The following is a 72089-nucleotide window of genomic DNA, read 5'->3' as shown; positions in this document are numbered from 1 at the left end:
AATTCTCCAAAGAGAGCTCATAACAGACCACAACCAAATTATCTGAAAAGCCAGGGACATATATTGATCATCCTGATGTCTAGTTTCAGGTAATTTTACCTCTGAACATTTTAAGTATAACAATAATAGCCTAGAAAGTAAACATCACTTTATATTTGTAAAATGTTTCAGATGCACAGGGATAGGGAAAATTTTCATAGTAATGGCATTCTGAGTCTGTTCTTACTTTATAACAATTTAAATCTCAGATGGCAATGATATTATCAAGGCTTCCAGACTCATAAATCACCGTTAGGTATTTCCACCATTGTTTAATGTTTGTTTTCCAAGGATCTCCAATTGATCCCTAGATAGAACATTATTATTTGGGACACAGAGTGTCTATATCATTTTACAATGTGAAAAGTAAAATATGAAGACGTTCTTGAAGGTGAGACAACTTAAGTCACATCTCATGTCTATGAGAAAGAAAGAAATAGAAACTTAGAAATTGTGATTCTCATCTCTCTGCTGTGGCCATTTTAGGCTCCCCATGTTTCTGCTTCTTACTTCAGTGGGATGAATACCTTATTAATAACTTTACTGACTCTTCTCAGCCTTCTTTATTGGCTGAGCAGCTGTTGCAGACTTGCCCTTCATCTACCAGTTAGGTTTTATGGAGCATGGTTTAAGTAACGCTCATTCCAAATCTACATTTGTCAGGTTTCTGCCATTCTCTGGAAGCAGGGATAAAAATCAAAGTATATGTGAAAACTTAAGTTCACTTCTATTTCCAGTTTTGAGAAAACGAGGGCAGATGGGTAGAATGATTTTATTTTCCCTAATAAAAAAGAAAAAAAGGGAAAGAAAAATCTTACTGCTAGCACGTCAATAGCTTTAGAACTAAATATTTTTCTTTCTGGCCAAAAATGTGATTGATGTAAGCCTCAGTAGATACAAAGATGATTTTCAAACTCTCTACATAAGCTTGGCTGAAGATAATTTTAAAGAGTGAGAATATATCTGATGTTAAAATAGCATTAAATGTGAGTTGGAATTTGTTAATGACAAAGGACATTTTAATGATGGATCTGGACAGGAAACGGTTATTTAAATGTAATCATATGCTTCTAATTGTGATGTAGTAACACACTCTGCTGAAAGACAATGTGACTAAAGAAGATTGAGCAATAGAGGAATGGAAAAAGAATTCATAGCATACAGGACAGTTTGGAACCTTTTTGAGGACTTTTCAGGAGAAAATATCTTTTAACTCTTGTACTCTTAACCTAGAGGAACTCTGATAGAAATTCAGTGAAATAAAAACGTGGCAGAACTGGTTCCAGAAGTGATGGGAAAGAGCCAGGATATAAGACGATGGCTTTGCAGGCCACGCTGGCCAAAAGGTAGGTCTAGAAAAGAGGCCTCACATTCCAAAGGCCCGCCCTAGACTCCCAGACTCACACTTTTTCCACTGCACCATGCGTGTCCAGTAAATGTTGCCTAAGAAAACATTGGCTAATAGGTCAATTTGGACTAGAAATTGGTTAGTCTGAAGCTAGAATTCACAATTTTTACCACATCATTCTCATGCTCAAAAACCCCTTCAGTGACTTTCCTTTTGAATGTGCTGTGTTAACAAAGCACATCATTCTTTTGGCATTCCATTTAGACTCATTCAGTCTTGCCAGTTTCATCTCCCAGTGCTTGCTACAGGAAGGCTTCTCTGCATCCACATCAGTCCATTGTTCAGCTTTTGTGCTCTTCGACCTCTGTATATGTTCACTCAAGATGTTCTTCCATCTGGAACCCCCACTTCTGTTCTCCTTTTATTTCAATCCTACCCAGCATCCGATGCTGGAGTCAGCCCCTCCTTGTAGAAGTTCCCTGAATAGCCCAGTGGGTCCCTGGTTCTCATGCCTTCTCTGGACACCTACAGTACACACTCCCACTTACCTGGCCTTTATAAGATTCTACTTAATGTTACATGCTGTCTTCCTTGGAAAGCCTCTGCAATGTTGCAAAACCTCAAATCACACCACAGTGCCTCCATCATGAAGGATTAAATAACTAAGCTCTCATACAAAGTCATACGTAACATATGAAGCATACAGCTTATAGATGGCTTTCACTTATTTTATCTTATCTCTCATTGTGATGTTTTAAATAAACAAACTTTCAAACCCTCAGACTATAGACTTTACAGAGGACTTTCACATACAGTGTCTTATTTCACAATACCCTTTGGAGGAAAGCCTGACAGATATTATGATCTTTATTTCACAGATGAGGAAGCTAGACTAGAGAATCATGAGTGATTCATGCAAGTTCTCACTGACTAAAGGGCAGCATGGGGTTCAGAGCTATCTTTCCTGATGTGCTAATGCTTATTTGGCTTAATAGCTTTCTTTTTTCTGTACTTGATCATTTCAACTTTATAGTTTTAAACTTGGGATTTGGAGTTTGGATAAATTATTAAAATGATAGAGAAAAAATGACTTCATGCTAAGAGATCACAGAGACACAAAGCTAATAAACATACTAAAGGCATATGATTAGTACTTTAAGTGACTTGGCAATTGATGTAAAACAAGAAAAAGCATGAGAGAGCTCTTAATGTGGAATTAAATCAAAAAGACTAAGCAAGCGTGGCATAAAGAGCAATAAGATGGAAGTCTAGGAACAATGGTTTTGAATTAAGTATGTTTTAAGTTTTTCTTATATTTTCAATTGTACTGCAAGATGAAAAGAAATGTTATACAAAATCCATTAAAATTAGAAAAGAATATATTCACAAGTTATGGATTCTGTTGACTAACTGTTCCAGTGGTGAATTGCTAATGTTTCTTAAACACAAACTCTGAGCAGGCATAGTCCCAGACATTTCATGGATCATATACTGTCCCTTACAACAGAACTCAGAAGTATTACTACCCCAACTGAGGCAAAGAGCAACTGTTGATACAGATGAGGTCTTCAGCACATGCTGCCTAACTCCTAAGCCCAAGCTAAGCTCTGTATCATCACTCCTATGATCAGGAAAACCTGAATCCAATGATTCTAGTGCATTTTAAGTTAAAGTAAATATGTTTGGACTGCATTGTGTTTCTTAATAATTGTCCATTAGTTTAAAAAATATTAAAACCTCTTGTGTTCTTGCTAGAACTGTGTATAACTTCAATGACTTAATATTTCCCCAGAGAACTTAAATGTCAAGTTTGGGACAAAATAGTCTCCAACACAAGCTCCTCTGTGCTTTGCAGTTTCTGCACATCTGTTTGCTGCCACATATGTAACAAATGAACACATGTGGCTCAGTTAGGACTGCCAAGTGTCTCTGATTCTGAAAGGTGCCATTTATTTTAGGAGGACATCTTGGTCTCAGTGGTCTCCAGCCTTGTTAAATTTAACCATAAATGCATAGATTAACAATTTTCAGGGAATGTAACAATTTTTTTCCTCGCTTAAAAAAAGTGGTGGTTACCCTCATGGATGACCCGTCTGGAAGCATGCTTGTGTTTGTGACTCTCTTACAGTATTGGCAGTAAACAGTAAGCGCTAACAAATGGCCATTGGAATCAGACTGATCTGGGCTTGAATCTCAGTCTTTCTTTTACTGTGTGGTATGGAGTTTTTACTGAAATTCTCTGAACTTCAGTTTCCTGATGTGTAAAATATAGTACCTAATTTATAGGATTTGGATGAGGATAAAATAAAGTTATATGCAGACAATCAAGGTATCATGGCTAACACATGCTCCATAAATATTAACTTAACAAATAACTGCTGAGAAAACACAAAATACTTATATAGAAAGTAGATTTTCTCAGACAGACAAGTACAAATAAATCAATATTGTTATTGGATAATATAAAATCATGGATGCTTCTTTTCTCTTTTTTATTCTGATTTCCTGAATCGTCCAGAATTTTCATTAAAAAACAAAACAAGAGTCAATGGCTGAGGAAAGATACCATGTTACTGGCAGTAGCAAGAAATTTCAGCACGCAGAGATTGACATTGGTATCCATCTACATTCACTTGGAAGAAATCAGACATTATCTCATGAGATTTGATATTAAATTCATTTTAGAAACCAATTTTATTTTCTCCAATTAGTTCTGTGAACATATTTCCAATGGTCCAGGCACTCACAATCTTCTAGATGCATTTTTATATGTAAAGATATTGAGTATTTCAGTGAAAAAGAGTAAATAAGTTAAAGGACATACGAGGTTAAGCTGGTGCACTGAAAACACTGAATTTGGAAAAGATGCTTCTAGCACAGTCCAAGGAAAGTCTGAAGCTATAATTTTCAATAGGCAATCCAAGCCCTTTGGTTAGCAGTGGTCTTGGATGAAGATTATTTCACCTGGCAACACCTGTGTGCAAGGATTTTTCATTCTAGCTGGCAACACTTTCTTTTCCTATAATTGGTGACCTTCTTTTAAGGGAAACTGGCTCTTCAGCAGGAAATCCACTCACAGCACCTTCTGTATGACCCTGTGAATCCCAGCTATTCCTGGCATGAATTTCACTGTATTATGATTAAAACAATCTCTACATAGATGGGTCTTTTCTCAACAGAGGTACCCAGCATGAGGTAATGAGAAGGGGAGAAAATGAATGCAAGTACAGTTCCCTGCCAGGTGAGCCCCTCAGGAAAAAAATTATAAAATGGGACACTCTGAACCAAATTATTTAGGTGTTCCCTTTTGTAATTAGTCCAGTGCAATTTATTGAACACCAGGAGGTGCTTAAAAATCCTTCAGTGGTGGAATCATTAATTCTGGAATAACCCAGGCTTATATGGGTTGAGCCCATGTGAGTCAGTTCTTCCTCCAAAACCCTAAAGAGCTGACAATTGAAGTTATGGATGTTTAAAACTAAGGCTCAAAGAGAGAAGAGACTTAGCAAATGTGCTAAACCTACAGTGAATCCACAAAAAAGCACATGCCAGTTTCCACTAGATTGAATGATAAATCATGAGTCAATTCTAAATCTTCCACATATAGCATTTGTGACCTAGAAGAAAGCTGGGTGCTGAACTTTTTGAACTGGTGCTCTCCATGGCAATTCCAGTTAGCAAAAGGTGCAACTCAAGGTGGCTCTTCTTCCACTGCTTCTCCTACTTCCCTCTTCTCTCAGTGACTGTTCTGTTACTAGTGGTTTCTTTCCAGGCAGCAGCTTCTGCGATGGCTGTTTCCTGGGACAACACTCTATACATCTAATGCTACATCTAATGCCCTCTAAAATCCTTAGTTTGGCTCTGGGTCCCTTGGCAGCTAAAATGCTGTTGTGATCATCCCTATAGCAGTTTATAACACATTGCCTTCTTTAACATTGATTGAACACCTACAATGTTATAAGCATTGCAGATAACAGTAGTGAATAGTCCAGATGGGATTTCTGTGACAGGAAGCATATGGTGGGGTAAGGAGAGGCACTTACTCTGTGAAGTTCTCTAGACAATCATGTTCAGCACTCTGCCTAGCAGCATCAGGAAGTTGACCTGTGCATCATATTCTCCTCAGATTACACTGCCCTGGACTCCACATTCCCTTAAAGCTGCTCCCATGACTAGTGGTGATGCCAGGATGCTCAAGCCTCAGGTGTTCCGTGTAAAATCATTCACCCTCTCCTAGGCAGGTCCAAACTCAGGTTATCAGAGGAGGTGGTGATTCTTCTTCATGTGCCTCAGGGTACATGGCACACACAGAAAAGAAATGCTGATGTACCTTTGGCTTTCCTTTATTTCCCCAAGATATGCAAAATGAACTAACTGGCTTTTCGAAAATGATGAGCACTTGACCTGTGTCTCAATCTTCTTCATGAGTCCTACTCAATGCAACCAAAAATTTAAAAATGGAAAAGAGGTAATCCAATAATGTTTCTCTCTGTTGATGGACAATTTACATTTTGAGTAGAGAGAGGCAAACAAAGTGGAGAAGGAATGTTATCCAATCCCTTTGATCCAATGACATTTCAATGGGTTTACCTTAGATTCTATGGATTAAATCTGAGTTACTTGGGTCAAACTAGTGTTATTGTCAATTGTCCCCATATTAACAAAATTAACACATTACGATTGTGTTGTCATACTTCTTGTCTTCTTCTAAAACTTTAATAATTTATAAAAAATAATGTGCATCTTCAGGAGCAAGCACATAAATTCAAATAGCTTATATATTAAAACAATCCTTCACAGAGTACCAAAATGATTTTCTTCATGTTACATTGTACATCATTGCTTATCATTCTAACTTTGTTTGTAATATATATAGATAGATAGCTCTGTTGTTTTATATGCATTGCTTACTTCACAGAAGGTGATGGGTAGGTAGATAGATAAATAGAACTAGTGGCACACACATCAGGCTACATTCTGCAGAACATTTTTAAGTATCATTTTCTAAAGCAATAATTCCAAGTAAGACATCCAGAATAAGTATGGAAGCCTACATTATGCTAAGATCAAAAAGCAATAAAATAAAACTTTCCAAAGCTTTTAGTTTTGGAACTCTTAATGTGGTCAACTAAAAATGATTTCCTGTTTCCAAAAAGTTTTTTCTGACAAGAAATCCTCTCTCTGGAAGTATCAGATGCCTTCATAGTTATTTGATATTACTGCCCAGAAGAATCTGGGGAGAAAAAGAAAAGAAAGAAAGTGGGAAAGGCCAACAGAGCACAGGAAACCCCTCTTGGAATTTCAAAGGCAAAGAAGTGTGGAATAAGTTAGCTATGCCAAGACATTTTATATAGAAAGCCTGAAGAACTGAGTAAAGAAAAGAAATATTCACGTGAAGAACATGTAGCCCTTATACATGTAGCTTCATATTAAATAAATTAAGCTGAAAAAAGGAAAAAGAAAACAATTAAAACCTCTTATAAGAGACATATAGGAAATATTTAGTACATATAAGTGGATGAATAACCAGAAGACAGGGATCAATGGAATAACCACTCAAATATGCTCCTAAAATGCTCTAGCTCTTGCTATTGCTGCTTTTCTTAATTTTTTTTTACATTAAAGCTGGTTTATTAGAGTTCTCTAGACAAACAGAACCAATAGGATAAATATGTATATGTACACACATATATATACATTAAAATATATTACACAATTTTAGTAATTTAAAAATTCTAGATACTAGATACTAGAATAGAAGGAAGTAATGTAATATACCAGTAGATCCAGAAACAACCATGTATATATAAAAATTTAGTACATGACAGAGGAACCACATTAAATGATTAAGAAAGAAACGTCTATTCAGCAAAAGAGCTAGCCAACTACTAAAAAAGATCCCTACCACATGCCACATAGTAAATAAATTACAAATTTACTAAAATTAAATATCAAAAATTGAGACCTTGAGATGCTAGAAGAAATATAACGGCTATATAATTTTGAAGTGAGAGACAGTACTTTAAATCATAAGTAATATATTTATGAAAATTAGCCATACTTTCCAAAACAAACACAAATTTATTGAGAAGAGTAGCATCGTTTTACATTTTTGCAAATCCCTTTAATGTCTGGCTTAATAGAAAATATCTGAATTCTCATATCTACTTCTGCATTCATCTGTGGTGATATCATATGTCATGTAGCTTCTGGAAAGCTCCACTGCAAACTTGTGAAGGAATAAAAGTGAAAAAAGCAGATATATCTTAGTATTATTATGAAAATAGGTTTGACCTTTTAGGCCTCCAGGAAAGGTCTCTGGGACTCTGAGGGGACTCTGAAGCATACTTTGGGAACTCCTGCTATAGATTAATATTAATCTTTAAATTGATAATATCTCTAAGGGACGATTTCATTTGCATTGCTCTGGAAAAGATTTATCTGCATTACCTGTAGTTTCCTATAATTTATCAATTTCCTACCCCTCTGGAGTTGCAAAATAACCCAAGCAATCAAAGATGTACACTCTTAAAGAAATGGATAATCCCTTAAAATGTATGAAAGGACACTTAGAATCCTCTAGTCTCTTCTGTCCATTTCTCAATCTATCCCTCCCCTGCCTCCTTGTGTCACTAGCTTCCACCACATTAAACATGCTGATATGCAGAAACGGGTTGGGGAAATTTCTGAACAGTAATAAAATGAGAAGAAAGGAACATTGGAACTCCTTCCAATGTCGTTAATACAGTTGCTTCCACACTTAGATTCTCACAAAATTCCTTTCCAATCCTGTTTTTTAAAAATTACATTTTCCTAAGGGAATACTTTCTCATCTCCCTATTTCCATTCCCTTTGTTTGGGAAATCTTACCACTTTCTTCAGCTGGTATAAATTTCTCTTTTGGTCTCTTTCATATCTGGCAACTTGAATGGCATCTCTAACTTTGGTCAAATGTCTATGAGAATCTCTTTTGTTCAGGAAGTTGGGATGCATTCCCATTACATGATTGAAAGTAAATATGACTATTTCAATTCTAGTTCAGTAAGTACTTGGGAAGAAAACACAGCTTTTTTTCCCACTAGATCATCTAGTAGGTAATGATCATCGTGGTGGCACTAAGATTACAAAACCAAATCTCAAACCCAAAATATATTCATGCACACGTACATACATACATGTATGTGTGTGTATGTGTGTGTGCTTGAAAAATAGAAGGTTATTTTAAAATCTTTTATCTTTACTTTGACCTGCTCTTCTCAGAACAATAGACACTACCATTATTATCCTAAGAGGCATTTGACCCTTTCATGCCCCAGCTGAGTGTGGTATTATTACAATAGATATCATATTAAGTACAAGTGGCTTAGCCTTAATTTCCCTTCCTGAGAAGCAGTAACTTCAATTAAATCTTTTTTTTATAATTTCCCTTTCTAAAAGCATGTGTTTGAAAAGGGGAGAATTGCAGGTAGGGAGAGCTCCAGTTTGTATATAATACATGCACAAAAAACACGCCGACAATGTGAACATGAGTAAGATCGAACAGACATTTGAAAATTTACCAACATTGCACTACCTTATCTTGTGATTTATATTAAGGTCTTTATCTTGTGATTTATTTTAAGATAAGGAAGACAAGCCAGTGCCTATTCTCTTTACCAACAATCCCCAAAAGTTATTAATCCTAAATTTGACCTTAGGGCTACAGGAGCTACCTCTTTCATGTTGTCAGTACAAAACTACAGTCATGAGGAAGTCTAAGTGTGATCCTAGAGGTAGAAAATCGGCTAACTTTGACCACAAAGAGCAGACTTTAGTGAGCTATGCTGTAAGTTGCCTTCTCCTTTTCCCTCTCTGTCTCCTTCTCTTTCTTCTTCTTCTTCAGGAACAGAGGCAGAAATGGCAGTGATAGGCAGCTTTTATTTTAAATAAGGATTGGCAATCTCCGATGCATGGATCAAATCTGACTCACTGGTTATTTTTGTATAGTCTATGAGCTAAGAATATTTTTAATGTTTTTAAATGGTTGAGATTAATCCAAAAGAATAATGACATTTCATGACACATGAAATTCAAATTTCAGTATTTATAAAGTAAAACTGGAACAGCCACACTCATTTGTTTGTATATTATATATCATTGCTTTCATGCTGTATTGACAAAGTTAAGTAGCTGCAGCAGAGACCGTATGTGATACTCTCATCATTTCACACCCCTGCTCTGTGCATTACAAATCACAGTGATGTAATTATAATTCAACAGTGTTTCAAATGCCATGCATATTGCTGTACCACGACATGATTTTTATGAATTACCAGTGTGTATCTATCAAGTCAACACAAGAAGAGAAAACTGGATTTTGAAAGTTATACTTTTACGGCACAGTGGAGTATGGATTATCTTATTATTGAATTAGATGCTGAAGGATGGCGTTTATTATGAGAGACACTATAGCTGTACTAAAGTAATACAATATGCGTCAACATTACCAGATCAAGCATTCTATACACATATAGTATATAGTTGGACAAATTTACCAAGCTTGTGAAAGCTTCTTGAACAAGAATAACTGCCCTCAATCAGAATTTTATTGAATACTAAATAGCTTTGGAAGGTTGCTTTTGTTGCAGCCTTGATAATGTCTCTTAATGAATTAAATCTAAAGTTACAAGGCAACACAGAGTTTATATGTGAAACTTACACTGCAGCAAAGACATTTGGACAACTAATGTTTTCTTGAGTAAAAATAATTTTAAGCTGCCTTATACACATCACGTGCTGGAAAAGTTAAAACAAGACTCAAGATTTTTATCCCCATACAAATTTACAGCAAGTAGATTTTTGGAGCTCAAACTACATTTCCAGCAGCATTTTTCAGACCTCAATGCAAGTGGGAAAGAAATTTTATTATTTCATATCCATTCAACTGTACAACTGAGAAGCTTTCACCTAAACTTCAATTGGAAGTGATTATTCTGAAGTGAATTGACATGCTAAAAAGCAAATATCAAAAAAGAAATCTAACAGAACCTTGTTAATGTATTTCAAGTTTTAAATATGATTAAAAGCATATGCTGGTGGATTGATAACAGTATTTGGCAGTATTATCTCTGTGAAAAGACATTTTGAAAGATGAAATACTTTATAAAATCTCACTACAGATAACATTAGCAGATGAATATTTATAATTGATTCTGATGATGGGGGACACTAACTTCGAACTCTAATGGAGCAAAATGTTATACCCCTTCCTCAAAAAGGAGGATTCTTTTTTTTTTCACTTACAGTCCTGTATTACAAAATATTATTTTGTAGTTCTCAAAGTAATTTGACTGCTGGAGTACTCAATTACTATAATTATATGCATTTCATCAATTTAAAAGTATATAGAAGTTTGTTTTTTCTTATTATATAAGTACCTACACACTATCCTTAATTTTTTCATTTAGCTCACAAACTTTAAAATATTTATTATCTGGGCTTTTACAGGAAAAGTTTGCTGGACTCTGATCTAAATGAAATATATTTGAATTTTAGTTCCACTGGCAGAACACAGAAGAAACTGATGGCAGGAAGAAGGTGCGGGAGGCCACAGACCCCTGAGATTGGGATGGTTCCTTTCTTAAGGACTGCAGGGAAAGAGATTGGCTGCAGGGGCCATATCTAAGATTTTCTTCTCTCAAAGAGAACAAGGCTAGCATAAGGATTAATTTTCCCATTGTTAGAATTAGCTAAGGGTCTTTGAGAATCTTTGACTGCAAGAGCTTTAGGAAAGACTGGACCAAGGTTAAATTTTTAATTTGCACAAATAAAGAAATAAAACATTATTTTATTTCCCAATGTTGCTAAAGCCAGGCATTGCTTATGCAGACACAGAGAAAACTCTGAAGGGTGCCTTCCAACATGTTAATATTGGTTCTCTCAGGGTCACAGGCTTATAGCTTTTTTACTGTTTTCTTTTCACTAATCTTTTTCTGCCTGATCTTTCTACAGTGGATATTTGTTATTTTACTCTTTCACTTGTGTTTTATCTTTTTTCCTTGATGTTTCCACAGTGATTATATTTTATTTTAAAATTCATACTTTAAAAATGTACTCCATTTGAAAGGTATTTTCTTATTTATTAATGTTCCAAAATAATCCTGGGGGAGAACAAATTTTTACTATTTATTTTCAGATCACTTATGAGGAAAAAAGGTTGTAGTTGAAAGAAAGATCAGTAAGCTAGCTATCTTGTTACCTTGTAAACACTTTCTTTTATTTCATTTCTTCAAGAAAACAAGATTAAAAAAAAAAATTGAAGGACTCCCCACATACAGACTAAGAAATAATGTTCCCAAGTAACTGAATATACTCATAACATTAACAAACACAGAAAGCACCATTGTTGCTGAAAGAAATACGAAATCTTTTTTCTTAAAAAATAAAGTATACATAAGACAGTCTAGAGAAAAGGAATGAACAGGTTTACTGTCATAACATTAAAAAAAAACTTTTTTAATAGAATGTAAAATTACTTTTTCGCGCATCAGTAAAAACTCTTATATTTTTAAAAATCTAATCCATTTACATTATCTCAAGTTATTCACAGCCCTGACCTTTATGAATTCCTCTCAGATTATGACTTCATGAAGTGCTAAATGCCTTTCACGCTAACACAGTCATAGGTACATCACTGTGAGCCTTAGAAGCATGGGGTTCTGGAAGAAGTTAGTTGTCCTGGACACCCAGCAGCGAGGCCAGGTTAATCACACTGTCACACCCAAGAATACTGAGATACTATCACTGGTCCTGCCAATGACTTTCTGTTTGTTTCCATAGAGTTATATATTTACAGGGAAACTGTAGGTTTTTCTAAACAAATGTTTGTGTGTGTTTACTCTGTTGACACAGAGAACACTTAGAAATTTGGGTAATTTCAATGTTAAGAGATGACATCGAGCATTATGAGTATCATTGAAGCCCACTAGGGCTGCCTAATAAATTGCATGTATAAAATCACGGGTTTACTTTTTCTGAAACTAAGGTCAACTCTTCATGTCTTCTTACTAGCCTCTAATATTTTCAGAAAGAAATAAATCAGAGAAAATCGGAACAGGGACTATTAAAATATTTCTCACTTAATTTCCCAACATTTTAGGAAGAAAAGAAAAAAAAACAGACTTTGTACAGACCAACATGAAAAAATTATGTCGTTTGAACATAATCAGGCCAAGAAAATAACCACTTTTCATTTAATACTTGTTTATAATCAAAAAGATGATATTTACCATTTCTAAGTTCTTCAAAGACATAGAGAATAAAGGAAGAGTTTTTATAATAATATCTTTAGAACAGATTTTCATGTGAAGGGAGCATAGAATCACCAGTGGTTCTTTTTGTCAGCATACCCCTGGGAGGTACATTAGGATTAAGTCTACTCTAATTGCCATTTGTTAGCTGAAAAAGGTGAGTTTTGAACTAATGAGTTCAAACATGAAGTTTGCGCATGTGCGAAAAAAGAAAAAAACAAGATCAAGTCAAACTAGTCTCCATCACTGTCTGGCAATCAATTGCATGGAAAGCACTTAGTTTTCCATACAAAGTATTTGCTTTGATATACCTTATAGAAATACAAGATGTGCATTGAAAACACCCTGTCTTCCTTCATTTTCTTGGCTTCATAACTTTTAAAAAGTAGCTCCCGGGCTTCCCTGGTGGCACAGTGGTTAAGAATCCGCCTGCCAATGCAGGGGACATGGGTTCAATATCTGCTCCAGGAAGATCCCACATGCCACAGAGCAACTAAGTCCATGCGCCACAACTACTGAGCCTGTGTTCTAGAGCCCATGAGCCACAACTACTGAGCCCATGTGCCACAACTACTGTAGCCCGTGTGCCTAAAGCCTGTGCTCTGCGACAAGAGAAGCCACTGCAATGAGAAGCCCGCATACCACTACGAAGAGTAGCCCCCGCTCTCTGCAACTAGAGGAAGCCCGCGTGCAGCAACGAAGACCCAACACAGCCAATAAATAAATTAAAAAAAAAAAACCCTTTAAAAAAAAAAAGTAGCTCCCTTTTTTAAAAAGTGTAATTTCTTTATCACAATTTATGTCATTATTCTGCAAATTAAGCCTTTCCTTTCTGTTAAGTTACAATAGTAAAATCTCATAATAGTCACAGAAATGAGGTTCCCCTGAGGATAAGAAACATGTACCAAATTCTATTTGCTTATTAAATATTTTACTATGCTTTGTAAAATACCTAAAGACATTTAGCTTATCCAATTATTATTTCTTTTAAGGGTACCTTCTGGAATATGGAGTTTAAATAGTCATTTACACTAAATAGTAAAAAAAAGGTTACATCTCTTAAAGAACTTAAAGGCCAAATTTGCCATTGTGGGAGCAGCATCCCCAGGTAGCATGAAAGACAAGACTGTAAAAGAGGTGAGAGGGGAGGACACAGGACAGTAGGCCCAGGACAGAGCAATCCCTTTCTTAGCGCACTTTTGTTCAGTGCAGTCAAGGGGGAGAGGGCTACAAAGTTGATGATCTGGATCCCTGGTAGCAGAAATTTGCTTGGGAAAGTTTTTATTAAAACCAGAATTGGTGAAGGTTTCCACTTTATTTCTCCCAATATACAATCAGTTACTAACTCCTGGTCTTCCCTAAAAATTTCTCTTGGACACAGTGACTAAATATATAAAAGTATTATTTAATATATGGATAATGAATGAGCAAATGAGTAAGTGAATGAGGCACAGCAGTGAAAGGTCTTTTGACTTATTATCTCTCAGGTGAGATGCTGCATCCTGATTTCTGGGAGATCTCTCCAAATACAACAAAGTCAATGGATGAGCCCAAAAATCAGCATGCAGTTCTGCAAAAGGGAGATTGAGTCAAGCTCAGTATCAAGACCTTCATTTAAAGTACAGGAAGGGGGACTTCCCTGGTGGCACAATGGTTAAGAATCTGCCTGCCAATGCAGGGGACATGGGTTCGATCCAACGTCCAGAAAGATTCCACATTCTGCGGACCAACTAAGCCCATGTACCACAACTACTGAGCCTGTGCTCTGGAGCCCGTGAGCCACAACTATTGAGCCCACATGCCGCAACTACTGAAGCCCGTGTGCCTAGAGCCCATGCTCCACAACAAGAGAAGCCACCGCAATGAGAAGCCTGCGCACCACAATGAAGAGTAGCCCCCGCTCACCGCAACTAGAGAAAGCCCATGTGCAGCAACAAAGACCCAACGCAGCCAATAAATAAATAAATTTATTAAAAAAAAAAAAAGGACAGGAAGTTATTTTGAAAAATTAGGATAAAAGAGAATGTTGAAACTCACAACTTAGTGACTACAGCTTATCCCTGGCACACAAAACATCATGTCTCGCTGATGCCATGACTATGTTGTAAGGGCCACCCCCTGGGGGGCTGAGCTTCCTAAAAAACTTCCTAGGTGACCAGGATTCTGTCTGTGGGCCTGCATGTGGCCACAGGTGGATAGAGTGGCAGGAGGGTAGAGAAGGAGAAGGCAGGAGACACAAGGCAGAAACCAACCAAATTCATCTAACTTCAGCTACTCTTCTTATATTTCAGGGTAGCTTAGGCTATATTTTAAAATTATTATGCCATTATTATTACTATATTTTATAATTTGTTAAGTGCCTACAGAATTTATGTTGGCATACAAAAGTCTTTTTTTTCCCTTTGACACACAACTAACTTGTTGACCATTTGACCACACACAAACTGCTAGGTAGCGATCTTTGTTTAGAGATCTTCAACTGTCTTCTACTCAGCTGAAAGCAAGAAGAAATAGAGAATCTTCTGAAAACTTCACAATACTTTCATATGAGTTGGAGACCCAAGGGGTTTAGATAATTCAGATATATGCACTGACGTGTGAGTGCTTGTCAAATTCAAGCCTTTTGGTTTTTCTCTTTAGTTTTTACGGTATCTGTTACAGAAAACTGTTTAACTTCCAGGCATGACCTGGATATTTAATATTTCTCTCAGCTGGAAATTAGAAAAAGGAACACATTCCATATGAAACCCATTTTTTGAAAGACAAGTATACAGAAATATGAAATATCTTCTCTAATAGAATCTATTTTATGTAAAAAATATCCCTAAGAAGCGTAAAGCAAGTTTTGGGGGGACACCTAGTATGACATGCATGGTAATGTTCTTTCTGGTTTATTTCACAATGCTGTGCTTTGCTAAAACAATGTTTACCTTGATTTTGGGTTCCTCATCTTGTCTTCCTCTTCCTGGCTTGGCTTTAGCTTTTAAACTAAAAATAAAAGAAGGCAAAAAAAAAATTTTTTTACAAGCAAGTGTCTTACAAGAAATAACTGTAGTCTCATAAAGTTTTATCTTTTTTGATTTGTTGCAATTTGAAATGTAATAAAAACATAAGGCAAGCTTTAACATCATGTCCTTTAATTTAAATACAGTACTTTCTTACCTACCTTATCAGCAGAATATACACACTTTAAAATTTTAGTACATGAAGGTTTTTTAAATCTTAGTACTGCCAGCCTCTGCTAGGATTCCCCTTACAAGTTTTTCAAAAGGACAGAGACTACATGTAGGAAACTTGGCATCACTTCTAATGTTACCAAATTAGGTAGTGTGTGACAGAATGTCCAATTTTTCAATAAACATCATTTCAACAAACACTGAACTTGAAGATAATTGTACCGAAATCTGAAGTACAATATTCCATATCAGATCAGAAATTGTACATAGAGTTTTGATATTAAAAAAAGTAACATTTCCACTTCAAATATATTTTATAGGCTAAGATTTAAACATACTCTAGATATTTAAAAGCAATTTATGGAAAACAGCATGCCGTTTTAATTTTTCCAAGTAAACATGTACTCTGGAAACACTAAACAAGAAAATGTTGTTTCCTTGAAATGTATTATGTTTTAAAATCAAAGACTTATTTAAAACAACAATGATGCTCTGCTCCTCACAGTGGAGGGGGAGGTTGTTTAATAGTCACAAAAATACTAAAAATCTCTTAATGTGCCAAGCCTATGTTTAGTAGTTTTCTGAAAGGTCTGTGAAGCATCTACAAATATTTCTGTAAACAGACTAATTTTTAAATTGTAAAAATCTTGCTTGCATACTAGGGAGAAGCTGAATGGTCTATGAAACTTGTTAGGTCTTTAGAAACTAGCTGTTTCTTGGCTATAAAACAATAGGCCACTCGAGGTCATTTCTTCCAACTGAGTCACTAACTCAAGGGCAAAGCATGGTGTTTAAATGCCAATGGAGACGTAACCCTCTGACTGTGACCCTCAGTCTCATGTTTTGGATATTCCTATTCTAATGAAATTCAAATCATGTTTACTTATCACAATCTGGGAGCTTCTTACATGTAAACACTACGTTTGATTTCATCCTTGTATTTCCCCAAGGATCGCCATAGAGCAGAGGCTAATCCAATGTTTACTGAGTTGAATTCATCTAAAAGATGGGCTTTCTTCTTTCCTAATAATTTCACATTGTGACTTCTACCTGTTTTCTTTGTGGAGTGTCTGTATTAGACCACTGCTTACAGATTTTTGTACCATGTAAGAGGAGCAAGATAGTACTACAATTGCCTACTCAATTCTGAGGCTGAAGTGAATAAATAGTAAAATTTTGGAAAGCTCCAGGAAGGGGTAGGAGGCAGAAGGAATGTGCTGTCAGGCATTTTTCTGTCTACCTGGGGATTTGGTGCAATAGAAGAAAACATGGGTTTAGAGGTAAAATGGGCTCATTTTCAAACTACTGCCGTTCCCTGAAAGTGATAATTTTCACTGACCTTTGGTTTATTATCTGTAAAATGGGAAGGGTAAGATTTCTTCTTTGGGATATGGGGAAGATAAAGTGTTACATATAAAACATTCAAGATAATGCCAAACACACAAATGGTAGATATTAAAATCTGAGCTAGAAAGATTATGGTGCTACAAAATAAGAAATTTTCTTTTTTAAGTCACGTTCCTAGCTAGAAGTGGCTCAACCTGTCAAAAGAGGTTTCAAAGCACTCCTTCTCATTTCATCAATATATGCAGAAGTCTGACCCCATCCAGAGATTTGAGTTGCCATTGAGAAGATAGCTGAGAGCTCACTCACTGCATATAGCGCCTCCCTGCCCTTCCCGGGGTTGGTCAGCCACGTCAGAGGCTGCATTTCTGATAAACATGTTAGAAACAAGCCGCATCCCTTAGAATCCATCAACAAAGTCTTGAGATATCTCTCTGACAAAAGACTAAGAGTCACACGTAGGCTTACAAAATAAAATCCAGTCATCAAAGCAGGTGTGCTCCCGTGGCTGCAACTCCTTGAATATAGTTCCACTTAACTGAAGACCTACGAAGTAAGGACACAAATTATATACCCCCTGCATTAGTCGGGGTTCTCCTGAGAAACAGGACCACTAGGATCTTATGTATGTGTATGTATATGCTCAGGAGTTCCTGAGGCCCGTCTTAATTTTGTACTGTCTGTATCTTATAGTTGAAGCTGATACAGTGACTTTTAAAACTTTATGGTCTTCTTTCTTATTAATTTACTTTCCACTCTTCAATAAAAGCCAAACCAATGTATTTCTTTAAGACAGTCCCTCTTGATCTTGGGCTCCCTGGGCTGGAGATGTAAGTTTGTGAATCACCAATGTAATAAATAGTAATTGAAGCTATGGGTGTGGGTGAAACTGCTTAGAGTGACAGAATAAATAGAGACTAGAAGAGTGCTTATGATCAAACCTATGCTGTGCAAAAAAAAAAAAAATTTAATAAACTAAAAGATAAAGACAAACTAGGTCATTTGTTTTTGCAATGACTATGATAGGCTAAGATTTGATAGCCTTAATACATAAAATATTCTTATGAATAAAATTAAAATTATTAACAGATCAAAAGAACAATGGTCAAAAAAATAGACAGGCAGATAGAGAGGTAGCTCTCCAGTCAATGAAATGCAAAGTCCCTTAACAAGCTATCAATGACCTGAAAATAAATTAAAAAAAAAAATTAAAAAAAAATCAAATCGAAGATTGGGATTAACATATACACACTACTATATATAAAACAGATAACTAATAAGGACCTACTGAGTAACACAGGGAACTCTACTCAATATGGCCTATATGGGAAAAGAATCTACAAAAGAGTGGATATATGTATATATATAACTAATTCACTTTGCTGTACACCTGAAACTAACACAACATGGTAAATCAACTACATTCCAATAAAAATTTTAAAAATTTCTTTAAAAATCAAATTGGAAAAGATTCTTTTGAAGTATTGAACTCAAAGTCAGGAAGGGTAAGAATAGATTGGCATTCACGTATACTACTGGTGGGCTGTATTTTGCAACTAGAGGGAAATATTTGAACAATATATAGAGTAAACATTTGCAAGTTTATTTACTTAGTAATTTCTAGAAAATAAATTTTAAAAGATAATTAAATATTAATGTGTGAGAATGTTCATTGAAACTATTTTTGTACAAGGATGATAGTCGAAGCATCAATTTTTACAACAACAACAAAAAAAATCAGGAAAAATCAAATTTCCAACAATAGAGGAACGATTAAGTATATTATGAGACATATATAGGATTAAGAATTTAAAAGCTAGTAACAATTATGCTTTAATTAACTAGAAGCATGATCACAGTATGATGCTAATTGAGGAAAGCAAGACATAAAACTGTGTAAAATATGATTCCAATTTAGTTAAAAATATATACATATTAAAATTCAGAAGGAAAAACATCAAAACTTTAAGACCATTTATCTCTGTGTGATGCAACTATGAATGCTTTTTATTTTCTCCTTTTTCTAACTCGTTTTCTCTTTCATTTTCCCACAAAAAGCATGAATTACTTTAATAAACAGAAAACAATAAAAACAATAAAAATGAGCCTAAAAGTGTGGTACTTAAAGGCTTTTCTTTGCACAATTGCATAAGCAAAAACTAAGTGCTTAGTAGTAAAGACCCTACAGAAAAAGTGGACATCCCAGCACAGATGGCAAGATAAAAATGCAATAGGGGGAGTGCAGAAAGAGATTCAGACTGAATCAAAACAGAGACAATTCCCTTAGGTGGGTGGTTTTCTAAAAATTTGGCACAGAAACCACTTATCCGTACTAGATCTTGCCCAGAAGCATTAAAAGTAAAACAAACAGAGCTGCTCTGGCTGAAGACAGGGACGGGGGCCGGAGCTCTGCTGCCTGCACCCTTGATCCTCACTCTCTGCCTCCCCCGGCCCCAGGGCTCCCTGCAGCAGGCTCTGCCGAGGCATGAGGTCTAAGAAACACTTTGCAAATCAAGAAAGTCATCTTATGCTAAAGCTTCTCGTCAACCACTCCCTAATAAAGATGACCTAGAAATGATCAGAATCTGCTGTATAATTTTCATGACTGGCTACATATTACGTGAAAGAAAACATGCAGTTCTCATGACAGGATAGGTTTGCTTCCTAGTTCTCCACAAATTCATCAGCCCTCTCTATTAAAGTCTTCATTAAAAAATATTATTCTAGGTATTAACATCTATAGGCAATCATCATCATCATCATCATCATCATCTATAGGCACTTGGCCTGTAAGAGGTCTACCTGATCTTCAGAGTTAACCAGACAGAGTAAGAAACACAGGAAAAAAAAAAAATGTGAGCACATCTGAAAAGGGCTGTGGCATTGAGAGCCTGGGCCAGTTTTGGCTTGATCTCCCTTGGCTGTGCTTAATGCCTAAGGGAAAACAACCCTCCCCTCTGCCTGGGCCACACGGCAACCTGGACAGGGACAGAATGATGACTGCAGCAGGAATAGCCTCAGCCTAGCAACACTGTAGCAAAGCTGTGCTTAAACTAGCAACTGCAGCTGTGGTGAGCAGGGCCTGGAGACCACTGAAGCATTTCAACAGGTCTTATTTACTGAATCTACTTAAAACTTCTCAGAAATTCCAACAGGTTGCCTTTCCTCACTTGGATGTCAGTGGCTGCAGTGAAGATGAATGGGGATGTCTCTTCCGACTGTGTGAAAAACTGTAGCATGAAAGCACATTCTAGAACTATACTGCCCAGTGTGTAACCATCAGCCACATGTGGCTTTAGGCTCTTAAAATGTGGCGAGCCTGAACTGAGACATACTGTAAATGTAAAGGACACACCAGATATCAGAGTACAGAAAAAGAATGTAAAATACCTCACTAATAATTTTTTATATTGATTACATGTTAAAATGATATATTTTGGTATAAGTTAAATAAAATATATTACAAAAATTATTTGCACCTGTTTCTCTTACTTGTTTTTAATGTGAATACTAGAAAATTTTAAGTTATTTCTGCGGCTCACATTTATGACTGGCATTAAATTTCCACTGGACAGCACTGTTACAGAACAAACAGAACTGGGGCTGAAGTAGTTAGTCTTTCTGGTCTTATTTGGGATTTTTTTTGTGTGGGGTGAGGAGATGATTCTTTGTTCTATGGATGAAAAGAGAGAAAACAGCCCTGTCCTTTAGAGTCCTTATGCATCAATTGGGGTTTGAGTTTCTTTGTGGAAGCAGGAAATACCAGTTACATTCCATAATAAACGAGGAAGATGTGGACTAACCCAAAAATGCACTCAGAATGAGCCTTCTGTTGGCTTGTGCAATGGTTAGGAACTGTGCTGAGTCCTTTGGTCACCCTGATTCTGTTTCGTTGCCAACATGAAAAGGAGAAAATTATCTAAACAGATTTTCTTAAAGGAATGTGGGTATCGACTATCAAAATGAGCTCAGGAATGCTCTACATAATGAGTGTCTTAACTCTTACTCAGGGATATGTCCTCTTATATTTAGGTCTAAACCTTTATGCAGAATTCTTTTCTTTGAAATTGAACATTAATCTTCTGAAGCCCATGAATTCAAACATAACATTAAATTATATATTCCTCCAAGCATCTTCATTCATCATTTAAATATATTTTGAGAGTCCAAGTATCATAATAGTAGATTCTAAGATGGAGTTTACATTACTCAGTCTCATACTTTCAAGGGACTTAGTGTTTTCATTTGTTTATTCAACAGATATTTATTGAGCACTTTCTATGTGCCAGGCACCCTGCCAAGCCTTAGGAGCAATGGGAATAAAAAGTGGAATAAGATCACGGACCTCCTAGAAATCACAGCCTAGTGTGGGAGGTAGACATTTATCAAATAACCATGTGTGAGAGTTCTGAAGAGCATGAAGCAGGAAGAATTCAAAGCTCAAATGAGGAGTATAGTTCCTCCAAATATAATGGGAGAAGTGATGCCCTAAATCCAAATAGCTACCCCAAAAGCTAATGTATTTGATGTAAAGTGTGTAAGGAGAACAAACGTAGCTGGGATACCTAATATATCCCAGTTACACTATCTAGACATAATAATTACTTATTATCTAGACATGGCTAATTACGCAAAGCAAGATTTAATTTCAGAGAATGGACAGGACTCAAGAATAAACTTATCCATAGGGCTGAATTGTAGACTGGTGGGGGGTAGGCCCAGTTGGTAACAGCAGAAGGAACTGCTTCGCTGTATTGACAGGTTTGTTGTCACCATCCAGGAAATCCATGATGTACAAAGACTGGGCTTCCATACTGGCAGAGACCCTTCAGCAGATCTAAATAACAAGGCAGGACATCATTACAAAAATTTGAATTGTAGGTCTGGCAACCACATTCTGGTGACTAGACATGCAGAATGTGGGGGAATGGGGCATACAAGGAAGAGAGGTGATTCAACTTAAAAACCAAGCCACAAGAGCTTTGCTATCAGGAATATTCAGTAACAATTTTGCTTTGGAGAACACTGTAGAAGCCCAGTGGCCAATGCTATCCACGATCTGGATTATGTTAGTAAGTGTGAGCATTGCTAGAACACCATGACCAAGGTCAGTCTATCAAGGAACATTGCTCAGTGCCAAGTTCCCCAGTTTAGAAGATGAGGTAGGGACAGGGAGTCCCTGGTTTTTCTGCTTTATGTCAGCATTGCCCCTAAAGTGATTTTGATACACTTCAAGAAACATTTCTCATTAGATTCAGATATCTCCTAGACAGATATAGTTTTGTGTGTGCAGTTGAGTGAGGGGCTGAATTAGGAATATATACTTCAGAGGAGACTTCACAATGATTCTGAGATGCACCAATCCCTTGATAAGTACAACTGCTCTAGGAACTAAGGGGGAGAATGATTAGTGAACTTACCACCATAAAATTAGAAAGGCAACGACAGGGTGCAGGCAATGACAGACAGAAGAGATACAAGTCATGATCATGAGCAAGTTTGTTAAAAGAAGATGGTACTTTAAATAGGTTTTAAAAGAAAATTATGACTTCGAAAGTTGGAGGTGACAAGAATAACACGTGTAATAACTGTTTAGTCATTTTAATTCATATAAAATTTGTAATATCTGATATATGAATATATGCATATTATAAAATATATAATGCAGTGTATATATTTTAAACATATAAATCAAGGCTGTAAAATTATATTTCTTCTAGTCTCTAAATAGATACAGTGGACCTTTGAACATGGGAGTTAGGGGTGTCAACCTTCAAAAATCCACATATAAGTTATAGTTAGCTCTCTGTATGCTTGGCTCCTCTGTATCCACACTTCCTCATCATTTAAGGTTCTGCATCCCTAGATTCAATCAACCATGGGTCATGTAGTACTGTAGTATTTACCACCGGAAAAAATACACATTTAAGTGGATCCAGGTAATTCAAAACTGCATTATTCAAGAGCCAACTGTATTCTCTATACCTTGTATATCTTGCTTACCAAGAATTCAAATTTATAGTAAAAGTCATTCATCAAGTCCCTGTAATGATTTTAAAATCATTAGTGTAATTTTTGGTTGACAGAGCTAAATGATGCTCCTTTCTTAGGTGAGATTTTATATATAAAGTTCTTCCAAAGACTTCTCCATTAGAGTGAATCTCTCTCCAACCACCACCCAATATCAAAAGACAGTGGGCCTTTGTCATAACTTTATTGACAGAAGTTGGAAAGCCACAGGAAGAGGGAAAAAAAAAATGACAGGGAAAGAGTGTATTAATCATGTTTCTAGTTTCTGTAAACTTGGTTTACAATCTGCCCTACATGCATGTACCAGAGACATGTTATTACAAACAACCTGATAATTTTGCTGAGTCACCTTGCCTTGGCCTCCTTTGCTTTCCTCCCCCTCAGTAGGAATCATCCTCCCATGGCCACTCTTTTCAAATACTATACAAACCAACCAGTTCAGAGTCTACACCTCTAACCACCTCCCTTAACAGGCTCTCACACTCCTGACCATAATGCACCAGCCCTAATTACTGCAGGGCCAGCTGTGAGACAGCTGGGGACAGTCCCTGTGCTCCATAGTCCACTGAAATAATTCAGACTAGTCAATCCCAAACCTGTTTACCCTGCCTCACCCGTTTCTTCCCATGGAAAACATGATAAAGGCTCTTGCCCACAGTTCTTTCCCTCTGCCTCCTGACTGTCCGGTGCTTCCCTGTGGCCCTCAATGGCATGACCTGTATTCTCTCACTTGGGATCTGTGTGTATAACAAACTACTTTTTCCAATGGCCATTGTCTCCTGATCTGTTGGCCTTACAATCCTAAATAATAATAAATCCTATTAGGACTTCCATGATGGTACAGTGGTTAAGAATCCTCCTGCCAATGCAGGGGACACAAGCCCTGGTCTGGGAAGATCCCACATGCCACAGAGCAACTAAGCCCGTGTACCACAACTACTGAGCCTGTGCTGTAGAGCCTACGAGCCACAACTATTGAGCCCATGTGCCACAACTACTGAAGTCCCTGTGCCTAGAGCCTTAGCTCCACAACAAGAGAAGCCACCACAATAAGAAGCCCGCACACCACAACAAAGAGTAGCCCCCACTCACTGCAACTACAGAAAGCCTGCGTGCAGCAACAAAGACCCAACTCAGCCAATAAATAAATAAATTTATTTAAAAATAAATAAATTCTATTAAAACAAAAGGAAGGTAGGAAGAGGGGTCGAGGGGAGTGGTTATTGGCCAAGTCTAGTTACCTGAGTTAAGAATTTGCATGTTCTGTCTGCTTTTTCCCATGCAAGAAGGGCGAGATGGTTGTCTCTCTGCAAAGTCCAGGCAGTAGGAAACAACTGGTGCTGGGATAGAGACAACTGGTTGAAGACCAGTTAATAAGCAGGACAAATGCAGGAAGGGAAAGAAGAGAAAAAGAGAAACAAAGGGCAATTTCTTCCAGGCTCGAGCAGTGAGCAGTGCCAGTGCTTGGAAGAGCTGCAGTCAGCGGTAGGGATGGGAGGGCCAGGGTATCTTGAAGTTCCTCCATGGGGAGAACTGGCCATGGGCAGTGGGGAGGGGACAAAGAAGAGACTCTCATGGTCACTTCTTATATTTCACATTCTTTTGACCTTTGAAAGGGATCCCAGGTAGATCTCCTCCTCATAAACCTCTGCATGTGGTGTTGGTCAGTACCTCCAGGAGAGTTTTCCAATGAAGTGTCCCAATCGTACCTGAGTGATCACTACTGCTACCCGGAAGTTAAGCCCCACTTGTGCTGTCTGTGCCCCAGGCTTCTCCCAAACTCTTCAGCCATCACCAGGTTTCCCCTCAAGGTGACTGTGTGATCTCCCTTGTCCCAACCAAGGATATTTGAACCCAAAAGAAATTCCTCAACACCTGAAACAAATAACAGGATCTCTTCAACAGGTTTTCCAGTTCTGTGCTCCAGTGCCCAGACCAAAACACTTTTTAAAAACCTTGGAATCACAGTGCCATGTGGTTTCTGAGAAAAATCACATATGCTGAAATTCATTAATTAATTTTAGTATTTATCAGATTTATTACTATACCATTTCCTAACGGGTAGAAAAAATTTCAATATTTAATAAGTAGTGTGGCCATATTATGTGCCCCCTGAGTATAAGCCCTGGTTTATTCTGTTTAGAATAAACTCAGCCCTCTAAAGAGAGAAAATTTTCATAAACCCAACCAGAGAGATTTTAAATAAAAGATTTGTAAATACATAGAGCAACAAACAAATCATGTATCTATACATACACACACACACACACACACACAAACTAAACTGGCACTACTTTAAATGTATCCAGTATTTCTGAATACAGAAATCTTTCTTCTCACAGATTTGCACTTTTGCAGTTCCAGTGGTAGAGGTTCTCTATGCCAACAGGAGTACACTTCTTTGCAGCATGAAAGGCTCTTTGTTATTGTGTTCTTGTGCTACTTTCCCATTCAGTATTTTGCAGAATCCCACAGTTATTCTCCAGTCTACCACAAATAAAAGGAAAGCAAATCATGCTTCAGAAAGTTGGTACAACGGGCAGAAAGGGAGCGAGGAATTTGTAATAATTCTATGTTATCATATTATAAATTCTTTTATTTAGAAAGAATTCAAGGTCATGTCTTCCAAAATAATGAGGGTTTCTGTGAATGTTAACAATGCTCTTTGATATCCTTTACCTTTAATTAAGTGCAGTCCCACAATTCCTTGGGGACCTCCAGACCATTCTAGAAAGGCTCCAGAGTGCATGAGTATCCAGGCCTACAGCAGGGTAGAGGACATCTGTTTCCCACTCCCTAACACCCTATGCTCGGTAACAGTACCACGATGTGCCTTCAGGGAATCTCTTCTCTCTAGCTCTCAGTCCATTCGATATAGGTGAGGCTAACCTTGGACTTGCTGGCGGTTAGCTCATGATCCCAAGCTACACCGATAATATTCAATCTCAAGACATTAACTGGAAGTTTTGTAAAAGCTTCTTCCTCTAAAGCTGCCCAGCTGGTAAAACATGAGTCTGAAACTTTCGGTGAACATGTTCACCAAAACTTTGGAAAAGCTTCAGAAGGAAGCCAGCACATAGGAAAGAAAGTAGGGTCAAAGATGGTAAGGTAGACACAGAGATGTGCCACTGAGGTTTCTCTTTGGGGAATGACTAGATACGCAGCTACAGGGAGTGTGGTCATCAGATGGTCCCCAGCTGTCAGCTTTTTCAGAATCTGCCTCCGCTACAGAGACCTGCCTCACCTGAGGTCATGCCCTTCATGGCTCAGCCAGCATTAGTGACTGAGCAAGGTTGTGTACAAAGCCTGGCTATTTTGACCAGTCTCGGGGAAAACCTCACAGTCAATACAGAGTATTAACTCAGCAGGTTGGTCGAGGTTTTGCAGGGCTTGCATCATGGTTTTGCTTCTCCCTCTGCCTTTCCCTTCACAGGTAACAGCTTGCACTCTGAGCTTCATCTCAACATCTGCTTCTGGAGGACTCCGCCTCTGGTAGGTGGAAGAAAATAGATGACTGATTAATTATTTGGGAAACCAGCTATGGCTGAAATAAATTCTCTCTCCAGACTTCCTGTAGACTGAGTCAATAAAGTCTCTAGCAAATGAAAGGTTCTTAACAAAACAAGCTCTATAGGCCATACCACAAAATTTTCATGGGAAATTCTGATAAAAATCTGGTTGTACCTGGATAGCTCCTGTTTTTGCATTTCTAACCACCAACCCTCTCACTCTCTTCAAACTAATCTGGTAATGCATCTTAATCTTTTTAGATTTATGAGAAATGAAGTCTTGCCACCCGAATTACTGAAGACTACATAAATCATTAATGGAAGAAGGAGGACTTGAGTCCAGAAATGTCTTATTCCAAAACCTTTTGTGGGCAGCAAGGAAAAGATATACATATACACATAGGAATGGATGAGTTTGTTTCTAAGGTAAGGAACCACTGTGTCCAGGTATAGGGAGCCAAGAAAGGCAGAGATGGAGGAAATGGGATTATGAGCTAATATTCACCCCAACTTATATGTATTTATATGCACTTCCATCTATAGCTTTTCTATCTCTCCACTCTGTCCAATAGGGCTCCCATTCTGTTAAGTGCAGACTTTATAGTTAGTTCCCCAAAGCATTTTTTCACCTCTTGCTCTATTAAAAACCTGCTGATATAATAATAACACAATGCTATTCTTTGTCATTTCCTATATAGTCTTTACTTCAATACCATTCTAGACCTTGGCAGGAGGAGCCCCTACTCAGAGCACTAGCCATTAGAGGACCCCACTGGGGTCTCTTTCAGCTGTCCTTCTCCCAGTGGGGTGAGGAATCTATTGGGCCAAGCGATATGCTTGTGCTTACCCTTCCAAAGCACAATCCAGACTCCGGGGACCAGAGAATTTCACGTTCCCTGCATAGGCCACTCCTCTGGCTATATTCCAAAAGTGCTGACCACACAACTGGTGTGTACAGCTCTAGGTCCAAGAGGGTGGGTGGCCAGGAAGTGGTTGTTTGTGGAGAGTGAGGGCAGAGATTACAAAAGTGAGCTGAGATTGGGAACTAAAAAAAACGGTGTGCTGTGTACCAGAAGCCAGCATGGAACTCGAAGGAATTCCAGAATTCTAAATTGGAATTGAGCCAAGAGGTGAAGAGTAATTGTTTTTTTTAATTCCCTTATTCTTTGTTGCTTCTTCTAACTCATTGAATTGCCCTGATCTTTCCATCTCTAATCATTTGAAGTCTCAGAATCATAGAAAATCGGTATTATAAGTTCACCTGAGGGGAATCATAGGTCTAAGGGACCCTTACTCTGTATAAATCTGTGACATTAATTTGATTGTACACTTGCTACTGACTAGAACACTTACTGCTCTCCTGTCTCCTAATGCAACTCAACAGAGTGAATGTTGAGTACCACCTACATTACTGAGCACCTGCTCTGTCAGACATCAAGAATTCAAATGATCAGGATGGAGTTTCTGCTCTTGAGGAGTTCATAATCTAGTGTGTGTAGTATGTGTTTGTAGTGTAGTGTTTATATATGTGTGACAGAGCCTACAAAAAATAACGTGTAACTATGAGTGACTAATGATTAACCATAATTTTTAATTATTTGGGGGAGGTAAGGTAGGAAGGGCTGGTGGAGGGGAGAATGGGCCTTGAATGTTTTCAGAACAAAGGTAGCAGTGTTATTTATTTTTTTAAAAATGTTTATTTATTTATTTAATTCATTTTGGCTGCACCAGGTCTTTGTTGCAGCACGTGGGGTCTTCATTGTGGCACACGGGATCTTCATTGCAGCATGTGGGCTCTTAGTTGCAGCATGTGAACTCTAAGTTATGGCATGCATGTGGGACCTAGTTCCCTGACCAGGGATGGAACCTGGTCCCCCTGCATTGGGAGCACAGAGGCTTACCCACTGGACCACCAGGGAAGTCCTGTAGCAATGTTTAAAGCAACATGCTGTGCTCAAGGAATACCAAGTAGCTCTATTTCATTAGGTCTTCAAATTTAAGGAATTGAGAAAGGCATGATAAAAACTAGCCAGAAAAGGCAGGAGTCAAGTCACGGAGGAACTTGGATGCCCTTGTCTAACAAGGCATTGTGACTTTACCCTATAGACTGAGAACAGAACTTGAAAATTTTTATACAGAAGAGGGACATGATCATATTCAAATTTTAGAAAGATTATTTGAGGGCAGAGGTGGATTCAGGGCAAGACTGATTCACAATCCTGGGTGAATCAAGGGTGACCACATCATCGTTGCCAAACGGGCATGCTTTGAGACTAAAAAAGGAGCACTGTGATCATCCTGCTCAGAAAAGAGGCGTAAACTGGGACCTCTCTGGAAAACTAGATGTATGCTTACATAACTGGAGGAGATTTTAAGGAAACTGGGACCATTTACAAAGTTTCTGAAATGATCTAAGTTGGAGACAAAGAAACACCATCAAAGCAATAGCAGTGGGGATAAAAAGGAGAGAGAAATTTAAGAGATAGTTGGGGACTTCCTAGGTGGTTCGGTGGTAAAGAATCTGCCTGCCAATGCAGGGGACATGGATTTGAGCCCTGCCCTGGGAAGATTCCACATGCCACGGAGCAACTAAGCCCATGCGCCACAACTATTGAGTCTGTGCTCTAGAGCCTGTGAGTCACAACTACTGAGCCCATGTGCTGCAACTATTGAAGCCCATGTGCCTAGGGCCTGTGCTCCACAACAAGAGAAGCCACTACAGTGAGGAGCCTGCGCACCACAATGAAGAGTAGCCCCCGCTCTCAGCAACTAGAGAAAGTCCGTGTGCAGCAATGAAGACCCAATGCAGCCAATAAATAAATAAATAAAATTAAAAAAAAAAAGATAGTTGGAAGATAAAACTGGGAATCTTTGATCAATGGTTGTTAGGATGAAGAAGAGGAGAGGCCCTCTGCTTTCAGTTCTGACATGTTTCAAGTTTGGAAGATGTCCCATTTGTCCTTACAATAAGAAAAAATTGAACAAGCTGAAAATCAGTGACTTTTCTTGGACCCATCAGAGAACTGAAGTCACTAGACAAACCTCTATCCCCAAATCTGTCAAGACAGAAGAATCCAGGCTCATAGCTAAGATCTGTTTACCGGGGGAGGAAGCCTCTGGAACCATAAACTAGTAGGAACACATTGTAATTTTGATGAATTCCTGGAGACTGAGAGTGGGCTAGCGTGAGAGTGAGAAACTCCGCAAGGGCACAGTCTTAGGGGGACCACCCATACCTGCATGGGTTCTGTATCCAGAATTCCCACCAGGTTCTTTTTGAGAAAAGCCAAGAAAATCCTCTTATGGCTCTGGCAGGGGGAGGGGAAAAGCATCAATTTGAAATAGGTGCAGAGCTCCACAGTGTTCTCTATAACAAAGGCCCACATTCAGAGGGAAAAAAAACTTTACCAGAACCTTATCCAACCTGTGGAAAGGATATTTTCTTCTACTCCTGCCTCTCTAGCCTTCCTGTCTGATATAAGGAGAAGAAAAAAGTGAAGAAACACCTGTGAAGGTCCCAGTCCAGGAACTCAGGCCCACTAAGAGACGGAGATTTATTCACAGGGTTAGAGAATGCTTTCCCTTCCCATATCTTACCACCACACCAACAAGCTCCTGAGTAATAGCAGTGGATTACATGTTAAAGGGCTGCAAGATGAAGATTCTGTCCAAGGAAGAGTTCTCAGAGAAGCCCGAAGTCAACAAGAGAAACAAAATCAAGGGCACTATGGGAACTTGAAGCCTTGGACATCCCAGACTGAAATGCAAAGAGAAAAGGAATGAAGAAAATACAAGAGAACATCGAAAGACAGTGTGACACTTTCAAAGGATGTAATATATACAGAACTAGAACACTAGAGGAGAAGAAATATTGAAGTAATAATGGCTGAGTACTTTCTAAAATTAATGACAGATACCAAACCACAGATCCAATAAGCTCAGAGAACGAAAACAAGATGAATACAAAATATATATATACTTAAGCATATTGTGTTCAAATTGCAGAAAATCAAAGAGAAAAATCTTGAAAGAGAAGGGAAAGTAAAGGATTAAGGATAATTCTCAGATATCTGGTATGAGTGGCACCTACACTGCAGGGGAAACAGGCTAGAAAACTTTCCATCTTGATTTCAGCTCTAAATTATTTCTTATATCACTATAACCTCCACAGCATCTGCCAGTACCCAGGCCAAGATCTCTTCACTCTAGACCTGGATTCCTACACCAGTGTTTTAACCACCCTTGAATTCATTTTTTCCCTTCTCTCTCTCGCTCTCCTTTTTTTTTAATAAATTTATTTATTTATTTATTTATTTAATTGGCTGCATTGGGTCTCCATTGCTGCACACAGGCTTTCTCTAGTTGCGGCAAGTGGTGCGCAGGTTTCTCATTGCGGTGGCCTCTCTAGTTGCAGAGCATGGGCTCTAGGCGCATGAGCTTCAGTAGTTGCAGCACGTGGGCTCAATAGTTGTGGCTCACAGGCTTTAGAGCACAGGCTCAATAGTTGTGGCGCACGGGCTTAGTTGCTCCACAGCATGTGGGGTCTTCCTGGGGCAGGGATCGAACCCGTATCCCCTGCATTGGCAGGCTGATTCTTATCCACTGCGCCACCTAGGAAGTCCCTCCCTTCTCTTTCATTACCCAGCTTGAGTTCTGTCCTATATCATTTTCTTAAATAATATTACTCCTAAGTTCAACTTTTTTCCAATGCCACTGACTTTTTTACTCTCTTGGATACTTTTAAATGTTTAAATAATAAGGTAATGTGGTTTTACTGCAGAAAAGGTTGAAAACAGTATAAGGAAAACAAACTCATCCATAATCCTACAGTCCAAAGTTAATAACTGCTGGTAAAAACTGATGCCGTTTTCCAGTATTTTTCTTTACCTAAATAGTTATACTTCTCCTACCTCTGCCTCTGGGTCTTCACACATGCTGTTCTATATGCCAGGAATACTCTTTCCTCCATTTATGTGCTTTCAGTAGTTAAGCATGGTGATATCAACCAAAAAAAGCTGTAACCTTGGCACATTAAGTGCAGGGCATCTCTGTGGCCTGGTATGTGTATATATCAGCAAGAGTAACCCAGCAACGGTACACAAACACTGTCTATCAAGCTGTACAGGCTGAGTCCTTAGCATCAACACTATGTGCCAGGGAGAAGCAATGGCAGAAAGGGTCTAATCAGGCAGACACTTCTCTCTCTGCTTGGTGTTGGAATCAGGACAAACCCTCACACTTCTTTTGGACTAAGTTCTGAGGGTTTTGGGGGGTAATTTTATTTGGGGGGGAGAAAAGGGCTGAAAGAGAGATATTGTTGCTGCTGTTGTTTAAAAAAGTGTAGGGCAAAGGTGATTGATCGGGGGAGGATTTGGAGATGACCATATCATAGCCATATCTGTATTCTGAACTTTGAAACAGGTCACGCTAGGCTTTAGGCTCTGCATGCTCTTCACCCTGCTGAAGCCCAGAGGAGCTGGAACTGCCATGTGTGTCTGTAGGATGCATTCCTTAAGGCCAAATGACTACTTCCTCAAAACTTATGCCAAATACATTGCTGCTTGTTTTACCTTAAAAACAAAACATCTTTTCCACTGCTTTCCAATGCAAGATCTAGCTTATAAACAAATGAAAATCACGAAACTTCCTCTTTTTTCTTCAAATGCATATTCCTTCATTCATCCAAGCTAAATTTTTCTGATTTTTGGAAGTATAAAAGAAAATACATAAATACAAAAATACCTTTCATTAAACAGACTCAGCAAATAGCACTTCAGTTTCAGAACAAAGCCAATATTATGGCAGACAAGTCATGATACACAATATTGCCTAATTAACTCCAACAGGTGCAATTACAAAAGATCTCTTTCATGACACTGGTTGATAACTATTTAAAGATATTTACCTGCCTTGCAAATGGACACTTTTCTATTCAAAGCCTACAAAAACTAAATTAAATTTTTAAAAATCTTGTAACTGTCGATGCAGTTACCAAAGAACATTAGGACACTTCAATGGAGCCTATTGTTTTTGACTGAATTCTCAAAACTATATTGCCTTTTTTTGTAAGCTGTCACAGTATAACTTCTATCACCCCGAGGCTATCACAGTAAAAAGGATACTTCTCTCTCATGAAAAAATTCCACACAGCTAAGATTTTCATGGTGTATCTAATTGTACATTAAAAAAAGAAATTATGATCTTAATTATCTACAATTCTGTACAGGAAAAACAACCACTGTAATTACTTGGGGAACAGATAAGCCTCCCCACGTTTCTTCTAAATAACAACATTGCATAAGATAAAAAGAAGGAAAAATCTATTTTCTTCTTTTTTTAAGAACTTTTATTGAGATACAGTTAACAGACAATAAACTGCATATATTTAGAGTGCATAATTTGGTATCCCAATCTCCCAATTCATTCCCCCCCAACCTTCCCCATTTTCCCCACTTGGTGTCCACATGTTTGTTCTCTACATCTGTGTCTCTATTTCTGCCTTGCAAACCAGCTAATTTGTACCATTTTTCTATAGTCCATATATATGTGTTAATATACGATATTTGTTTTTCTCTTTCTGACTCACTTCACTCTGTATGACAGTCTCTAGGTCCAGTTTCTACAAATGTCACAGTTTCATTGCTTTATTTTATTTTGAAGTAAGCATCGAAAGAACTTGCCTGATGGGATTGTAAAAAGTTCAGTCTGGGCTGACAGTTACTTAAGTTGGAAGTGCCACTGCACGGCAGGGAACAGAGAGAAGGCAGTTCTTTTACGTCTTTTTAAGATTGCAGGACAGTGCTTCCAGCATCAGAGGCTACATTCAGCTCTTTGGCTGGACCAAGGCAGAGCTGATCCACAACCTTAAGTGGATGCAGAAGAAATAAAGAAAACACCTGGTATTTAAGAGCCAACTCTCAACTGGGCTTCAGGCTTGCCCTTTCAGAGGTAGAGAAATCCACATATGTTTGAGAAAATCATGTTTATTTCTGTTGTGGTTTAATGTGGTTTGGTCACCCTTTGCTTATCTGGTCTCTAATCTCCAATTTCTCCAATGGGGATAGCAGATAGAGAAAGATCACCATGAGGCAAGTTTGTTGTTGTTGTTGTTGTTTTTCTCTCTCTTTTTAAAAAAATTGTATTGTAATAGAGGTCAAAACTGAGCTTGGACCTGAAAAGTATTGGGATGGCGGGAAAAAGTCTCCTTTGAAGAAGTGGTGTTAGATGTGCCCCTGGTTTCTTGCACATGTTGCCCACAAACAACCTCTTGTTTGAAGTCCTGCCTAACTAGTGCTGCCTTGAGAGTTTTCCACACAACCTCAGCCCAAAGTGATCATCTAGATTCACAGCACTTATCACTGACAATGTTTATTTGTCATTAAATATTTATGGCCTTGAATTATCATTTGGGTATGTTGGTTTGAAGTGACTTTGAAACTTTCTCGTGGAGAATTTCAGCAGAAAAATGAAAGCATGAATCTGTCACTCAAAAAAAATTCAGTCTAGAGATATAAAGATGGAAATCTTCAGAAAATGGGTGGTGATTAGAACCAGAAGAGTAAATGGAAATACATAAATAAAGGAATATAGTAAAGCAAGAAAAGAGAATTTGAAGAGAGTTCTGAAGAACACCATTACTTAAGAAGTACTCAGTAGAAAAATTAGTGAAAGATAATTTTACTAATGTCAGAAAAGCAGAAAGATTGTTGCTTTTTGTATGCTTTTAATTTTCCCAAAGAGAGAGGAAGGAAATGTGCTACTGGTGATTTCAGTATGTTCCAGAATATCTACAACAATTCTTTGCATATAGTATATGCCCTAAATATTTATTTGGTGCACAAAACATGAGGAATAAATTCACATAAATATTGCTTTTATTTTCCTTTTGATTGTTATGTTCTTAGCAGTCATCCCAGTGCCACTCCTGTTCCAACGTATTTATCCTATCTTTTCTCAGAAGACAGTGAGTGGCCTCAGTGGTTCTGTTAGTGGCACTCTTACCTCCAGGGGGAGCTCAAGGAGAGGAGCACTGAATAAGGGTCATGTCTAAGACCATATTGGGTCATGGTAATAGTGGATTGAGTTTTTGGTGAATTAGGAAGGGATTAGAAGGAATTAACCTCCACCAAGCTGAATCTTTAATTCTTTTGAAATCACACCTTTTAAAAAATTTCACATGAGAGGAAGTAGATCCAGGCTTGACTCTCACTTGGAAAAATCCCCCTAACCTAGAAACACTAAATAAAACAGTAGAATTCATGGGTTAAAAATAATGGCCAAGAGGCTACATATAGTCACTGATACATTTTGCTCAATGACTCTGTGTCCCTGTGTGTGTGTGTGTGTGTGTGTGTGTGTGTGTGTGTGTGTGTGTGTGTTTGAGAATTTGAACAACTTTGAAACAGGCACAAGCTTAACCACTTCCCCACAGGCTCTACACCTCCATTTATCTGATATTCGGCCCACGTCACAGATTTTTGTTATCTTTTTGAATGTTATAGGCAATTAAGTTTGCAAATATTGTTTAAATTTGTAAAAGTACATTTTTAGAGTTTACCCTCTTTAAGCCTTCATGGTTGAGATTTGTGTTCAATATCTCATAAATTCCTGCATTTCTCATCAGGAAAAAGCAGTTCCACATAGGGAAGCTTGGCAGGATAACAGATAATCCTATGCACTAAGCCACAGAATTTGCCACAGTCTGTCCTAACTCTTTTGCTTTTGAGTTCAACGTCTCCACTTACTGTGCCCACCTCAGCTGAGTTGAAATCATGGGAGCATCCCTCTTAAGGGGAATATGCATGGATCCTTCTCATGGATTGTGACTCACTGTTTTATTATCACCACCAAAAAATTTAATAGAAAAGACAAATAAGATCTGAAAACAAAGTATTTAGTACTACATGTTAGTCAAACCTTGTTTTTTTAACACTTGAAAGGAAAGGGTGCTGAAGTGAAAGCCTTCCTCTGTAGTTCTGTGATCCCCGCCAAGGCAAGAGACTTCACATCCCAACACAAATGAGCATTCCAAAGCAGGAGGGATTAGGCAACCTCCAGAAAGCAGGCAGGCTGCCATTGGTTTGGATTTCCCAGTGTAAAAAGCTCTTCTTCTGTTCTAAAAGGACAAACATTTCAGGTCTCACCATGGGTAACTGGGAAAACAGGGTAGAAAAGGGTCTTCTAAATGGTAAACTACCTATTTGTTTGATGATTATTTTGCAAACTCAGTAAACAAATCTGTTTAATTCATCCATCCAATCAAAAAAAATTCATTGTGTCTATCACATATGGGGCTCTGCACCTGCACAGAGGTGTAAGACAAGGTCCCCTCCCTAAGAAGCTGATCGCCTAGCACTACTGGCAAATGTGAATGGATTTCCTGTTTCCACCATGGTTCACAGCAATATTTCGTTTTGAATCCATTTACTTGAGAGCATTGTGAGCTCATTGGTGATAATCTCTATAGTAAGAACAAGTATCTAATATTAGTCTCCAGGTATGAGACATTCCGGAAATATTTTTTAGTGGTGATTTTCAGAGTCCCATGGCGAAGATTTTAAATGGATTTGATCAAAAGTCAAAAGGAGCCCTTTCACATGCTCTTGCTGAGAAACTTGGCATTGGGACTGTACCTAATTGAGAGACTTTGTTGGCTGAAGTGTGTTGGCTTCAAGCCCAATCACAGGACCCCTTGGAACAATGAGTAAGGCCATTAGTTTGCATGCCTAATCCCAAGTGACCTTGTACGAGTCTCCCTCTTTCTTGGGATTTGCAGGTCCCATGGTTCAGTAGCATGGGAGAGTGACACATTAATCCTGCTTTTTTCTCTCTCATCCTTACAGATTGCTACAGGCCATGGGATGTCTGGTAAATGGAGACTGAATCTTTTTTTTTTTTTTTAATAACTTGACAGTGACACATACATCAGAGTATGTTAAAGTTACAGGTGCTATTAACTTGGAAGATCAATCTGACTATAATTTTTTCTTTTGGCCTTGGTAATAACTCCCCTTCTTTTTTAAAAACGGCTTTATTAAAATATACCCCAACTATAACTAGTTTAAATACTATCAAGTAATTAAATTTTTTTCCTTAATTATCATCTTCTTAGAGTCTTATTGCATATTGGATTTGTACTTTTTGTTTTTTAGTATCTACAGAGTGACTAACCAAATGCAGTAACTAGCTATCTTAAATACACCTAGAGTATAACTCAATTCCTCAGAAATTCCCTCTATAGTTTTGTCTTTAAAAAAAGCAAAAGCAAAACAAAACAAAGAAATAAACAGATTCCACACAAGAAAACTTTTTTTTTTTTTTTTTTTTTTTTGGTGCCGCAATCCGGGAATGAAAACAAAACCTTAAAAAGCAATAATATACATTTTTTCCTTTAGGTAAAAGTAAAACCTAAGTAAATGTAAATTATCTGAACTCCATTCTCCATTATCATGGATTAGCTTTGACAGTTCCCTCTTGCCGAATTGTTTGTTCCTGGTTATATGGAAGATATTTCTATAAAATAACTGGGAAGAAGCAGGGGAAGCAGTTCCTTAAATAAAATAAATGTATATGGTTGTCTAAGATCATTAGGAGATGTGTGATAGTAGATTTGTAGGTTCAAAATAATGGAAGCAAACTTTGACAGGGGGTATCCCAGGGGTTTTTTTGATGAGCAAATCCTCTTCCCAAAGCCTGACTAGGGCTAGAGAAGTTTGACTAACTCTTCCTTCTGAGGACTGATTCCCAGTGACCTGAATGGGGACACTGGAGGGTAACCACTGGCACAGAGATCCACCAACAGAAAATTTAGGATCTTGCCATGAACTGTCATGAATTACACCTGTTTAAAACTTTTGAGGAAGAGGCCCCAATTTAGGATTGAGAATCATGTGTTTGTCCAAGAAGAAAACAAAATGAACATTATCTTGAGTTTTTTTCAAGTAGAATTGACATTACTAGTTTCAATGAACAATTATATATGCCTTTAAAATATATATTTAAAAATTATTTGACCTGAAACAAATGCAGAAACAGCAAGTGCTTTCTTATCCTGCAATAAATAACCAGTTTTGCCTGTGACATTCAAAAGCCATTATTTCTGCAAAAGCTATAGACTTACTTTACCCACACACCCAATGCTCCTCCCCCACAAATCACAGCCCAACTTGTTCCCCCAGTCCCTGCCCCACCTTCCTCCACCAGTAGAGGGTTAAACTTGGACCAAATATATGTTACAAAGACAAGTACATCATTAGAGACTTGGCATAACTAGATACAAAAGCCTAGACCCATAGTCAACTTTCTATGCCATATATGTCAATCTTTTTCTGTTTGTGATAAAAATAGTTTTGTTCCCTTTTTAGTGCTAAATTTTAAAAGATGTACAGGTTTGGTTAAAAAAAATTGAAGAAAAATCAGTGAAGAAAAATGAGTTTAGAGTTTATTAAAAAGTACATCAAAGAAATTCATTAAATGTTTATTGAAGTTCAAAACCAAAAATGCTAAACAATAGAATAAGTGTTTTATCCTTTGGGGTAATTAGGTAAATATCAGGAAGAACTGAGTAAGGAAAAACTATGTAAAAGCGGAATATTTACTGATGGTTGTTGCATGTTAAGTCATCAGTTGCTTACAGATATGGTAAATACTGGGACATTGTTCAAATAGCCAATTGATTTAATACGTGAAAGGATTTTCTGCTTTTAGTGTAATCTTCTGCATTTCTTTTTTTCTTTTCTACTTTTAAGAATTCATAAACTGCCCTTCCAACAGTTAAAATAGTCCACAAAGAAAAAATAAAAAGACTATTACTTATTCAAAAATAGAGAATCTAATTATAAGAAATTCCCTTATAAAGGTTATGTCTTGAGTTTTTTCACATCTTTAATCACAGATGTGTACTCTCTATGGACAAAAACCAGGCAGCCTGTTTCTGAGCGCCTCTTATCAGTTCTGACACATCACCACTCCTGTTTCTTCAGAAGTATGTAAATGAATAGTGCTCCATCTGACTATAATTAGTGTTCTTATCTCATAAAGGTGCCAGGGTTCCGCTTCGTGCTCTAGCTGAACTCACAGTTATTTACTGGAGGGGAGAGAGAGGTACTGTCATCAAGTCCTGCTTATTCATTGCTGCCACCCTATACTATTTTAGAGATTTTGACTCACTCATAATTCAAGGTGGCAAAAATGGAAACCATTACTTTGGATTTTGCGTTACGACAAATGAAAAATGCTGTTAAATACATAATAAATTATAAGAATTTCTGAAATGGTCTTTTTTTTTTTTTTTTCCCACACTGAGACCTTGAAAAGTAAACCAGAAAACAGCCTTTGGCAAAATCTAAATACATAAGCTTTTTGGTAACCTATCTGAAGTAGCTATATCTTGTTTTCTTGCACCACAGTAATACAACTTTTAGTTTTGGACTTCCCATTGCTGCATCATGATTATTACTGTCACTTTTCATCCTAAAATATCCTCCTAAATTTTATTCTCAATTTTTAACTTCTCTGATTCATTTTCAGTCCCATCCACAGGCAGTAAAACGTGGCCTAAACCCGTCAAGCTTGAACTTCTGGATACACATTGGCTTCTCCTGATGGTAACAACACAGTATTATAGCAGATTTTCTTCTCCTCCTTCTCTGTGGGTGCTAGACCCATGCAGTCCACTCCAGTAGCTGCCAAACACATGCGATTATTGAGCCCTTGCAATGGGACTACTTTATATTAAAACACGCTCTAAGTGTAAAATGCACACTGGATTGCAAGAAATTAGTATGGTAAAAGAATGTAAAGTATCAATCATTTTAATATCGATAATGTTTTGAAATGAAAATATGGTGGCTATATTGGCTTAAATGGATCTTAATAAAATTATTTTTACCTACTTCTTTTTACTTTTTTTTTAATATGGCTACTAGAAGGTTTGAAATGTTCCAAACAGCTCACATTATCTTTCTATTGGACAGTGTGGGTTAGAATATGAATCCCTGGATACTACATTACTGTGATTTCATATATTCCTTCCTTATTCTGAAGCCTTTTGATACAGCTCCTTTTTCATTTGAACTTCTCATCTCTACACAGTCTGCTATTTCACATGTCCACACTGTAAGCTCTGGCAGCCTTCTTAAACTTACATTCTGGTATTTAATAAGCATGCACTGAATGGCTATTTGGTGTCAAGTAGTCTATCAGGAACTTTAGGCAAACTTGGGACCAGAGCATGTTCTGGAAACCACAGGTACACCCCTGTGACTCGAGATGAGGGTGCAAGGAGGAAAGTAATGAGATACAAGGCACCCAAGGCAGAGGAGCCCCATCATGAAACGCCTTGTGTGCCACATGATGGAATTCAGCTTTCACACAGACGGCAGTGGATGGTCACTTGAGGGGTTTGAAACAATAGAGTGACAATAATTGGGTATACATTTTAAGAAAGATTGGGTTATAGCAGGACAAGAAAAGAATTAAACAGCTGTCATAACAATAAAAAAAATATTTTGAAGGCTTGAACTGGAGCCGCGGCAATAAGGATAGTTGAATTCAGATTTGAGAGTCATACAAAATGTAGAATTTGTAGAACACATTAACGATTTAGATATGGATAGCAAGGGAATGAGATAGAGCAAGGATGAGAACTTGCCTAAAAATTCTGATTTGGAAGGTAATGGTGCCCTTTACCAAAACTCAGAATGTGGAGATTGTAGAAACTGAAAAATTTCAAGTCTAATTCCTTGAATCTGGGCTTCTTAGAAGATACCCAAGTGAAATTGTGTGGTAGCAAGGGATGGAGGAGTATGGTACATAGGATTAAAATCTGGATTAGAGATGTAAGTGGTATCAAAACATGGGAGTTGAAAAAATAACCATAGAATAGAATGGAAATTAATAACACAAACTCTGAATCTTTTTTCTGTGAAAACTAAAAATAAAATATTTAAGGTTCTACACCTAAGTATATTTACATAAGAAAAATCCATATCCTGAAATGTTAAATGATTGTTTCTGAGACATGGGGTTATGAATGATTTTTCTATTATTGTTTTGGCTTAGCGTCATTTTATAAATTATCTATAGTGGACATGTATTACTTGTGATCCTTTCCAAGTATTTTGTTTTAATTACAAATGAAATAAGATTAGTAAGTATATTCAAGTCAGGCATCTTCAGATAATACTGAAATGCTTGCAATTGAAAGAAAACATTTTCCTTCAACACCACACCCGTCACAGATCAGTGTTACAAGTTTAGCTTGTATTCTTCATGCACTCTTCCTGTTTATTTACAAATATACGAGAGAAAGACAAAGAAGTTCACTTGTTACGTTTTGGTTTTGGTTTTGTTTCATCATAAATAGATCCTGAGCCCTCTCCTCTCCTTTATCTATGTTCTCTACTTAGATGATTGCTCCTTGTCTTTAAATGCTGGTCTATATGGCTGGTGACACCTAATTTTATATGCCCAAGCCATGACCTTTACCCAGAGCTCCAAACTCATTCATAGTACTTGCCCATCTGATATTGACAATTGGCTATGTAAGCACTTTGAACTAAATATGTCTGTAACAGAATCCTTGATACCTGTTCTTTCCTGGGGCAACAACCTTAAACTGTTCTTCCTGACCTCAGTAAAGGGTATTTGCTTTCATTCATTCAGGCTAGAGCCCAAAATCAAGAAATTGTCCTCAATTTCTCAACTTCACATCTAATGCATCAGCATAAACTCTTGGCTCTACTTCTAAAATATATTCTACATCCATTCACTTTTTTCCATCTCCACTGCCATCACCCTAGTCTAAACTATCATGTTCACTTGTCTGAATTACCTCATAGTCTACTTCTCTTCCACTCATGTCTTCTAAGAAAGACAATGGTTTCCATGCAAAGAAGTGATTTATAAAAATGTGCATCAGATCATATTATTCCTTAATTTAAAACATCCAGTGGTTTATCATTTGTTTTCAAATAAAACTAAGACTCCCTACCATGACCTATAAATCTCTCCACGGCACATGCCTTGATCTCCATCATTCTGGCTGTGTTGCCTTTCCCTCCGTTCCTAAAACAATAGCAGTTCATTCTGGGCACAGAACCACTGCATTGTTGTTCCTTCTATGTGAAAACTCTTCCTCCAAATGTAAATAAGACTGACTCCTCCTCAACTTCAAGTATAAACCCTAGTGTCATTTTCTCAGGTAATTCTTCCCTGGCCCTGTGCTCCCTTATCATATATGACTTTATACATGTAAAGTATAAGTTTTAAATTAAACAACTAAGAAGAATGCTGGGATTATTATTATACAATCATCACACATGACTTTACCCACTTGGCGTTTTGTCACAAATCATCACCACCAGAGAATGCTCATTTATTTACTTGGCGATCAGAACCAGATATCTAATGACAGTACAATTTATGAAGGAAAAAAAAAAAGAATCTTTTCTTAGTCTACTAACTAACCTGGTCTTACTCATGAGCCTGCCCCCAATTCTGTCAGCTAGTAGCAAGTAAAAAGGAAAAGAAATTATATGGTTTATATTCTACTTGGAAACTCAAAATTCTACCTTGAAACTCAACTCAACCCAACTGTTTACATAGTCTTTTTAGATCTGGTTTGTTATAATTATTTTATCTTTTACATCTATCTCCTCAACTCTTTAATTTCCTCAAGTAGGAGAAGGGGAGGGGGCATTTGTATCTCCTTAAAACAGTATGGGAAGGAGAATCTCTGGCCTCATGCTAGGTCTTGGGTGACCCACCCATGTTTGATGAATGACTATTGTTCTCAGCATTGTTCTTAATTGACTGCATGCATTGCTCAATATAATCCTTGCAATAGCACTATAAGGTAAATACTTTCATTATCCTGGTTTTATAGTTGAAGGAACTGAGGCAGAAAGAGACGATGTTATTTGTGCAATATTACTACACTCCAAATGGCAGGGCCAGAAATTGTACCCAGGCATTCTGCTCTATAACCCATGCCTTTTGCCTCCATCTTAGCTGCTTTGTTAGTGTACTGGCTGGATCCCATGACCTATGGTTGGCTCCGTCTCATCCTTGTGCTTTTTGCTGGTCTGTTGCTGACATCTATACCCAATGAACTTGTGGTTGAGTCTGCCTAGCTTGACCAGGCACTGGGCTGTGAACTCAGCATTCACATTGCACAGGACCCGAGGGAGGTTCCAGGGGAAAAACAAAATCCTGTCTCAGCCTGTCTATGCCACTCCACCCACTCACCCAGTGTGGGCCAGTGCACACTTTTGTGTGGCCACTCTATTCAATGGGCCCCTGCTAGACCCCTAATAGGAAGTGGGGTCAGAACCCTCACGCCCTCCTGCATTAAAAGCCCATGTCTGACTGTCTCGCTCCCCTATTTCTGTCCCATTTTTTTCTTTCTCTTTTTCTGCCCCTAAGCTACTGGGCCAAGGGAGTGGGCTGGCTGCCTACTCTATAACATAGACTTTCACTACTACATGTCTTCCAACTTCCTAAAGTAGCATTTGTCATTGCCCCTTTTCCACGGGCTACACCAACAGAATCTCTGTGATAGAACATGGGGTTTATAGGGAAGAGGGATAAAAACACATTGGTTTAACACTTGTCACATATTTTCCATACCTCTCTTGTGTGTCTCCCTCAGTAGATAGAAACACAGGCTAACGGCAGCAGAGGCTTCAGCTCCTTGTCTGTAGACCAGCTTGCTGATTTCTAAATCTTGGTTGTTTACTTCCTTAAAACATATGGTCTATTTGTCATGGATGTGCTACTAATAAAGGCCTGTGCAATGCTTAGAAGAGTAAAACACATTGTAAAACCTTTCATCCATCAAAAGTCTGTTACACTGCCAGGCCAGGTGAAGTAATAATTGTGCTTGCATGCATCAGCAAATAACAGTGCTATTAGATGAAACTACTTCAAGTAATTAACTTACTCATAGCTTTTTTTTTCTTCTTTTCTTTTTTTTTTTTTGACAGAAAGAAGCTAGAAAGGATGAAGTCATGAAGAGTAAGAAAGAATGAGGCACGTAGAAAAGGTCGCCTTAGCATCATGCTGTCTGTTTAAATATTGAAAAGACAAAGTCAGCATGACTCCACACACGTACACACACATACATACAGCCAATCACTAAAAAGAACTGTAGTTACTGGGTGAATATAGGAAGGAATGAACGAGTAACCTTGGCATATACATATACATATAAAAAAGGACAAATCAATATATGTTAAACAAAACTTCGCATTGTGGTATTTTCCTGTGGCTATTACAGAAAGTTACCATAACTTTGGTAACTTAAAATAACACAGATTCATTCTCTCACGGTTCTAGAGCCTAGAGGTCTGAAATCAATGTGTGGGCAGGACTGTACTCCTTCCAGAGGTTTGGGGAGAATCCATTTCTTGAGTCTTCTAGCTTCTGGTGGCTGCCAGCATTCATTAGCATTCTTTGGGTTATGGCTACATCCCTTCAATCTCTGCTTCTGTCTTCACATCATGTTCTCTGTATGTCAAATCTCCCTCTCCCTCTCTCGTATAAGGATACATGTAAGAGCATTTAGAGCTCACCCAGAAAATCTAAAATAATTTCCCAGGCCAGGAAAGGAGAGGACACAGATAAGGAGAAAAGAAATATCCAATTTTCTGGCAATATATACACCAGGCTCAAATGAAATGGCCTTTAGAACTTTCTAGAATTCTGTGGCTAAGGAAATCCTGGTCTTCAAGGTTCTAGCTCCATCATAAATGTGCTTACCACTACCTTTTCTCTAGACTTCTCAAATTCACCTTTCATCATTTTTATGCTCACTTGAAATTAATCTCTTGAGTATTTTGACCATTATAAATTAATATTTACCAAAATATGCAATGATATAAGTACCTACTCTCACAATGCAAATGAGGCATAATTAATGCATAATCCAAAAAAGGAGCATGGAAACTGATCATTTATTTTCATGTATCCTCCAGTTGTGCCCCACTCCCACCCTACAGCCACCCCAACTGCCAAGTAAAATGAGGATGCGTAAAGGAAAAAAAATAACTGTGCATGTGTGACTTTTTGGTATTGTAGATTCCAGGAAAAGGTTAGAACTACTTTTGAAAAAGTAAAAAACACAAAGCTTTCCTAACAAACACATGGTTTAATAATAAAATTGAATTAATTATATTAATCCTCTGGATACTTTTTGTAAAATTTCTTTTCGTATAATTTATATTGGTTATATCAGAACAAAGCTTGCTTCTATTTAATTGTTCTAATATTTATGACATGTGGCTTCCATCTTGTGTTCAATGGATGGCTTACACCCTCCTTTGCATTACTGGAAAAGGCAAAGGGAGTAAGTGGAAGACATCCCTTCAAGGGAAAATCCAGGAAGCACACACTCTTTCTGCTCTAAAAGCCAGAACCAAATCACATAACCACAACCAGCTGCAAGGGAAGCTAGAAAATATACCCTTTATTTTGAATGGCCTTGCAAGAGTTAAAATTCTATTACCATGGATAAGGAAAACACATATTAGGGATCAATTAGCTCTGTCTCCCACAGTCCACCCTTTTGCCTAGCCAAATATCTGTGATACTTTTCTCATATACAGAGCACATTCAAACCCTCTCCAAGTCTCATTCAGCATCTGACAACCTGCTAAAATAAGAGACAAGTTATGTGCCCCACCCCCATACTAAATTTATAATAGTGGAATAGGACTAAGATAACTGTCATAAAGTTTCTAATTTTAAACAAGGAAAAATAGGAAACACTGAACAGTTATCTGTCCACAGAGATTATCAAGGGCTATTGGTGAGAACTGCAAAGATTACCTGGCTTAGATTAAGTTCCTTATGTAGCCAATCTGACTACCCGGATTCGTCTCTCTATGGGAGCCCATGGCTTTGCCCACTGGGAAGTTTAGTCTAGTGTCTTCTGTGGCCACCTCTGAAGTATGATAGAGGGCTGCCCTGCTTTTGCAGTCTGATTTCTTCTGGTACAGAATGATCTGATTTACACTTTGACTAATACCATCTTCGTGAGCTTATTTTTAGATTCTTTGAAAATACAATATCCTCAAAAACTTAGTAGGTTTCCAATGTTTTTGCTCCCACTCAATTTCATTTGGGAGTAACCACAACGAAAGTTTAGGACATAATTTTAAAACTCGAAATCACTGGGTTTCTTGTTTTGTTTCGTTTTTGTCTTCTATTTACTGGTTACTTCTATTCTGTATTCTACTATCCTACCCCACCTTCTCAACATAATGGATACCACCTAAAGGCTATTTGGAACATTTACCTTGGATGAGAAAGCAATGCCCTTTATCTGACCCTTACCACTTGGCTGGCCTTCAATACCTAGCAGATATAGTGAGGCCCCAAGTCACCAGCATAAATATTACCCATCCACGAGGTTGACAGTCTTGGGGGGATATTGAGGAAGGCATTGTATAGAAGGTGACACCTTGAATAGTGAACAGAAGTTAGATGAAGCTATGAGGGAAGGGTGATTCAGTTAGACGAAACAGCAGGAAAGGCCACAATGGCAGGAGAAATGTGGTGAAAAAAAAGAAACTTTGGCAAACAGACTGACACTGGGAATAAGACTGAAAATGTAGCAGGAGCCAGATGTTGGAAAATTTATATACTAAGTGAAGAAGGGCCATTTTATGGTTTGAATGGGGCAGTAGCTAAATAGATTTTTGATAGTCCATTATAATAACAGTGTGCAGGATGGATTTAAGAAACAAAAATTTTGAGACAGAACCACCATTTAGAAGGTTACTGTAGTAATCCAAGCAAGAGATGATGAGAGAATGATAAAAAGGTCAAAAAATATTTAACAAATAAAATCTGTAGGACCTGGTGGTGGTTTGGTTGTAATGTGAGAGAAAGGGAGATGGCGAAGCCCAGTCATCATGTGAGGAGGAGCAAAAGGAGACTGATTCTATTGAGAGGTATTGAGAGGAAAGAGTCTTATGAATTCCAGGTGTAAACGTTCAGAAGAGGTGAATACAAAATGCTTTTTCTCAGGAGATAACAATACTGGAGAAATCTATTGAGGAGTTTTTAAATGAACAGGCAATAGTTACAATTTTGAAACCAGATGGGTATCTCTCAGATAGTGTATGTACTGTGAGAAGGAAATTTCAGGATTATCAAAATTTTGGAGGAAGGCAGAAAAAAAGAAGCCCCTCAAGAAACAGGAAAGAAAGTCAGAGAAGTAAGATGAGAATCAAGGGAGTGGTGTAAAGGAATTGCTCCCAGGGGCGGGGAAAGAGGCCAGATTGCAATATGTTGAAGAGTAAATGGGGGAAATGATGCAAGAATAGGAAAATGCTGCTATGACATTTGCAGGGGAAGAAAAGAAGAAAGGGCAATAACTGAAGGAGGGAACCGAGTCAAGATGGAACTTCTTTTAAGGACAGGAGAGATTTGTCTACAATATAGTGCAAAGGCAAAGGTGAGGAGAAGTGAGCTGAAGGTGTTGGGAGAGTGGGGATATCAGATGGAGTGAGGTCCCGTTCCAAGAAGTGAGGACATCCTGAGCATGGTGGAGAGGCTGACCTTGATCATGACGGAGGGCGCATCCTCTGAGACTGGAAGGTGTATATGCACATCAGTGTCTCAGGATTGGGGAAAAGAAGGTTAAGGGATGTTATACTTAACAGACTTAATTTTGCAGCTGAGTGTAAAGGAGTTGTGAGTGAGCGAACTTTGGAATCTGCCGCTCTCTTCACATTCTCTGAACGCACGCAAGATTTAGATCAAGCCCAAAGAAATGGGGATTAAATGTCCTGGGAGAAGGCAGGAATACAAAAGAGTGAGCAAGATAAAACCTTAGAAGTTGATCTTAGCAGGCCCTGCTATGGGGGTTAGAGTGTGGTCACTTACGTCCCTAGGGGGGGCTGCCTACCTTCCCTCCCTTGGCCTATGCCATTACCACCTACTCTTATAGAGTGGAGATCTCTGAGTTCCCATTCAATCTACAATCAGTCCAGAATATTCAGCAGGGGCAACCTGGACATAGTTATTTTTGAAAATTGGGCTTTAAAGATTGATAGGATTTGACCAAATTTGTGCTAGTTTTAAAATAATACTTCAAATAGTTGATCAGACATCCTGTATATTTAAACCATCATTCCTAATAACCATTCCGTGATGTTTAAACCATTTTCTCATGCTAAGTTTATCTGAGCTTCGTCAAATCTAAGCCAGTAGTAGTACCATTTGAAAACCAAAAATAAAAGGAGAAAGACAGAGAAGGAGGAGCAAGAGAGAGGAAGAGACAGAAAGGAATGATATGAAAATAAAAATTAACATATGAGCTGAACTTGCATAATCAAAAATATTTCACCTGGGAAAGAAAGGCTTTCTGAGTAGTTCTCCACAATTGCTGGTGTGGGCAAGCGTTTCAGAGTTTATGCCAAGGCTTTAGGGAACCCATAGCTAAATGTTCTCTTCTTCCCCATTCTTCTTTTAAAACTACTTCATAATCTGAATCTTTTGAGATCTATAAAGAGCGGGAGGACAAATCAAATTTTAGGAGATTCTGGCACACGGGCAGTTTGTGAAAATAAATGCTACAGAATTTCATTTCTTATTAGAAACACCTGCAGCTATTTCTGTGACCTGGAGACTTTGACTAAGGCTACAGTGCTGAGTTGCTTGCATACAGATACTTAAAGAAAATGCAGCATCTTTATTTTAAAGCACAAGGTACACTTTCTTAAGTTTAGTGGTTCGTCTGATTATCCATAGCCCACTTAAATGATGTTCGTTCTTGATCTTATCCCTCCCCTCAGGAAAACTCCACAAGATACTATCAATAAATGTGAGTTTGTTAATTATGTCACCGTTTTCTGTTATCAGTGTCTTCATTTTAATTTTTTCTTACTCTGTTCAACCATGTAACATCAGTTCAAAACTTCAGATCAACACAAATCCAGTTTCTTCATTCTCACATTTTATCTTTGCTCTCTTTGCCAAGGGATAACTTCTGTTCTATACGAGGCAGGGTGAGTACATCACCACATCTATAAGTACTCCCTCCACACACATACACACTCTCCTACACACACACACACGCAAAAACACAAACAACAGACTCCTATGAAGGAAGAGAAAGCCTGAGAAACAAACAAACTTCTGTGACTAATTTCCCAAACCAGACCAAAAATAGCCCTTCTGCACAAAAACCATCAATTCAATCCAAAAAATCTTACCATCTGGTTACTGTCAGGTCTGCAAGTGCATAAAAGAAGACTCTGTTTTTATACTTGGATTTATTTTTCTTTCACCAAACATGCTGGGTTTCTTCCACTGTGTGTATTGTGTCTAGAAAAGGCATATTCGGTCCTCCTTGTTCAGAGTCTTAGCAGAACTCTGTCGTAGCACTAGCATTAGTTTGTACTTGTCACTCCCAAACGTGATAAGCTATGTTCACGCTTTTAATGCTAGAGTCTCAAATTCTGACAAAGTCCGGCTCTGAAATATCCTTTATTACTGTTTTATGCAAACTAAGACTACAATAACTTCACCTCACTGTAGCATAGGTTCCCACCCTGGTACCAGAAAACCAGCAATAACAACTCCAGAAAGGAGTGAGGCCCTGAACAGTGCTGGAGAATCATCCCCAGTGGCCTTGTTTGAAGATGTTCGTGATGTAAATCCTAGGCTACACTGCCAGGTTTCCCAACTCCCAGAGTGTGAAGGCCTCACTGAGAGCATCCCTCGCACACAAGCCCAGCACAGCTGCTTTTATTTCTGTAATAATGAAAAGAGCAGAAACACATCTGTTTTCATGCTTCGCTGTTGACAGTTCCCCCAAAAGTGTGCATTCAACAGTTTTTATCCAAATAGACAGAGATATGTTGGGTCCAAAACACAGAGAGGTTATATGATGTTTTGGTTTTAAGTTTGTGCAAGAAATTCAATTTTTACATTCTGTGTCACGCCTTGAACAAATTTCTCTTCAAATCCTGACAATATTCTTAGTGAGGTTCCAGACTGTTCCCTGGAGTGTAACTACAGTGTGTTGAAGCTCATTTCTACTTTTTACAAAGTATATTTTGAGATAGTTATTTGACAGAAATGAATTATGCAAAGCATTTCAGTCTTCAAAGCAGGGAATGGTAAAGAGTACAAACACACATATAATGCACATATGATGTAACAGAAACGTGAGCAAAGAGATAATTGCTTCTTTATTGTTATCTGATCGACCTTTAGATTCTCTCCCCCTAAAAAACCCAGCCTGAAAAAAAATATTATTTCTCTTTGGTAAAAACTTGTGTATAAAAAAATTCAGCTTAACAGATTAATATTTTTCACTGTCTTGGGATGACAAAACACGCAGTGTGATTTTACCACCCATGAGGCGGGGCAGGGGGCGGGGTGGGGAGGGAGGTGAGGGAAGAGGAATAAGCTATACAGCGTGTGAAACTGTATATCCCTCAAAGGAAAGACATTTTTAAACATGTCTTTTCAGGACGCCCCATGTAGATGAGTGGCAGCTGAGTAGCTGTGATCAATGGAGAAGGTTTTGGGAGGACAACAAAGAAATGGAAGGTAGTTGGCTTTCATCTTAGAGTTCATTTCAACGACATCAAATAGACATTTAACATACATGATGATATGCTATTTAATAACAATAATTATGTCATTATTAATATTTTAGACTATTAGAATAGAAATATTTTAAACACACACCTAGCTTTTCTACCTATGCTATTAAAAAATCAGTTTCAGGACTAACCTTCTGAGTAATCTTTTCTTATTATTAATTTGAGATTGTTCCATCTAATAGTTAAGAGTTAATTGACTGTCAAGATGAAAAAGAAAGTCTTTTGTTTCACAAGGAGAAACTAAAGAACTTAAAGGGAATCTCACGATTATCCATACATATCCCAAAACTTTATACTGCTGAAGAGCCTGTGTATACCTAAATGAACGACAGAGAAGAGTCAAGTTACTTTTCTAATATATGAACCAATAACACATTTTCAAGGCATTGGATTACTTTGAAGTAAGGGTCTCATGCCTAGCTGCCAGAAGGGCCAATTAGTACACAAACATCTAGTACTCTTATCGCAGAAGTACGCAAAATTATTCAACTAAATTTCAGGTTAATGTTTTTTAGAAGATTTATTTCAAAAGAAATAGAAAAAGTTTCATTTGTTGGCATTGGCTTTAGTCTACGTCTACACTCCTTTTTTATCAAGCCAGCCACAATCTATAATCAACATGAATTTCCAAACCCACATGTATCGACTTGAACACATTAAGACTCAACTTCAAATATGGAGCCTATATTCTTTGGACAGGCATTTATTACCAACCAAACCAACAATGAGTAGTCACTATCCTTTTATAATTGCTTGTTTAAAAAAAAACAAACAAAACTAAATCCTTGTGAAAATATTTGCCCTGTAATTCACACAATGTACTGTACCCTGTACAGAACGCACAGATGATACCCTGTTTTCCAGGTGCTTAAAATCCAAATTAAAAAAAAAGAAAATTCCAGTCAATCCACAGGGTTAAAATGGAAAGAGTATAGAAAGAAAGAAGCAATATAAGGGCCAACTTCCCCAGTTATGAAATAGGTGTGAGTGAGAGACCAGCAGTTAGAATTTTCTTTGTTCTTGATCTTAGCAAAATAGGTATTTTCCAGGAAAGGGAAAAAGTAGAAACGGGAGACGGAAGTGGTAAGCAACAGCACTCGTTCAGTTTTTGAATTTCCCAGCTTGCTTCTTCCTTAACCATTTACCTTTAGGTATTCTTTACGGTGCAGAATGCTGTTCTCTGCAGCTGTCTGTAGTTTTGCTCAGACCAAGACGCCAAAACTGTGTTCCACTGAACTTAGTTCTCTGTGATGATTCATCATTTACAGAGAAGAAGGGGTCTGTTAGAAAGGATTCTGCGCTAAGAAACAAGGGAACTGAATTCTAATCCTAACCCCTCCTTCAGCTGGAATTCGTTTTGGCCAAGTCCGCTAAACTGCTCCATGACTCAATTTAACTCATTGATTTATTTGCGTTCTCTTACAAAAATTTTGAAAATAGCATTTTACACATTAGATGTGTTCTATATTATTATTGTTAGTAAACCTGCCAAAAATTAATTCTAAATTTAAAACTAAAAGCCACAAATGAATTTTTCACTTATCCAACCATATGGAATCTTGAAGCACAATTAAAAGACCTCAAAGTGGCCCTAGGAAATAAGTGGTAAAACAAACCAGCTTTGCCAAATACTGAGAGTTACAACAACTTCACCCTGCCCCCAGACATACTGGTCTTCTTCCAATTCTCTTGCACAGTTTTTTATCTAATCAATGAATTTGCTGATTTAAATACAGATCTAGGGAAAAAAGTTGTGAGTAGCTGTTTTATGGTTCTTGCTTCCTTCTCCAACCATATCTCATAGTATTTGCCCTCCCTCACTGTGCTCCAGCCATCACAGGCTCCTATTGATATCAAGCCTTTGTCATAGTGTCAGTCCTCTAAAGGGCTACTGACACCCTGGCCTCGTATCTTCATCCGGCCAACTCATTCTCATGCGTCAATCTCTGCTCAAACATCACCTTCACAAGGAGCATTTCACCACCATACTGTCTCCATGTAAAGTTGCTCACCCATTATTCCCTATCACACCGTTCTCATAGCACTTACCACTTTTATCTCATTTATCTAGTGTATGATCAAATGAAAAAGGAATTATCTTTTATTCCTCCTTTCCCTCACTCCTGTGCCTAATTTATCAGCTAGTCACTTCTATCTCCAAAATGCACTCAGTAAATGTTCATTGGTCTCCATCTCTACGGTCATTATGCCATCTAGTCACCAACATCACTGCTTTAGACTACTACAATACCCTCTAACTGGAGGACCTTCTTCCATATCTATCCCCACATATTCAATTTTTTTATAATACTCATAATAATATTTTTTTAAAAAAACTTAAGCCAGATTCTTCATGTACCTATTTAAAAGCTTCCGATGTTTTCCCCTTCACTTAGAAGGAGATCCAAACTCCTTACCACAGCTTGCAAGACCTGCCCACTTCTCTAAGCTCAGCATCTACCTTCCCTCCTCATGCTGCACAGCCATACTTCTGCTGGCTTTCTTCCTGTTTCATCAGAGCATTCACTTGTTGCCTGGGCTTGAGCACGTGTCTCTCTGACCTTCACATGACTGGTTTGCTCTCACCATTCAAGTTTTATCTCAAATACCACCTGCTAGACATGCCCTTCTTGACTGTCCTCCACTCTGTCACTTTCCATCACATTACTGTGTTATTTTCTCCATAACACCTATCACTATCTAAAATAATACTATTTTTTTATTTGTTCACTTATAAGTGTTCCATCTCTCCCACTGATATGTTAGATCTTTGAGAGCATTTCTTTGTCTTACTGTGATTTCCTTAGTTCTTAAAATAGGATCTAACAAAATAGTAGATGCTTAATTCAAATATTAGTTAAATAAATTAATAAATGGTTTATTGCCTGTCTTACAAAAATGTAACTTCCATGAGGGAAGGAACTTGCCTATCACATACATTACTTTAGTCTTATTACCCAGGCCAGTGCTTGAGTATTCATTATTTTTTAATATTTGTTGAATGCAAGATAAATAAATAAGTCTGAAGAAGATAATACATGTAAGCATTTCTAGGTTATAGTTCAAAGTTTATTTGTAATGGATAGTGTGGTAGCAGAAGTTAGAAATGTTAATATCTTTTGGCAGCTTATACAAAGGGCAAGTAGCCAAGAATTTCCTTTGAAAAATGTGATTGGGTCAGTAACTATAGATTCTCATTTCAGACCAAAGTATTCAATCTCTTAGCTGCTAGGATCACTGACTACTGATGGCTCACAGGTAAGTCCCTCGCCAGGAATTGCCCCCCAACCTAAGGTGATGGTGCTCATATCCAGTGATGCTACATACTGGGGTATAAAGGCATGAACGCCTTTGCCTCATATAGAGATTGTCTGAGAGCCTCTGCAGAAACTTCATCACATATTAAATACCGCTTTTCCTAGTCTTGCCTTCCTCTTTCCCTCAGAGGAACTGTGCCTGTGCTTAAATTTCTATCAGAGCCTATTCCCCAGGACACTCATCTAAGAGAGCTGGCTTTAGGGATAAGTTCTAAAATGGGATTTTGGAGTTTAATCAACCTTTATCCAGCAGCCATAAGGACCTATCACTGATATTAGGTTGAGTTCAGAGAGTGTCTGGCATGCTGCCACCGTGCAATTGGAATGGGATACAAGTGGAAGGAAATATGCTGATAATGGAAATATCTCAGGTGTTTGAGAAGTTCAGGAAAAGTCATAATTATAAGGATTATGGAATCAGAAGGTTGTAGCCAGAAGCTATTGAGACATTAAAGAAAGAAAATAAAATGTTGTGGGCAATTAATTACCAATTCAAGTGAAATGTGAAAGCCAGAGGCTTTGGCAGCATGTACAGAGACTCATTTCTGCAGCCAAAAGTGCAAAAAGCTGAGGATCAGACCCAGGCCTTACACAAGGGTGTTGCAGAGAAGGAGGAGTTTTCAACCATCTCCTGAAGGGACCTGACTGGGAAGGAATAGGACCCTGAAACTTACAATGGGGACATCAGGGTCAAGGTACTTGAAGAAATCCACTATTCCCTGTTAAAGGTAAATGCTTAAAAATTATGTTGAGGGTGGGGGGAATGGGGGTGGGGAGTGGGGTAGTGGGATGAATTGGGAGATTGGGATTGACATATATTTGGTAATATGTATAAAATAGATAATAAAAAAATACTGAGAAAAAAAGAAAAAAAATGATGTTGAGGACTCTGCCTTACAACAGAGCAAGAAAGAGCTGTTCCAAGATGGAAGAAGCCCATTTACAAACCAAAACAGATCTAAGCACTGCAGGAGGGCACTGCAGTGAATGCTTTGTGCACTGCCTATGCCCCATTAAGGGCCAACGCTCTCATTCCCACAGCTGCTGATTGTGTAGTCTGCTGCTGGCTCTCAGCAGAGTCCTCTCAGGGATTGTTCTCTGCTGAAAGGAGCTGCCTCTGCAAGGTTTTGCCTCTTTCCAAGACAAGCCTGAATCCAATGACTAGTTGATACAGGGGTACGAAGACCTAGCCCTCCTGCCTCAATTTGGAACATCTGTGAAGTGCAGTCTCATTTCCAGAGCTCTTTGAGGGTTTGCTGAGGCCTCTGCTGCAATTGCACTGCAGTTCTTCAGCTTCTCTCTGTGCCCAATCCTACCTCTCTCACTTTCCAAAGCACTGTTAGAAAGAGAACTCACCAGTAAACCATCTCAGACCAATTTTTATCAAGAATTTGCTTTTAAGAGAAACTGGCCTGTGCAGTTATTAAACTGTTTCATTTATGACATACAGTTTGACTTTGAGTTATTAATGGTCTTGACTTCAATTCCAATGTGTGTTTATTTGTGTTTGTTTTTTCACTATACTACCAAGCAATTCTCTGACACCAGCTTGTGTCCTACAGTTCAACTCAATTCTGACACTATCTACCTGGAGATAGTGTCAGATTCCACAGGTTAAGGACTCAATCCTACAAGACCATCACCCCCTCTTCAAAGGGCAATCAAGCCCAGATAATTACCTGTACTTCTGACTGACCAGCTATAGATCTGAGGTTCCAACAACCCCTCCTTCAGTTCAATTAATTTGCTAGAGTGGCTCACACAACTCAGAGAAACATTGTACTTAACTAGATCACTGGTTTATTATAAAAGAACGTAACATGGGGGCAGCCAGATGGAAGAGATGCATAGGGCAAGGTGTGGGGAAAGGAAGTGGAGCTTCCATGGCTCTTTGGGTATTCTACTCTCCCTACATCTACATGTATTCACCAATCCAGAAGCCCTCTGAACTCCACCATTTTGGGGTTTTTGGAGGCCTCATTACACAGGCATGATTGATTACCTCATTGGTGTTTGTTCAACCTCAGTTCAACCTTAGCCACTCCCTGGAGGTCAGGGGGATGGGACTAAAATTTCCAGCCCTCCAATCACATGGTTGTTTTCCTTGCCAACCAGACCCCATCCTTATGTGTGTTTCAAGTCATGTCATTTATATAACAAAAGATGCCTTTGTTGCTCTCATCACTTAAGAAATTCCAAGAGTTTTAGTAGCTCTGTGACATAAATAGGAACAACAAATATATAGTTCTTATTATAAATCACATTACAGTTGTGATTGTCATTACTTTTGTATGAAAATATCATAAGTAAAGCATTGACGTTGTACAGAAATAAACAAAACATGGAGGGACCATTTTGAAAGCTCACCTTTTTTCACTTTAGAGAAGAAATAGCATGGTGTAATATAGCTATAATACAGCTAGATAAGTAAAAGATGCATAAAACAATAGACCATCAAACAGGTAATGTAGGCACTAAGTTTATATCATGTACATCACATCACTCAGTGTTTCACAGAAAGTGTTTTCTCATATGGATGAGAATCTGACTGTAAGCAAAAATGTCTCTGAGAAGACACAAAATTTCATAAAATCTGAGCATTCAAATCATAAACTATACTTGAAGAAAAAACTTTAAGGATCTGCTTAAAGCTTTTTCCTTATTTGAACCCAAGTTCTAACAGCCTTGATTTTCTGGTTTGGGTCCAGCTATGCATTAGAAATTACAAGTTAGGTGTCTGTGCATCATCACAGCTTGTCAGAGTAACAGAAGAAAGGGTGAGACAAGATTATTTTGAGAAGAGACACAGTCATAGAAGTTGTGGGCAGGTCAGTGGTCAGTAAGATGGGCTCTGAATAGGAAAATATGGGTCCAAAGTATGGCTCTTCTACTTCTTTTTTGTGGAAATTATTTCACTTGGTCTCCTTATTTTTAAAAAATCTGGATAAATGTGATTAGCAGAATAATTGCAAGCAGAGGATTTAAGGCTTCCCTAGAGAAAGAGAATCAGGAATGGCTTTCTTGACTTTAAGAGAAGTTGTTTTGGCCAAAGCTGTAACAGGGAAGACTCCATGGTAGATCTGTTTCTTTGACATCAACCTTTGCTTTTCTCTGCTTTTGTTATTATAGTCATACATGATGGCCTGCCTCAGGAAACACTGCCCCTCTGCTTGAAAGTTAAACTAAAGTGCCTCTCTGTTCAGCTCACAGGCAGACAATGTGCCCTGCCCACCTGTATGAATGGCTGAAATTAACATAATCCCTCACCTCTGCTAGTCATTCCCCGAGATGTTTTGCAAGACTGATGCCTTTTCACTTTACTTTCTACAGCCTCTCCCTCTCTGATTCTATAAAACAAACTGGCATCCAGACCCTGATAAGATGGTCTTTTGGAGACAATTGTCTGCCATCTTCTCTGTCTGACGGCTTTCTGAATAAAGTCGTATTCCTTGCCTCAACACTGAGTCATTGGCCTGGTTTTGAACAGGTCTGAGTAATAACGATCTTATGGTGAACAAAAGAAGAAACTATTATCAGGCAAGAGAAGGAACAGTAGTAAAGATAATAAATCAGTTGTAAAAACTCCAAGTTCTATTTCCAGGGTAAAGATAAGCTTGAAGCATTTTCTTGAGCTGTCTTGCAGAATTAAACCCCACTCTGGCACTCAACCACTAGATCAGCTGAAACCTAAAGGATGGTGATGTTGACCTTTTTTGACCATCAGTGACTTCAATCAACTAAAGCTTAGACTCTGCCGACCTTTGCCCAAATTCTATGCTGAATTCTTCCCTGCTCAAGCCCCTTCATGAATATGCATGTACCCTTAACTTAAAACCTCCCCAATTTTACTGTTCTGGGAGACACTGCTTTGGGAAAGATCCTCAGTGTTCTCCTTACTTGAAGCAAGTAATAAATTCTCCCTTTCCCCAAACTTTGACTTGGTTGTCTTTTGACTCAACACCCACCAAGAGGCGAACCCAGTTTTCAGGTTACATTTTCACTGGTGACTCCAAAACTGTTGGAAGGCAGGTGCTGGGTTTTGTGAATTTTTTACAGATCTATGGAGAAATGAGTAAATGAAGACAGTGTAGTCACTTTTTCTTTAATCTAGGTTTATTCCATTTAAAAAACTGATATTATTCTAGGATTATGCTGTTCCCATTGCTTAATATTCAATGCCTTCTTGGATATAATGATGAAGATGGAAGATGGTAGAAATAAAACCATGCACCTCAGATTGGGCCTTGAACCCACATGCTGGAACTCGAACCCAGCCAAAATCCTGATTGGACTTGAACCCACACAGTCAAGACTCAAACCCAGCCAAAATACAAGATCTTCCAACTGAAATCACACACCCGGTTTCAGGACTTAATGAAGCTCAGGTTCTTGATGTCTCATCACAGAAAGAATTCAGTGAGAGACAAAATGATAGGTAAGAAGTTTATTTAGAGATTTATTTAGAGAGAAACACACTCTGCAGACAGAGTGTGGGCCATCTCAGAAGGTGAGAAAGGCACCAGGGTATGGGTGTCTTCAGTTTTTGTAAGGGCGGGTAATTTCACAGGCCAATGAGTGGGCGGAGTATTCCAGAATTGGGCCACCCCCACTTTTTGATCCTCATGGTCAGCCTTGGAACTGTCATGGTGCCTGAAAGTTGACTTGTCCACCATCTTGGACCCATTTAGTTCTAATCATTTTATGTTATGTCCTTAGGCTATGTCATTCTTTCAAAGGCTGTGCCCTGTCCCCTTCCCTCCTGATTCAGAAGTTTGTATTTTTAAAATATTCTTATTTAGCAAAAAGGAAAAAAAGTAAGTAGTCCAATGTCAACTTCTTTTGTTACTGAATGCAAGTTTGTGTGCCCTATGCATAGTGAGGCCAAATAAACTGAACCATAGGAGTCTAGAGGAGAGAAAGGTTTATTGCAGGGCCAAGCAGGAAGAATGGGTGGCTTATGCTCAAAAACCCCCAACTTGGGCTTCCCTGGTGGCACAGTGGTTAAGAATCCACCTGCCAATGCAAGGGACACGGGTTCGAGCCCTGGGCCAGGAAGATCCCACATGCTGCAGAGTAACTAAGCCCGTGTGCCACAACTACTGAGTCTGTGCCCTAGAGCCCATGAACCACAACTATTGAGTCCATGCTCTGCAACAAGAGAAGCCACCACAATGAGAAGCCTGCACACCACAATGAAGAGTAGCCCCTGCTCTCTGCAACTAGATAAAGGCCATGTGCAGCAATAAAGACCCAACACAGCCAACAAATAAATTTATAAAAAACAAGACAAACAAACAAACAAAAAAACCAAACTCCCTGATGGTTTTCAGGAAGAAGTTTTTATAGGTAAAATTTGGGGTGAGTGTTGCAGGGTGTGTGACTTTCTTCTGATTGGTTGGTGAAGTACTGGGCAGTGCTCCAGGGATCCTGTGCTCAACCTGAAATTACACCCTCAACCTAGGTGGGGGCCTTAGTTCTGCAGGAGAACTCAAAGATATTGTTGTGTACATTCCTTGAAGAGGAACCAAGACACTGTTTCAAGGTTGCACTGTTATTTCTTGACTTCTCCTCCCTTCTTTCTGCCTTCCGTCCCTTCCCTGATTAGCAATTGTTTGAATCTGCCCTTTGGAACTCAGGGAAGGTTGTGGAAGCTGAATGAAGCCTATTTTCTACAAACAAGAAACAAAGGATACAAAAAGGATTTGTACCCAGGAGCTCCACAGGGTCCTACTCGGTTTCACTTTGTTTTTATTTTAACTGACCCATGAATCACACAAGTCTGGGAGCTGCTGCTGTAGTCTTATTGTGTTGGGTGGCAACCTCCTTGGGAGTTTCCCAGGTGTCATCTGAAACTGACCCTGTATGTGGAGAGCAAGGAGAGACCGAAGAAAGAGATAGACCACTTTAGATTGGTAGGTGGCAAGTTTAATAAACAAGGGAGCTTAATTTACAAAGCTTGTCTTGGGCAGCCCAAGATGAATAGATGTAGCCCCCACTCACCAAGTTTTAAAAGTTTAAACAGAGGCTCTAACTGAGTTCAGTCACATACACTATCCAGATGTTCTCTCTGCCACATGACTATAGCCTCGGGTAGCTTCTAGTACAAAGACGGCAAGCAAGGACACAGGAGGGAGTGAGCAGCTTCCAAATAACTGGGTTCAGCTCACAGGTCAAACTGGCAGGCACATCTTCTTAATGACCTTCCCCAACACACTTCTCCACTTTGCAGGGGAAGAAATTGAGGCCCAGACAGGTGAAATATCTTCCTTTTGATCTTCTAATTAATTAGTGGCAGTGACAAACCTAAAACCCAGGCATTTTCAGTTTTTATCAATGGTTATTAATGTAACTTTTTTGAAGAATAAAAATAGTGTCATTCCTGTCCAGAATTTTTGAACATTTAAAAAAAATAGAGTATTAAAGAAGTGCCCATGTTTTTTGGCTTATCAAAACTGTATCATGCATATCTAAATTTATCCACATTTGAGCAGAGAATCTAATATAAAAATATTGTCTTTCCACTTGTGTTTACTTTAGAACTGATTCACCCTTTCGGAAATGCCTAACCCATCAGGCAATTCTGTCCTAATAAATAATATGAGCAAGTGACAACACATCAGCCCAGCAGGTGACAAACACACACATCCCAGAAGAGTAGGTACTTAGAAGTCTCAGTTGAATTTAAGTGGTTTTGGAAATGTTTGCAGAAGTTAGAAACTCTTTCTAGTATCCTTTGGCAGCCTATTGGAAGGGCAGGTAGCCCAGAATTTTACTTTGAAAGATGTCATTGGGTCAGTAACTAAGGGTGATTTTTGTTGTTAATGTTGCTTACAGTGAAAGATAAGCACCATTTGTTTGGAAGCAGTGACAGACACTGCTACCCTGAGATAAGCAATTTGCATATCTGGAGACATGACAAAAGACAGCCTCCCCAGAGACCTGACCCTGGCTTTTCTAGGTCTTGAGAAGTGACAGGGTTGTTTCCTTAGCTGCTAGGAAGCATTATCCTAGGTAGATTCTTAAATGAAACACAAGGATGTAATTTGAATTCCAAGGCATGCTACACTTAGATTGGTTTACTCCTGTTGTCTGAAAGTGAAAGTTTTCATAATTGTGCGCATAATGTCTTTGAACTCTGAGCATCTGCCTGAAACAGCTGTTTCTGATTAAAATTAAACCAAAATTTTTCACCAGTAGAGACTCTCCAGCAGATAAAAAGGAAAAATTGTGGCTGTAAAGGGGACCTTGCAAACTTCAACTTTTTTCTTCTCACTCCAGATTATGTGCCAGAAGCCCTTGTTCATTTTATTTGGAGAAATAGAGGAGTTTAATGTTAAAAGTTGGAAATCTTTGAAGATACAGGACCTCTTTTCAGGTACAGTGCTAGCATTTCAAGCAGTTCACTAAGAGAAAAAAGTATTTCAGTCTTCCACAAAAACAAAAATCAATATATAGTTGACTTTAAATGTTTTCTAGAAGCCTTTTTTAAATTATGATAATTGTGTTTGAGGAATTTATAATTCCTACTATTAATGGGAACTGTATGGTTAATTCTAAATTCATACTTTCTAGGATGGCTGGTTTTATACGTCAACTAGGCTAGGCAATAGTACCCAGTGATTCAGTCAAACACTAATCTAGGTATTGCTGTAAAGGTATTTTGTAGATGTGGTTAGCATTTACAGTCAGCTGCCTTTAAGTAAAGGATATTATTCTCCATAATGTGGTGGGCCTGTCCAATCAGCTGAAAGGCTTTAAAAGCAAAATACTGAGGTTTCTGTGAGGAAGAAGAAATTCTACCTAAAGACTTCAGAAGCAACTCCTGATGCTTCCAGGCTGCAGGCCTGTCTTACAAATTTTGAACTTGCTAGCCTACACAATAGCAAAAGCCAATCACTTGAAATAAACCTGTTTATATACATACATGTATATGTTGTCTACTTGTTCTGTTTCCTTGGAGAACACTGCTACATCTTTTTTTTTTTTTAATAATTGGGATATAGCTACTTTACAACAAAGTGAATCAGCTATATGTATACATATATCCCATCCCTCTTGGACCTCCCTCCCACCCCCTTCTCCATCCCACTCACCTAGATCACCACAGAGCACAAAGCTAAGCTCCCTCCCCTATACAGCAGGTTCCCATTAGCTATCTGTTTTACACATGGTAGTGTATATATGTCAATCCCAATTTCCCAATTCATCCCACCCCACTTTCCCCCCACCCCCGTGTCCACACATCCATTCTCTGTTTCTGCGTCTTTATTCCTGCCCTCAAATAGGTCCATCTGTACCATTTTTCTAGATTCCACATACATGCGTTAGCATATGATATTTGTTTTTCTCTTTCTGACTTACCTCACTCTGTATGACAGACTCTAGGTCCATCCATGTCTCTACAAATGACCCAATTTCGTTCCTTTTTATGGCTGAGTAATATTCCATTGTATAGAAAGAAATAAAAATGTTATGACCTTAAGTAGCTTAAATGTTATGACCTTAAGTAACTTAAATGTTGGAACACAAATGACCATTATGTTAGGGTTATTATTATGCATGGCACAATACTACAAAACTTAGTAGCTTAAAATAATATAAATATATTATCTTACAGTTGCTGCAGAAAAATGAGAGCAGCTTAAGTGGATGCTTACAGCTCAAGATCTCTCATAAGTTATAGTCAAGGTGTCATCCTGGGCTACAGTTAACTGAAAGTTTGACTGGGGCTGGAAGATCCTCTCTCAACATGGCTTTCTCACGTGGCTCTTGGCAGAAAGCCTTAGTTCCTCACTGCAGGAACCTCTCCCTAGGGCTTCTTGAGTGTCCTCACAACATCAGCTGGTTTCTCCCACAGAGTGTGATTCAAGAGAGCAAGGGGAAGGATTCTTTTTTTTTTTTTTTGGCTGCACAGCAGGGTGGCATGTGGGATCTTGGTTCCCTGACCAGCGATGGAACCCGTGCCCCTTGCAGTGGAAACGAAGAGTCTTAACCACTGGACCCCTAGGGAAGTCCCAGGGGGAAGTTTTCAAGGCCTTTTGTGATCTAGCCTCAGAAGTCAGTCTGTCATTTCCACAATATCCAATTAGTTATCTGATTTAGCCCTATTCATCAGGAAGGGGTACAACTAAGATTATGAATATCAAGATGTGAGTATACTTGGAAGAATACTTGGATCCTTCTTTGACGCTGGCTACCACAATCTTTAAATAACAGGGACAAAAAGCACATTTTAAATCAACAAATGCATATTCATAGAGTTAAAATGAACATATCAGCTCTAAAAGGATAACAGCATAATCAGTATCAGGCAGAATTCATCCTGTAGGGTCTCTGAAAGAGGTAAAGAGTTTTTAGGTAAAAAAGACTGATTTTTAATGGACAGAGAATATTTTAAGTGAGTGCATATTCCAGTTAAATGTACATGCCTAGCTTAGTAGGCTACTAAAGGGTAAGAATTACCCCCTAAGAGAGTCTGATCACCTAGCATTAAATCAGAGTTTACAGCAACAATCTAACAGTGGATAAAACACATCTCAAAGTAATCTTCTGCTAAGTTAGGAATCTAAGGCATTACTACCACAAATATCCAAGTATTTCTTTAAAATAAATGTTTTCTTTACATAGATGTAAAGAATAAAAAGCCACTGTAATGAGTAACAAGTTTAAGGAAATGTGTTTAGTTAAATGCATGTTTTCCTTTTATAAATGTAAAAGTGTGTGTTAACTATTAATATCACACATGCATATAATACATTTTTTAGAAGTTTTTCTGTGCCTTAGTTTCTCATTATATCATGTAAACTGAAATTGGTGAATAGGCTTGAGTTAAAAATCAGGTTATCAATAGACAATGCTGTCAATCTAAATTGTCTAATTTGCCAGATGCTGGTTAAGTCATTCTGAGCAATCTCTGGATAATAATTTGGCATCTCTTCTATTCGCAGTTCAGTAATCACAAATATTATCTTCTTGGTAGTTTTAGTTTTCATTACAAGTTAGTCAACGGACATTTTTTTATAAATCAGTTTCCAGTAAGTCTGTTGTATGTCAGTTCAGAAGACTTAATTCATCGCCTCAAAGTATACTGGCAAAAAAAATCTGAGGATCTGGAAAGCTGAAGAACCAATCTCTGGAATGCAATCCCCACTTTAAAACTTCTTCTTTGGCGAAGGCTCTGTCTGAATGATCAGTGGGCCTCTCAAGATAAAATGATAACAAATTAGGACAAAATTTTCCCAATTATGTTTTTCTTATACTTTGAATAAATCAAAACTATATCTAGTAAGAATTGAAATTTCAGAAGGAAGAAAACAGAAACTTCTACTAGGGAAGTGAGAGAATATAAAATCCTCTACGCTTCCATGGAAAATACTTGATGTTATTACACATTTTTTTAAAGATAAGTAACATATCTGAAAGCTTCTATTTTGCACAGCATGTCAGGAAGAATACGATGAAGAATTGTCAGATGTGGGTTCAAGTCCTTGCTCTGACTCTATATATCATGTGGCATTAGAACATCACCTTCATTTTCACATTTCAGTTTCTTCAGCTCTAAGAACTGGTGCTTTGGTTAGATTATCTCTAAAATTCCTTTCAGTGGAAAACTCCTTTTATTTTTCTACCAGCTACCAATTGCAAATCCTTAAGGAAAATAGGATAGTGTAAATAGTTCCAGTAGAAGAAAAAAGGCCAAAACAACAATAAGGTATTATTTAAAAAAAAAAAACAAAAAACCAAACTTCTGCTATTATTGCAGATTTAATTAGTGTGCTTAAAAGCATTCCATAATTATTATTAACCCTCCTAATTTATTCCATCCACATGGGGATTACAGAGAAGAATGAACAATATTGAGGCCAGAATTCCAGTAGCTGAGATATTTCAGGCCAAGAGTCTGAAATGTTGCTAGATTGTGAGAGAGGCTTAGAGGGAAATCCACCAGTTAGCCTTAGTTTTTAAAGTAGGCCTCGTTCATTTCTATTAACAGATGCAGAACTCCAGAATGGGCCCCAGACATTAATACAGAAAAAAAAAAGGGCTCCTACAAAATCAGGGTCACCCTAACCCTTTTAAAAAGGCAGTATGTGCTTCTTCCTTATCTGAAAAATCTCAGCTATGCTTTTAGGATCACTTTCTGGTAGGTTTTATGAGAAAATACCCCCCTTCATCCCACTGCCTACTGAATGAGCCTATGTATGTGATAAGCATCAAGCATTTCCAAGTTCCCTGATATCTTTATAAACAAACTTGTCTGGCCTCAGACCCAGATAACTGTGTGTTTTTCATTTGGGAATGAGCACTAAATGACTGTCAGAAATTGGGAAATTTGCAGAGAAATCTACAGGAAAAATTCCCTCAGTTTTTAAATATTCCTCTTTTAGGAAAAATCATCATTCTGTTGTAATTACATTTTTCTTTCACAAATATTTCTACCCTTTTGGAATACAGCTTAAACTGCTGTGTTTTATGGAAAACACATGATGCCTGATTTTTCCTTGAATCAGAGTATTTCTCAAGTTATCCCAAATATATTTTATTTCCTTAAAAGGCAGCTTGGGGGACAGATGGGAAGGATAAAGCCCTTTATAATCATTAAAAAGATTGACTTTCTATACACATTTTTCCTGTCTGGTTACTATCAACATTTCTATCAAAGAACTGAGCTATTTTCCAAATATATTGTTTTGCATAGTACGGTAATGGAAGTAGGTACACTAATGTGTAGAGTAAAAACCAAAAGGAGAAATTTTCTACAAGAGGTAATATAATAACATAATGCAAAGTTACTATTTTAACGGCAGCTAGTGGGGGGGATAGGGGAAAAAAATATATTGTAAACTTTAATAGAAAGAGCATTGGGCTCAGATTTGGGCTGCCAGGGTTTCACTGCTGGCTTGCCTTGGAAAGACTTTTGTTCCCTCAGCTATAAAATGAACAAGTGGACTCTGATTTCCCTTCAGGCTTAAAAAGCTAAGACTATATTTTTAATTCATCCTGTATGCTATGGGTTGAATTATATACCCCTGCAAATTCAAATGTTGAAGCCCTAACCCCCAGTGCCTCAGAATGTAACTGTATTTGGAGATAGGGCCTTTAAAGAGGTGATTAATTTAAAATGAGACCATTAGCATGGGTCCTAATTCAATCTGACTGGTGTCCTTATAGGAAGAGGAAATTTGAGCACACAGAGAGTCACCAGGGTTGTATGTGCACAGAGGAAAGAGTATAATAAAAGTAAAGTAACCCAGCTTCTATTTCTTCCTCTTTACATCACTGTGACGTGATCACTGTTTATTTTAAATATATGTCTAGGTGCAAAAATATGTAGTGCCATAGGGGTTTGAAACTGGAACTAGGCAGAAGCAAGCTCAAATGATTCCTTACTGTCAAGAATTTACTCTAGAAATTGTTATGTGGTTGAGTCTGCATGTGTGAGTGCTTCTGTATAACTGGAAGTTATCTGAATTAACTTACATATAGAATTCAATGTTTACTAAAAGATAAGTAATAAAAATATGCTTATTTTAAGCTTACATGTATTATTAAAACTCATCAGTAAGCACAACAATTATTTAGAACTTAGACCACAAGCTATAGCCTGAGCCAAATCTTGCCTGCTGCCTGTTTTTGTAAACACAGCCACTTCCAGTCATTTGTGTTTTGTCTGTGGCTTCTTTCTCTCTACAGTGTCAAGGTTGGGTAATTGCGACAGATACCTTTTGTCCTCCAAAGCCCCAATGGGTACTATCTGGCCTTTTACAGAAAATGCTTGCTGACTCTCAACTTAGACTAACAAAAGAATTTTTTCTGGGAAGAGTATTTTAACACTGATACTGTTTTAGAATTGCTGGTGTTTGGTGATAATAAAAAGCAAAACACCCTAGACAATGTACACACTTATTGCCTGCACCCAAGTAGACCATACCCACTGCCCTAACCTTGGTGTCCCTGGTGTACAATAAGCTTTTGACTGAGTAGAGACCTAGGGCTCAGATTTCATAGATATTTGAAGTTGTACAACTCCTCACACACCATATTGATTGGGCCTTAGATTCTACCCGGCTGATCCCACAGAGCTATCTTAATACTAAATATAGATGAAATAGAAGAACCTTCTAGGAGAAAAGGTTTGGTAGGTTTAAATACCTTTTCTTTGAGGTTTAAATCATTAAAACAAATGGTAGGCTATTTCTATTTTATCTACCATTGGTTGAATTGTGCCTTGGATATAGAAAACACTTATATATACATACAGTGAGACCAGGGAAGCTCCCACCAAGGAGAGATGTCAGGAAAGGATGATGGAGATGAAAATGTGGAATGGATAATGTTGGTTCTGGCCAACTTGGGAATGGGTAGTAATTCCCCAACCAACTCAGCCTGACTGAAATCTTGAGTGTACTCGGTGAATTTTAGAATTCATACCACCACATGGGTGAATTTTAGAATTCATACCACTACTTGGTGAATTTTAGAATTCATACCACTAGATTTGTAAGCCTTGTGCCCAAGATGTGTGTGTGTGTGTGCGTGCGTGTGTGCATGCACACGTGCACTCCTGACTGTGGAAGTAGTATCCTCCCTTTTGTCTTTTTTGAAGAACCTCAGTTAGTAGATGCTTGTGACTGAATCATGGCTTTATTTTAGCAGATTAAAAGACCAAGATTCGATGGCAGTGAGCCTGAAGATGGACATGGAGACAATAGGAACTAAGTCTATGAAGTTTTCAGGACATGGCCCTTAGGCTTTCACCCCAGGGAGACAGTAGCCATGGAAGCCTCAGGAGCCCTTAGTGGCTCCGGAAGACAGTGGAGTGGGGACTTCCGGAATCCAGCGCTGAGCAGTTGGCTCTGAGAGGAATTGATAGAGTGGGTTGTATGAATTCCTGCTCAGCAGAAAAAACAGAGAGAGAGAGACAGAGAGAAAAGAACTGATTCCTGAGCACTGAGAAATATAAAGATATTTGGGCAAGGGAGTCCTGAGAAAGATTAGAAATCCTACCAGGAAAGCGGGTAGATGCTCCAAAGCATGGCAATTGGGATTCTAATGTAACGTGACATAAAGTTTTAGTCTCTGAATACTAAGATCAAAATATTTAGATTATAAGGATATATTCAGCCAAAACACTCTCCGGTGAAAGTTCACTTTTTGGTTCATAGATGGCTGTGTTTTTGCTATAGCCTCACACAGTGGAAGGGTCAAGGGAGGAAGGAAGGAAGGAAGGAAGGAAGGAAGGAAGGAAGGAAGGAAGGAAGAAAAGAAAGAAGGGAAGAAAAGAGGAAAGGCCAATTGGGGTTCAAATTCTCTCGCCCACATTTCCAAAGCTCTCCTGAGCATTTCCATACTTAAAAGATGATGCCGTATGATGGTTAAATTAAATATCAGATTAAAATGCTCAGTATCTAGTGAGAGTCCACTTTTTGGTTCATAGACGGCTGTCTTTGCTATAACTTCAAACAGTGGAAGGGGCAGGGGAACTATCTGGGGCCTTTTTTATAAGGGCACTAATCCCATTCCTGGAGGATCTCATGAACTAATAGTCTCCTGAAGGCCTCACCTCCAAATACCCTCATTCTGGGAATTAGGTTTCAACGTATGAATTTGAGGGGACATAAATATTCAACCTAAGCAGTTTGTTTGGTTGAACTGAACCGAAACCTGAAAAATAAAAAAGCAGCAGAGAAAGAAGAAGAGAAGGGGTATTGGAGACATTTAGGGATCTTTTAGAACAGGAAGGAAGTACAAGCCCCCTCAAAAGGCACTGGAATAAGAATAGGCCAGCCACCTAGAAACAGGGCAACCTGTCACTCTGACTTTTCTGTCTGGGGCTCTTGATGTTCGCTTGCCTGTCTGAGTTCAGCTCATTTTCCCCTTGGTCTGCAGCCTGGCTGCTTCCCTAGCTGCCCCTTGCACACTGCCCACCCACACTTGCCCCTCAGGGGCTTCCATTTAAAGTGCCCATGGGGACATTGGGGGCTGGGCCCTGACATTAAATGTCTGTAGGAGAAAACAGAGGTAGGAAGAAGTGGAAAGCCAGGAGAAAAGATTAGAGAAGGAAGGATTAGAGCAATTAGAAAAAAGCCTAGGAAACAAAATGGAAAGCAAAGATTTTCAACAGTGACAATGTTACAAGGGCATCTCATTAAAAATTGAAGAAAAAAGTTACTGAACTTTTAAATTAAGGCATAACTGAACTTAGAGCTCATGTTGCTTATTTGCTTTTCATTTCTATAAAAATAGCTCAAATTTTGCTTAAATATATTGATACAGGAAGATATTTTCACAATCCCTCTCCTCCTCCCCTTTTTACTCCTTCTTTTTAACAGTTCTTGCCCAGTGGAGAAAGTTGGGAAATTATAGCTAGGTACCTCTACTAACAAAAATAAATGTTTCCAAACCAACTTGTAAATTAGGATATAAAATCTACGCAACACAGAGTTTTATGTTCTGTCATCTTTATTGGCTTTACCTTTCCAATTCTGGGGTGAAGAGTACAAGCTGGAAAACTCCTAATTTTTGTAATAAAAAGGTGCTTCATCCATGTGCATATAATTAAGTGTTAAACTAAGGGAGATGTTCTACCATATAGTAGCTTAAAATGTGCTGCTATAGTTTAGTTCTGTGTCTCAGGAATTCTTCAGGTTTTTTTTGCTGTTGTTTTGATGTTATTAGTTCCGTTTTGTCTTTCAGAACAAATCTATGTCAAAGAAAAAACAAAATTTTATGTGTTCATGACATGCAATCTTTTTTTTCCACCTAATGTTTCAATGGTTTAAGAAAATCAGTGTTCCATGAGCACAGATCAAGTGGGTGGTACAATGAAAATAAGCCTTGGGTTATGCTGTAAGAAACTGCTTTTTAAAAAGTGAGGATGAACTCAAGCCCTCAATAGTTTGGATTTAATTTCCTGTAGAGTAAATCCATTCTCAGGCACCCGTGGATAAGTTTGTTATTTAGCACTTCACTGAGTCTCTTTTTGAACTTTACAAAGAAACAGACTTAGGGTCACAGGGTTCAAGAGCTTTGCCTTGTTCTCAGTGGGAGCGTGGACCATCCCCTGACACACAGCTCTGACCCTTTAATACATGGTCATTGCTTCTCGCCCTTGATCACTGATTAGGAATTATCCATGTGTGTAGAACTGCTTTTGTTAACTTTGGTCATACCGTACATTCCTAGCAAAAACTAAAGAAGGATTACTGGAGAGAGAAGATGGAAGAGAAACTGAATCACCCAGTTTTGTTTTGTTTTGTTTTGTTTTAAGGCATTTTCTACGTGGGACATATATTTTGTCTCAAGAATAACACAAAATAATTTTGTTATTTCTTTGAAGAATTTTGAATTTTCTAACCATTAAGTTAGCCTTTTTTTCTTTTATAAATGTATATATTCATGATAGTTAAAACAACCAACCAACCAAACAAAACACTTTTCCTTAAGTAATTACAACTGGAACATAATAAGTTTGCCAGAAGAGATTTCCTGGGTCATCTGGTCCAATCTCCTTATCTCCTGGGTAAGACATGTGAAGAAACCCAGGGAGGCAAGAGTCTCCCCGAGTCATGCAGTGACTTAATAGCAGCACTGAGACTCGAACTGAAGTCCTTGGACTCACGGCAAATGTTCTTCTCACAGGACAACCTGTTGCCTGTAGACAATGGATGATTGGTCCTTTTCTGTCTGGAGTTTTCTGATGTTTTACATAATATACCTCAAGCTTTTACAGTTAAGGATATTATTGATGAAAACATGGAGATGATTTCAGAGCGAGTGTTTCCTTTCTGGTATGTTCTGAACTGCTGAGGACTGATTTACAACAGAATTCTGGAAAACAGCTTCTCTCAGGTTGTCCCGGAAAATGCACTGGGTGGGTTCCAGGAGCTGTGTGACAGAGGATTATCACATTGGCTAAATGTACTTTTCTAAATTCAGAAGCTTTTGATTTTCTCTCTTACAAGTGAATCCTCACTTCAGAAATAGTCTTCTTTTCAGAAAAAGTCACTATAGAATAGTAGTAAAGAATAAGTTACTGTGAGATTTCACTCTCTAGAGAATCTTTCATTTTTATATAGTATGAGCATGTCTAAAACAATTAGATGTTTACTTCATGACTCACTAAAAAAAGCACATAATAGATATAACCTCCCAAAGTATACTATTTTAATATTCCAGAATTTTAATATTAAAAATTCTGGGAAACTTAGTAAATCTTGAAATTTGCAAAATGTTGATAATTTTCCTGCATTTTCTATGTCTTTCGAATTATGGAGGGAATTTTTAATCTCAAATTTTATTTTTTATATTCAGTTACTCTCAGTAAACTTTCTATAAATTTAGATATAATATGATTTTATTTCACTTGCATTCTCAATCAAATTAAGCTTAGTGATATCTAAGAGAAGAAACCAAATAATTTAAAATATCTGACTGTATTTAATTGCCTTGGGAATGTTATGAGAATAATTAAATTCCCAAAAGATAAAATTATTTAAAATTTTTAATGGAATGATGGTATGTAATTCCTAAGGTATTATTCCCCAAATATTTTTTATTTCTGTCAATATTGCCAAAGGGCGTTTAATATTTCAATGTCGGAAAACAAGTGAAGATTTACTTCAATTTTATATCAATTTATAGCACAATTTACAGTGTTATTGTAAATTGGTTTCATTATATAAACCGATCAAAAATATTTCAGAGTTAATAGTTAAAGGTAAATACCTTGGCTTTTAAAATATTCAGTAATGATATTTTCTTTTCCTCAACTCTGAGTTCTCTGTAACCATACAGGATATAGTTAGTAAAATTCTCCTTAGTAAAATTCTCCTGCTTCTAAAAGTCTGTGTTTGTAGTGTTTTTCATTTGATGGTAATAAAAATATATATATTTCTTCACAGGAAATTATAATTATATTAGGAAGAGGAGACTCACGAGAGAACTTTTATTCACTGGCCTTTCCCTTTGTTTTTATACTTATTACTATTAAAAATACATTGTTCTGGTGACAGGTATTACAGGTTCAAGTCATAAGGAGGAGCATGTCTTACTTAGTAAGTTTCAGCACCTTTTGTTACCTCTTGGCCAGGAGACCTATCTATGCCAGCACATGCAGAGCCTGGAAAAGCCTGTTTCCAGCAGCAAGGCAGGGACTAATGGGCCATTAAACACACTTGACTCCTGGCCTCTATGGAGCATCCTGATTTCCTGAGTCAGTGAATGGGGTCAAAGACCAACATGGTGAAAGCAAGGGTAGGCCGTAGGAAGAACTGCACAGAAGAACAATTGGACTCTTTCAATGTCGCAGTCAGCTTCCACACACTTCCTTCCCTTCTTCCTACACAACGCCCTCTTTGTGATAACCATCCTGTCATCTTCCTTTTTAACAGGTAACTAACTCCCACTAAGGCA

The 72089-nt window shown here is 38.0% G+C and overlaps 1 long non-coding RNA gene across 2 annotated transcripts; it reads left to right on the top strand.

Annotated features, from left to right (window-relative positions):
• The first annotated feature begins 26581 nt into the window (after window positions 1-26581).
• Window positions 26582-44545, top strand: LOC130856123 (uncharacterized). 2 transcript variants are annotated; one of them, XR_009054441.1, is made up of 3 exons: window positions 26582-26717; window positions 26996-27160; window positions 43720-44545. It is a non-coding gene; the product is annotated as an uncharacterized LOC130856123 (long non-coding RNA). The 2 variants fall into 2 exon arrangements; XR_009054440.1 differs by lacking the exon at window positions 43720-44545 and adding an exon at window positions 39263-39327.
• Window positions 44546-72089: the final 27544 nt, after the last annotated feature.

The sequence above is a fragment of the Hippopotamus amphibius genome, chromosome 6, assembly GCF_030028045.1.
Source record: "Hippopotamus amphibius kiboko isolate mHipAmp2 chromosome 6, mHipAmp2.hap2, whole genome shotgun sequence".
NCBI classification, from domain to species: Eukaryota; Metazoa; Chordata; class Mammalia; order Artiodactyla; family Hippopotamidae; genus Hippopotamus; species Hippopotamus amphibius.
The sequence above is the reverse complement of the archived record's forward strand: the minus strand, read 5'-3'. Positions and strand labels throughout refer to the sequence as shown.